The sequence below is a fragment of the Diabrotica virgifera genome, chromosome 10 (assembly GCF_917563875.1).
Source record: "Diabrotica virgifera virgifera chromosome 10, PGI_DIABVI_V3a".
In the NCBI taxonomy this organism is placed as follows: Eukaryota; Metazoa; Arthropoda; class Insecta; order Coleoptera; family Chrysomelidae; genus Diabrotica; species Diabrotica virgifera.
This window is the reverse complement of record NC_065452.1, coordinates 68344163-68416251: the sequence shown is the minus strand read 5'-3', so window position 1 is coordinate 68416251 and position 72089 is coordinate 68344163. Positions and strand designations below refer to the sequence as shown.

Sequence of the window (72089 nt, the reverse complement as noted above, 5' to 3'; positions counted from 1 at the left end):
CGGTAAAGTTCCAACGAGACTGGTTCCCTTCATACTCAACACAGAGTAAATGTAAATCAAAAATGAATAACCATTTTCAATTTCGTTGCAAAACGAAAATACAGCCGAACCATATTCCAGTCCAATCAGAGAGTGCTGCAAGCACCTCTACCGGTTTCGAAACTTATTAGTCTCTCATCAGGAGGCACATATGCTGCTCTCCCTGATCCAACCAAAACAAACCCCAGCGTGCAGTCCCGAATTGCAACGAACGAAATGGCATAGATGCCCTAGCGGCAACTGCTAGCAAAAGACTAAGTTTTCACTCTAATGGCATATAACATATCCCACCAGAATGAAAACAATGGGAACCTTCTCTGGTTACACCTCCGAGGCTTCTACAATTTGCAAGCCATACGGATGCTGAGACTAAGGAAGATGAGGGAATTCTACAATTTACAATTCACGTCACATCTGCTCAGCGCGGTAAAGTTCCAACGAGAACGTTTCGTTTTGCAACGAAATTGAAAATGGTTATTCATTTTTGATTTACATTTACTCTGTGTTGAGTATGAAGGGAACCAGTCTCGTTGGAACTTTACCGCGCTGAGCAGATGTGACGTGAATTGTAAATTGTAGAATTCCCTCATCTTCCTTAGTCTCAGCATCCGTATGGCTTGCAAATTGTAGAAGCCTCGGAGGTGTAACCAGAGAAGGTTCCCATTGTTTTCATTCTGGTGGGATATGTTATATGCCATTAGAGTGAAAACTTAGTCTTTTGCTAGCAGTTGCCGCTAGGGCATCTATGCCATTTCGTTCGTTGCAATTCGGGACTGCACGCTGGGGTTTGTTTTGGTTGGATCAGGGAGAGCAGCATATGTGCCTCCTGATGAGAGACTAATAAGTTTCGAAACCGGTAGAGGTGCTTGCAGCACTCTCTGATTGGACTGGAATATGGTTCGGCTGTATTTTCGTTTTGCAACGAAATTGAAAATGGTTATTCATTTTTGATTTACATTTACTCTGTGTTGAGTATGAAGGGAACCAGTCTCGTTGGAACTTTACCGCGCTGAGCAGATGTGACGTGAATTGTAAATTGTAGAATTCCCTCATCTTCCTTAGTCTCAGCATCCGTATGGCTTGCAAATTGTAGAAGCCTCGGAGGTGTAACCAGAGAAGGTTCCCATTGTTTTCATTCTGGTGGGATATGTTATATGCCATTAGAGTGAAAACTTAGTCTTTTGCTAGCAGTTGCCGCTAGGGCATCTATGCCATTTCGTTCGTTGCAATTCGGGACTGCACGCTGGGGTTTGTTTTGGTTGGATCAGGGAGAGCAGCATATGTGCCTCCTGATGAGAGACTAATAAGTTTCGAAACCGGTAGAGGTGCTTGCAGCACTCTCTGATTGGACTGGAATATGGTTCGGCTGTATTTTCGTTTTGCAACGAAATTGAAAATGGTTATTCATTTTTGATTTACATTTACTCTGTGTTGAGTATGAAGGGAACCAGTCTCGTTGGAACTTTACCGCGCTGAGCAGATGTGACGTGAATTGTAAATTGTAGAATTCCCTCATCTTCCTTAGTCTCAGCATCCGTATGGCTTGCAAATTGTAGAAGCCTCGGAGGTGTAACCAGAGAAGGTTCCCATTGTTTTCATTCTGGTGGGATATGTTATATGCCATTAGAGTGAAAACTTAGTCTTTTGCTAGCAGTTGCCGCTAGGGCATCTATGCCATTTCGTTCGTTGCAATTCGGGACTGCACGCTGGGGTTTGTTTTGGTTGGATCAGGGAGAGCAGCATATGTGCCTCCTGATGAGAGACTAATAAGTTTCGAAACCGGTAGAGGTGCTTGCAGCACTCTCTGATTGGACTGGAATATGGTTCGGCTGTATTTTCGTTTTGCAACGAAATTGAAAATGGTTATTCATTTTTGATTTACATTTACTCTGTGTTGAGTATGAAGGGAACCAGTCTCGTTGGAACTTTACCGCGCTGAGCAGATGTGACGTGAATTGTAAATTGTAGAATTCCCTCATCTTCCTTAGTCTCAGCATCCGTATGGCTTGCAAATTGTAGAAGCCTCGGAGGTGTAACCAGAGAAGGTTCCCATTGTTTTCATTCTGGTGGGATATGTTATATGCCATTAGAGTGAAAACTTAGTCTTTTGCTAGCAGTTGCCGCTAGGGCATCTATGCCATTTCGTTCGTTGCAATTCGGGACTGCACGCTGGGGTTTGTTTTGGTTGGATCAGGGAGAGCAGCATATGTGCCTCCTGATGAGAGACTAATAAGTTTCGAAACCGGTAGAGGTGCTTGCAGCACTCTCTGATTGGACTGGAATATGGTTCGGCTGTATTTTCGTTTTGCAACGAAATTGAAAATGGTTATTCATTTTTGATTTACATTTACTCTGTGTTGAGTATGAAGGGAACCAGTCTCGTTGGAACTTTACCGCGCTGAGCAGATGTGACGTGAATTGTAAATTGTAGAATTCCCTCATCTTCCTTAGTCTCAGCATCCGTATGGCTTGCAAATTGTAGAAGCCTCGGAGGTGTAACCAGAGAAGGTTCCCATTGTTTTCATTCTGGTGGGATATGTTATATGCCATTAGAGTGAAAACTTAGTCTTTTGCTAGCAGTTGCCGCTAGGGCATCTATGCCATTTCGTTCGTTGCAATTCGGGACTGCACGCTGGGGTTTGTTTTGGTTGGATCAGGGAGAGCAGCATATGTGCCTCCTGATGAGAGACTAATAAGTTTCGAAACCGGTAGAGGTGCTTGCAGCACTCTCTGATTGGACTGGAATATGGTTCGGCTGTATTTTCGTTTTGCAACGAAATTGAAAATGGTTATTCATTTTTGATTTACATTTACTCTGTGTTGAGTATGAAGGGAACCAGTCTCGTTGGAACTTTACCGCGCTGAGCAGATGTGACGTGAATTGTAAATTGTAGAATTCCCTCATCTTCCTTAGTCTCAGCATCCGTATGGCTTGCAAATTGTAGAAGCCTCGGAGGTGTAACCAGAGAAGGTTCCCATTGTTTTCATTCTGGTGGGATATGTTATATGCCATTAGAGTGAAAACTTAGTCTTTTGCTAGCAGTTGCCGCTAGGGCATCTATGCCATTTCGTTCGTTGCAATTCGGGACTGCACGCTGGGGTTTGTTTTGGTTGGATCAGGGAGAGCAGCATATGTGCCTCCTGATGAGAGACTAATAAGTTTCGAAACCGGTAGAGGTGCTTGCAGCACTCTCTGATTGGACTGGAATATGGTTCGGCTGTATTTTCGTTTTGCAACGAAATTGAAAATGGTTATTCATTTTTGATTTACATTTACTCTGTGTTGAGTATGAAGGGAACCAGTCTCGTTGGAACTTTACCGCGCTGAGCAGATGTGACGTGAATTGTAAATTGTAGAATTCCCTCATCTTCCTTAGTCTCAGCATCCGTATGGCTTGCAAATTGTAGAAGCCTCGGAGGTGTAACCAGAGAAGGTTCCCATTGTTTTCATTCTGGTGGGATATGTTATATGCCATTAGAGTGAAAACTTAGTCTTTTGCTAGCAGTTGCCGCTAGGGCATCTATGCCATTTCGTTCGTTGCAATTCGGGACTGCACGCTGGGGTTTGTTTTGGTTGGATCAGGGAGAGCAGCATATGTGCCTCCTGATGAGAGACTAATAAGTTTCGAAACCGGTAGAGGTGCTTGCAGCACTCTCTGATTGGACTGGAATATGGTTCGGCTGTATTTTCGTTTTGCAACGAAATTGAAAATGGTTATTCATTTTTGATTTACATTTACTCTGTGTTGAGTATGAAGGGAACCAGTCTCGTTGGAACTTTACCGCGCTGAGCAGATGTGACGTGAATTGTAAATTGTAGAATTCCCTCATCTTCCTTAGTCTCAGCATCCGTATGGCTTGCAAATTGTAGAAGCCTCGGAGGTGTAACCAGAGAAGGTTCCCATTGTTTTCATTCTGGTGGGATATGTTATATGCCATTAGAGTGAAAACTTAGTCTTTTGTTATATTTAATTTTAAGAAGTGATTAGAATAAGCGTACGAAACTCGGAAAAATGTGCTTAGATAAACAAAGTGAATAACGCGTACCATTATCGTTCTTCTCGGAAGGTCGATCATTAGCCTATGCTAAATAAAACTCAGTGAAATAGATGATAGTTCATTATCGTTTTTCGCGGAAGGTTTCGATCATTAGCCTATGCTAAATAAGACTCATTTGAAAGAGAGAATAGGTCATTAAAATTTGTAAATAGTTAGAAAGTATTTTAGAATGGGAATTAAATATTTTCTTTTGAAATCCATTAAGCATATTTAAAAAGATTAAAAATTGGTTTTGAGGAATATTACGAATGAGAGTTGGTGGTGGAAGATTGATTTGTGAATCTGGAAGGGATATTTAGAAAGTAGGGGAATGGATGAGAAAGTGAGATCAGAATGTTTTGAGCTGTCGATAAGTGAAGTCGAGTAGTAGACGGTAGTGTACGGAGAGTGAGAAAGCCGGTATAGTTCCGTGAGTGTGGAGTATCTATCGTGGAACGAGAAGTAGGCCAGGTCGAGAGTAAAAGAACCTCCTTGAGCCAAGAGTGTCCCGGTAGCTGATAGCAGTTTCGAAAAAGGTAGAACACAGCATCACGACAAAAGCAGGAACGAGAGCTATTCGAGCTAGTTTTTCAAAGGAGAACACTACTGGAAGCCAGGACGAGGTTTGATCGCAGCCAAGGATAGCAGGAAACGGGTCTTGTGTGAGGACATTTTCAGTTCACCAGGAAAAGGTCAGTCTCATTTGTTTGGACATGAATGTATGGGTTTTTCGCATTAAATTCCACATAAAAAATTGAATAACACAATCAATAATATCAGAAAAGCTTCATCAAACTTAAATAGAGTTGTTCCTAATAACTCCTAATAGTTAAATGTTAATAAAAACTTTCAATTGAAAACCAAAAGGAAATAAGATTCCCATTTGTAAATGTTATGTTTTAAGAATAATAAGAAATAGCAAATATTAAGCATTGATTGCCTTTTAAATAAAATAAAAAATATTTTGATTATAATTGTAACCCATATGTGTATTTTTTTTACTCTTTTCTTTTCTATCCCGATTAGGAACCATTAAGAAATATTTAGAATCCACGAAAGTAAGTAATTAATTTATAATTCGCCCTGAGATTGAAAACATATTGATATGTGATCTGGTTAATTAATTGGATTAGTATTAATACATTGATTAAATTAAGTGACATATAAGAATATTATCTCATATCAATAATCAAGATCACATCAACTGTCGTCCAACGTGGAAAGCATTGTAAAGTATTTCTAGTGGCAAATTTGAAGGATAGAAAGAGTAAAGCCGGTACAGTGGAACCCCGATAAGTCGGCCTTCGATAACCCGGAAGTCCGGCTAACCCGGATCGATTTTCATCAGATAAAATAAAAATGTTTTCACTTTGACTGAGTTTTTTTACCAAGACATAAACAATAATGTATACAACTGTACGTAATTTAGATGTACTGGACATAAGTATTTCATTTTTTTGGCAATTATAATTAAGTTTATCTGTAAGAGTACCGTATTTTATTAATTTTTACCATATTCTCCGGCTAACCCGGATTTTCGATAACCCGGATCGGCCGCGGTCCCGATTAATCCGACTTATCGAGGTTCCACTGTATTTGAAAATTTATATGCCTGTGGTAAAAAGTGAGATACTTACATTTGATAACATAAAATTTTAGATCTCTTTAGGTACAAATTTCACATAACTGATTTAATATTTTATTTTTACGATATTTACATTTGATATATTTATTGACAATTTATAATATTTGGGTAAAAAAAAAAAAATCGTTTTGGTAACATACTAGTAAAATTTCATATTTGGCGGGGATAATACTTCTTGAAAACAAATGTCTGTGACAAGAAGCCAAAGCAAGGACAACAAAAAAACAAAAAGAACATTCAGACCAAGAAGATATTTTAGACACGACAATCATGGCATCAGAACAGCAAGAATTATCAGGAATAGATAAACTATTACAACTGATGCAACTCCAGTCACAAAAACTGGATGACAATCAAAGAGAAACAAAACAAGCAATGGATGAAGCAAAAAGGACAATGGATAAAAATCAGGAAGAAACACAACGAAAAATGGATGAAACACAACAAAAATTGGATCAAAAAATGGATGAAACAAAAAGAATAATGCAAGAAAATCAGAAGGAAACAAAACAAGCCATAGAAGAGAACAACAAGAAAATGGAGGAACGCATAGAAAAGTATGAAATGAAAATTCAAGATAAAATAAAGGAGTTAACGAATGGCCAGAAAAAGGAACTAGAAAATTTGGAAAATAAGTTGGAAAATGCTATTCAAGTAGACAGAGAAGAAGTGGAAAAAAGAATCACAGAAATAGAAAAACAAGTCACCGAAAACCGGACGCAACAAAATGTCGGAGAAAGAAGAGAAATGGTTATACATAGCACAGATGACGTGAAGATAAGGTTTGGCGGGGATGTAAGAAGATTACACCCAGTGCCGTTCATAAATAGCCTGAAAAAGAAAATACAGCACATCGGAAATTTCGAAACAGCAAAAGAAACTATCAGAAACCATCTCAAAAATGAAGCAAGCCTATGGTTCGATTGCAAAGAAGAAGAATTTGACAGTTGGCAGTATATATATTATGACAGTATATATATATATATATATATATATATATATATATATATATATATATATATATCCTTTAAATAACAGCTGACTTTTTAGATGAAAATGGGGTTGAAGTTTATTGGGTATCCAGCTGAATAAAACCAAGTGGTACTCTGTTTAACAAAACGTTATATTTCGCTGATTTTCATCAGCATCATCAGACGAAAGCTACAATATTTAAAAATGGTACAATTTTATAGTATGGTTTTTTACAATTTTTATCTTACCTAATTGAGGTTGATGGTATTTAGATGATATTTAGATGACATAGAGATACTGCAATTTTGATAAAATGTGGGTTAAATTTAGTTAATTATGTAATAGGATTAAATGAAATTTGTTTTATATTGACAAGAATGAAAATTTTATTTGAAGTTGATTAATGTCAATCAGATGAAGTACTAGACATATTAAATATTGAATGTTATTAAGTGTTTTATGTAGGAAAGTAGTTTAGTTATATATCGCTAATATCATAAAGGTTTATTTAATTGAAATTTAACATATCGGTTGTCTTTTAGTTTAAAATAAATTTTAAATATATATATATATATATATATATATATATATATATATATATATATATATATATATATATATATATATATATATATATATATATATATATTAAAGGTATTCAGCTAGTGAATTCAGAGGTTGAATCGGTCAATTTAGTTGGCAATTAAATAAAGAAGTCAACTACTTCATTGATATATTGAAAACGTTTCGCTTTACAATTTCGAAAGCTTCATCAGTTCACTACAAATAAAGGATGAAGTCTATAAGTATAAATAACCTTAACAAAAGTGATTTGACCGATTGACCAAGACTAAATTGACCGATTCAACCTCTGAATTCACTAGCTGAATACCTTTAAATTTAAATTAACGGTCGCATACTTGCAATATAATATATATATATATATATATATATATATATATATATATATATATATATATATATATATGAAAAACAAGAAAACAAAAGATGTAAATCTTTGAAACACACTCAGTGATCAAAAGATCTAAGTTATTGGTTTACCGACCAAACGTAACTAAATCAAACAAATGAAATAGAGAATGTGGAAAAATCCCCTTACGAACAATTCACACATCCACCATTTCATGTTGGGAAAAATTTCTTGAATAGAATCAAAGATCCAAACACCTGTTCTTAGAAATGTGTTTCGCCCTCTTCAACCTCTCTGGGCTTATCAATAAAGATGAGAGGTTGAATATCTTTAGACACATTCCATCAAAAAACAACATTCGAGACCCAGACATAGCAGGAGCGTATATCTACGCCGCATAATCTGACCATGACAGCCTCACGTTTTAATTCCCTAATTACTATAAGTAAAATATATGTTTGAAAAACAAAAAAACAAAAGATGTAAATCTTTGAAACACAGTCATTGATCAAAAGATCTAAGTTATTGGTTTACCGACCAAACGTAACTAAATCAAACAAATGAAATAGAGAATGTGGAAGATGTGTGAATTGTTCGTAAGGGGATTTTTCCACATTCTCTATTTCATTTGTTTGATTTAGTTACGTTTGGTCGGTAAACCAATAACTTAGATCTTTTAATCACTGAGTGTGTTTCAAAGATTTACATCTTTTGTTTTTTTTTGTTTTTCAAACATATATTTTACTTATAGTAATTAGGGAATTAAAACGTGAGGCTGTCATGGTCAGATTATGCGGCGTAGATATACGCTCCTGCTATGTCTGGGTCTCGAATGTTGTTTTTTGATGGAATGTGTCTAAAGATATTCAACCTCTCATCTTTATTGATAAGCCCAGAGAGGTTGAAGAGGGCGAAACACATTTCTAAGAACAGGTGTTTGGATCTTTGATTCTATTCAAGAAATTTTTCCCAACATGAAATGGTGGATGTGTGAATTGTTCGTAAGGGGATTTTTCCACATTCTCTATTTCATTTGTTTGATATATATATATATATATATATATATATATATATATATATATATATATATATATATATATATATACAGGGTGAGTCACCACTAACGGGACGGAAGATTACAGTGAAATGGTAAAAGATTTGAAAACAATTTTAAATTAATAGTTTGTAAGTTGATAAAAGCTACATTTTAAAATTATTTTGAAATATACAGGGTGTCCCAATAAATGGCGGCGTATCAAAGTTATATTTTTTCTTATGGAATACCCTGTATTTTATTGCATTTTTTAATTGTCCCCAAAAAATAAGGTATAGTTTCATAAGGCTTCCCTATACCTATGTACAGAGTGTTCTGAGTTATGTTGACTTTTCTTAAAATGTAAAGTTTTAAAAGAAGGCTTATTCTCAAGTTATTTAAGAAATTATAAAAATATTACTTTTACATATAAATTGTTGGATATTGGTTGAATGTAATCCGTGATTAATTATTACACATTTATCTACAGGGTGTTCAAAATTTACAGTTTCATTATTGAAGTATTCAATGTGTCATATGATGCTTATTTTAAATGGAACACCATGTATATTAATAAATAATTATACTTAACAAATTTACCTCTTTCGAATGGTATATGATATCCTATACCTAGGTCTCATAGTTCTTGCGTAATTTACAATTATTTAAATTATTAATCTGTAAATCGATATTAAAACAAAAGATGAAGTTAATTAATGTCATTGTATGACATTGTCATTTTATAACAATACGGTCTGGTAATTATCTTATACTTAAGTAATGCATTCCGTGATTGATTATTACACATTTATTTACAGGGTGTTCAAAATTTACAGTTTCATTATTGGATTATTCAATGTAGCATAATATGATTGTTATTTTATTAGAACCCCATGTATATTATTCAATGATTATACTAAACACAGGTTTCTCTTTCTAATGGTATATAGATGTTCTATAACTAGGAGGCATAGTTTTTGCGTAATTTACAATTTTCTTAAACGGTACATCGATTTTAAAAATATTTATAGTCACTCTCGATTTTTAAACCCATCATCTTGGCATATTTGTTATAGATTATAGAGTGTAGTTGTAAATAAATATGTAGGTATATTTTTATTTGCTGATTTGTAAAATAAATTTTTTCGTTATTGAAAATAACTAAATACATAACGAAATATATAGAATCTTAATAAAACAAATACATAAATAATACAAAATGAACCACAACTTAGTATAAGTAAAAAATTATCAGTTATGTAATACATGTTCAAAATGTTTAAACAATTTTAAATGCTTTGTTTACATTATTTAACATAGCTGGTGTTATAGACGCAAACGCATTCGAAATTCTTAATTTCATAAAAATATCATCTGAAGTAGTAGAGTAGGAAGTGTAGCATTTACAATATTTTTAATATAACCCCATTTAAAAAAATTCATCTTTATTTCTAAATTTTATGTTGAGGTTGTTCTTATCATCACGTCAAAAATAAACTGGAACTCTGTCGTCCAATTGGAGCCACATGTTTGTTCGCACGCTAAGTGGAAGGTTTTAAGATGGATACAAAAAACTTGTTTTAAGAAATTTGAAAAAGTTGCTCCATTCAGATTTTCGTCAAAAAAATATGGGTAGATAACGTACTCGCTCAGAATACTGCCCCAAACATTAACACTTCATCGATGTTGGCGATCAACAGTAAAATGTTTGTTTACTGTATCATAATAAAATGAAAGCTATGTCTATTAAATATACGATTATTATGAAAAGTAGGTAGATTCGTCTGTATACAATACATTAAAAAAAAAAATCAGGATCTTCTCCAAATTCTAAAGTCTATAAACGAAAAGTTAAACGTTCCTGTTCTGTCTAATGCTGGTGTAGTTGAGTTTTATACGGATGATAGTGGTTTTCTTATGTATTCTACATACACTCATTTGACTGATTTCCAATTGACTCGAAATTTTTCAGGTACATACTAGTATTTGGGGTTTCCGTAACAGAAAGCAGGATATCAAGTTCGTTGACGTCATCAAAAATAAATGGTTTATTTTTATTTAACTTTTCGTACCTATGCAACATTACCGGTAGCACGGAATCTATCGAGAAATATCTCAAAAACGTCCTTTTTTGGGTGTCTTCTATCAGGATACTACTAAGAGACAATTTTAAAAATATTCCCCAATGCAAAGTAGCATGTCTACTCCTTCATAGATAGCGTGATTATTCATTTTTAGGAACAATTAAATTTGAATGTAAAAGTCATTTTTAAGTAAAAAAAAAAATTGAATATCATACACGGACGTTTATAGTTTTGATAATTACCAGACCGTACTGTTATAAACTGACAATGTCATACAATGACATTAATTAACTATATCTTTTGTTTTAAAATCGATTTACAGATTAAGAATTTAAATAACTGTAAATTACGCAAAAACTATGAGACCTAGTTATAGGACATCCATATACCATTCGAAAGAGGTAAATTTGTTTAGTATAATTATTTATTAATATACATGGTGTTCTATTTAAAATAAGCATCATATGACACATTGAATACTCCAATAATGAAACTGTAAATTTTGAACACCCTGTAGACAAATGTGTAATAATTAATCATGGAATACATTCAACCAATATCCAACTATTTAGATGTAAAAGTAATGTTTTTATAATTTCTTAAATAACTTGAGAATAAGCCTTCTTTTAAAACTTTACATTTTAAGAAAAGTCAACATAACTCAGAACACTCTGTACATAGGTATAGGGAAGCCTTATGAAACTATACCTTATTTTTTGCGGACAATTAAAAATGCAATAAAATACAGGGTGTTCCATATGAAAAAATATAACTTTGATACGCCGCCATTTATTGGGACACCCTGTATATTTCAAAATAATTTTAAAATATAGCTTTAATCAACTTACAAACTATTCAATTTAAATTTTTTTGAAATATTTTACCATTTCGCTGTAATCTTCCGTCCCGTTAGTGGTGACTCACCCTGTATATACAAATAGTATCTTAATTGACTTATTAGGAAATACGAATTTCACTATTTTTGGGTATAGAAGTCAAACTGTGAAACGTTTATTTCCTTTCTCAAGAATTTCTACAATGCAATAAGGTAAAATTTATAACATATGTATGAAAGAACAAAAAATATTAATGAGTAACTTGCAGAATTTGACTTCTATACCCAAAAATAGTGAAATTCGTATATATATATATATATATATATATATATATATATATATATATATATTGATAAGGGGTACCTTGTCGCCTCAGAAACGGTGAATCGGTAGACGTTGTCGCCTCATATATGAAGTTGTCGCCTCACTTTGGTGAGGCGACAACGTTTTGGGCTGAAAATTTCAGGACAGTTTCCCAACCACCTTATGAATCGATGTGCAAAAAATAGTTTTGAGGTGACAACGTACCCCTTTTCACTGTTTTTTGGTTCGTTAGTTCGGCAGTATATCACTGGCGCTAGTATCGGCATTGCAGCAGTGACTGGCTGTATGTTGTCGCCTCAGCATATAAATTCTACTTTTTGGTTAACAACCGGTACCTTGTTGCCTCAGATTTTGGCAACGTCGCTTTTAGTTTGCATTGGGTATTAGGTCGTTAAATATAAAAATATGCGCTGTCGGCACCGTAACAAGGCAGCTAAAAAGTTTATGATATAATTTGCAGCTTACGATTTAAAATTGTTGCCCTTATACAGGGTGTCCAGAAACTCTACCGACAAACGAAAAAAGGAGATTCCTCAGATAATTTTAAGATAATTTAACCCAATTCACTTAGTCCGAAAATGCTTCCTAAGGAAGCTAGAGCTCTTTGAAGATGGCGTCTTGTAATTAGTTTTTCTTAAATACTGCCAGAACGCTTCTATTTAGAAAAATGAAAATCGGTACGCATATTTATCATCCAGTCATAAGCGCCCGTTTTGGGTACCGCAACGGATATTTTATCCCATAACTTTTTTGTATTTAATTTTTAAGCATTTCTGACTATGGATTATTAAATTGTGAGTTATTCTAGTACTAAAAGGTGCTCTTGCTTTAAGTCCATAGAATACACCATTTTCTAGAAAAATCGATTTGAAAATTTTTCGTTTCTTGAATTAAAAAAAATTAAAAAAAACTATTTAGAAAACGAAAACTGGTACGTTTGTTTATATTCCAGAGATGAATCGATTTCATTAATTGCAAATTTTTAGTACCGGCCATATGCGTCCGTTTTGGGTAGGTTAACGGTTATTTTATCGCATAGCTTTTTGTGTTTAATTTTTAAGCATTTTTGACACTAGATTATTAAATTATGGGGTATTCTGGTACTAAAAGTTACTCTTGCTTCAAGTTGGTAAAATACACCTTTTTTTTTATTTTTTTCAAATTCAAAAATCGAAAAATATTCAAATCGATTTTTCTAGAAATTGGTGTGTCCTGCCGACTTAAGCAAGAGTACCTTTTAATTCTAGAATACCTCACAATTTACTAATCTAGAGTCAAAAATACTTAAACGTTAAAGACATAAAAGTTATGCGATAAAATAACCGATGTCCTACCCAAAACGGAAGCCTATGACCGGTACTAGAAATTCACAATAGATGAATTTAAAAAAAAACTATTTATCCCTGGAAGATTAATAGGCTTACCAAATTTCGTTTTTCTAAATAGAAGCGTTCTGGACGTATTTAAGAAAAACTAATTACTAGATGCCATCTTCCAAGAGCTCTAGCTCCCTTAGGAAGCATTTTCGGACTAGGTGAATTGGGTTACATTGCCTTAGGAAAATATCTGAGGAATCGCCTGTCTTCGTTTGTAGGTAGATTTTCTGGACACTGGACATCCTGTATAAACAAATTCTATAAGAGAGAGAGAGAGCATGCCGTAATAAAAATATGTTAGCTGGTCGCATAGGAATTAATAAAAATTACAAACAGAATATTAGTAATCATTGAGCGTAATACTTAAGTATTTATTTTTTTTTCTTTTTTGGCTTGGACTATGGTCATTCAGCCAGTCTCAATCAAAAGTAAATGTATTAAAGATATTGCCAATTAGTGAAACTTGGTTATTATAATATTATTACAATTTTTTTACTTCTTATTTACCTACTCATTACAGCTAATGTACATACTATGTTAATAAATATAAATATATTATACTACTTAATGTTTATCAAGAACACATAGTGTATACATTTTACAAATAAAAATATTAATCTTAATATTAAAATAAATACATTCTTTTTTGTATTTTATTTTAGATTTTTTTTTGTCACTACGATAGGATGTATTTATTATAATATGTAACTGAATAATAATAAGTATTTATTATAATATGTAACTGAACATGTCTATGCCCTAATCCTAAAAAATAAAAAATTCATTATATTATGTGAATTCATTACAAAAGTAAGAACATAAATGATTTTTTCTGTAATAGCAGTAGGAAAAAAAAGTAACAGTTATGACAGAGGATAAACACTGATATACTATCGAAATTACAGAAAGTTGAAAAACACTAAAATGAACCTGGATGGCTTAACTCAAATAAAAAAAAAAACTAAAACAAATAAGTATCTTTATGTGGGTGACATGCAAACGGGAGTCAATCCAAGCAAATTTCGTATAGGAATTTATCATTGAGCAGTAATAGCAACAGTTTCAAAAATCTCAAAAATGAAACAACAAAACACTATCAAACATCAGAAGTTTACTACTTCTGCTCTGAAACAAAAACCCGTATTCTGACATTAAAATGTTTGAATAGAAACATGACAACAGTAATATTTCAAGCACAAAAAATATAGTACGATAAAATGAGAAACTAACAAAAATAAATTGACAAGACATGAAACGAACAAAATGACTGAAAATAAAATCTTGATAGATGGCGGTGTAAAGAAAACACGGGAAATACATATCATCGAAGTTAAAATTTAATTTTAAAATTAAAATACATTATTTTATTATTTATTTTATTTATCATTGATATTGCTCCCCAGATTAATATTCTTATAGGTAATTTGCATGTTTATACTTATTTTTTTTACGTTTTTTCTAGCCCTTCAACTTTTATGAGTTTTCTTTCCTGATCCTCATATATTTAGGTTTTTTAATATTAGGTTCCATAATAATTCAGTCCACAACGCTGACTCACTTCTGTAACTTTATTGATTTTGTCTTGTAAGCCTTCTAGCTAGACTATCAGCCAAAGACGGTATCATCTTAAACGACATAACAAAATTTGCAAGCAAAAAACCGTGGTGGTTCCAGTAATAATTATGTTTCTGAATCGCAAAATGTGCAAAAAATCGCATTACAGCCTGTGAAATGGATCCAAAACAAGTTGTCCCCAATTAAGGAACAAGAGTCTTCGATGTATAGCATTTACTTTTACGTTAATTTTGGTAATTATTACTTATAGAAAGGGTCTCTCATAAGAGAGAGGGTATAAACTATGCATGTAGCGAAAGAATGCGAACCCTCTCTTTATTTCTTATTTAGTATAGAACGCTGGTAAATAATAATAAGATTGCTTTAAAGCATATTTTAAGACCCAAAAATTTTGACGATCTCAAGTGCTCCAAGAGTTTTATATGTCAAAAATAAATAACCATTTTCAATTTCGTTGCAACGCGAAACTACAGCCGCATCATATTCTAGTCCAATCAGAGAGCGCTGCAAGCGTCTCCACTGGTTTCGAAACTTATTAGTCTCTCATCGGGAGGCACATATGCTGCTCTCTCTGACCCAACTAGGACAAACCCCGACCTGCAGCTACGAATTTCAACGACCGAAATGGCAGGGATGCCCTAGCGGCAACTGCTAGCAAAAGACTAAGTTGTCAACCTAATAGCATATAAAACAATACCAAAAATGTTGCTCCACATCCTACCAGATTAAAAACAAGGGGAACCTTCTCTGGTTACACCTCCGAGGCTTCTAAAATTTGCAAGCCATAAGGGATGCTGAGACTAAGAAAGGTGAGGGAATTTGACAATTTATAAATCACGTCCCCTCTGCTCAGCGCGGTAAAGTTCCAACGAGAATGGTTCCCTTTTCCCTTCGTACTCTAATTAGAGTAAGCATGTAAATCAAAAATGAATAACCATTTTCAATTTCGTTGCAACACGAAACTACTTAGTCTTTAGTTTTATATGTATATAATAGTTTTAAAAAGATCTTCAGTTTTCCTACTCGTATTATCGCTTTGCACTTGAGTACGTACCTAAAACTATGTTGCGATGAACAGCTCCATTTAATACTAAAACAATCAGCTGATTTTACGTGTACAACAAAAGACAAATACAGGAATTAATTGGCCAAGAGCTATAAATACATAATTTGAAGACGTTCCTGACAAATCGTTGGAGTTTGGAAATTGCTTCTCTCGCTAACAAAGATATTCAAGAACAAAAATGGCCAAAGCTCGTACCACTTGTAAGTGATATTAAAATATATTGAGAACAAAGTATTAAAATTGGTGTGAAGTGTCAGTAGAAATTTTAGAGAAATATTGATAATGTTGAAACATAAAAATTAATTAACTAAGCTCTAGCATTAATCATTATTTTTAACAGAAGCCGAATAGGTGATGTTCAGTATTTAAAAATTCAGCAATCTTGTAACAAAAGATAAACGGACTTCAGCGATTTTTAAAATGTTTTAACTGAAGGAGAAAAGGCACTTACGAGAGGACACAAAATTCCAGTGGGTTCTGGTAAAGGTTCTTGAGCTGTTGTTATTTTACTTCCAAAAATGTTGCAAGGTTTCATAGAAACTTTAATAAAACATAGACATAAATACATATCTGACGTCGTCCGACGTTAATAACAATAACTATATGTTTGCAGTTCCAGGCAGTAAGCTAAAATGAGACAAAGGGGATGTTGTGATCCGTAAATTGACAAGCAAAATGAATTTAACATACCCTGAAGCTATATCAAGCAACAAATTACGCGAAAATATTGCAACAGTAGTACAAATTTTAAGTATGTCCAAAAATTAAACTCAACAATTTGCCAAGTTTATATGGCATGATGAAAAATTGCATGATGAATGATATGAATTACCTGCTGACATTTATCAAACTGTAAAATTGTCAAAATTTTTAATAGTAATGGAAAGGGATTCTCTTCTCTTAGAATATAAAGGAAAATCGCTTGAAGAACTAGATTTTCACCACGATTTACAAATGTGGAAGAAAATAAAAAAATCAATCTTTAAAATACAAATATTAATTTTTCAAGTATTTCAGGTATGCAAGAAGTTAAAAATAGTAAAGCGTTGGTTGCAAAAGATAACGTTCTGGCTCAAACAAGTAAAGAATTTAAAACGGACAGTGACGATAAGTACTATCCAAATAAAAAACTACACAAAGCATAAAAAAACCAAGCGAGGGAAAATTCCGAATGCAATTCATATGTGCCTCCACTAAGAAGATATATTAAAAAACAAACTTTTTAAGAGAACACTTTTCAAATTATATTCAAGATGACGTATATCCATCTAGATAAAGAGGTGAATTTCAATATTATAAAATCAAAAATTCAACATCTTATAAAAGTGAAATAAAATATGTATGGCATATGTAAGTTTTTTATATGTTGCTTAAGTAAAAATATAGAAATATTTTTATTGTTTAATTTTTGTTGCTATTTTTATAATTTCTTTTTTATTCTTAGATATAATAAACATCTAACCAAAGCCTCATTTAAAGGGTTTGACGACTTAGATATTAGTTCCCCATTTCGCAAACATTAGCTTATCTTTTAAACAAAACATAATGAAATTATTTTTGCAGAAGAAAAAAATTAAATAGGTACCTAAAAACCTAGTTTTGAGTTTTTCTTAAAATTTTTTTGAGATTAGGATCAAAAGACCACTACACAAATTGTAGATTTTTTTATCGCCCACAGCTTTTGCGTTGAATTTTTTTAAACGATACAATGTTTAGTCAGAAATTTCAGAAAACTATTTTCGCCCTTAAAACCACCCCACCTTCACCATCTTATGGATTATTTTCGTACACTTTGCTGTAAGAATACATTTTGTTGTAACATTTTTACAACTGGTTTTTAATTAAAATTTTTAAATAAACCGTTGACACTTTTTTCTGTGAGAGGTAATAAGGTTTACTGCAAATAATAAATTATATCGTTAAGAGCCTTTATAATTTTACTGTATAAGAGCAATAATTCACACAAAATAATTTGGCTTAGCTTAATTTACTGCAAAATACTAGCTTAGAAATATCTACTAATAAAAAAATTTTACACGCATAATCCAAACAAACCATGTTCATATCTTAAGCTTATTTAAATTATCAAAAATAACCATCTTTTATTTTTAATGTAAACAGCAATTGAACATGTAAACCAATTCCCACTATTTCTTTACCTATATCCGTAATAAATACCTACCTCTCGCTGAGCACCAAAGTTCGACCCATTCAATCCTTTATTCATTTTCCAATATTTGGCAACGCCGTCTGAGGCAACAACTTACCGGCTTTCATTCTTAGTCATATATAGTTATGAGGCGACAGCGCATTGGATTTCACCCTAAATTTATATATAAAAAAAACATTTAAAATCGTTTCCCCTCTTTAGAGATTCTTAATTAGAAAGTTCCCCTCATTGTATATATGCATATATTTTTTGAAAAAAAGAACTACAACAGGGTGAGGCGAGGTCGTCATAGTTTTCACCGCGAGGCGACAGCGTACCTTTTATCAATATATATATATATATATATATATATATATATATATATATATATATATACAGGGTCGTTCATCTTATTCGCCTCGGTGTCTGTACGGAAAACCACTTGATATTTTAAAAAAATTTCTTCACAAAAATATACAGGGATATTAATACTACAATTTAAAAATAATGTGAATTATACAGGGTGCTCCAAAAAAGACTGGCATATCAAAGTTATATTTTTTCTTATGGAATGTCCTATATCTGATGACAGTATTGAATTGACCTTGAAAAATAAGCTATACTTTCATAAGGGTTCCCTATACCTAAATACAGGGTATTTTGATTTATTTCGATTTTTATAAAAATGTAAGGTTTTAGAAAAAAATAAATATCTACGAATCTAAGAATCAGTAACAAATTATTTCTTGGATCTTAATAATTGACTATTTACAATACTTAAGCAGATGCTTATTGCAACAAAGTTTCTTACAGGGTGGTCAAAATATGAGATTTTTAGATTGACAAATTCAAGCTGTAATAACTTACTTATTTTAAATGGAACACCCTGTATCTTACTAGTCTATCTTACTTAGCTTTCAATTTGTATTAGGGTTTCCTATACCTATCTTTTTAAAGGGTGGTCAAAACATTAGATTGTTCTGTTAACACATTCAAGCTGTAATAACTTACTTATTTTAAATGGAACATCCTGTATCTTACTAGTCTGTCGCGTAGAAAATTTATTTAGCTTTCAATTCTTATTAGGGTTTCCTATACCTATCTTCCTTCATTTGTTAAATATTTAAAGATTTCTTAATTTGTACACCACTTTTTGTTTGAATCTTTGAATCGCAATTACAAACAATTAAATGCAATGATGACGATACGATAACGAGCCTATTGTACAAAAATATGTAAAAATGGGTATTTACAGAATAACATGGGAAATATATATTTACAAGATAACATCTATATTGAGAATGTTTACATGGAATTGAAGAGATTTTAAATATCTTTCATTATAAAGAATAGAATATCGAGTATGTCATTTAAAATAAGAACACTCTGTGTGATTAAATGATAAAAATGTGAATTTTATTAACGAAAGTATCTTGACTAAGATATTTAAGTATATTTCCGGTGTTGGTGATGTGTTGTACATAACCACGACATAGGTACTTAATTCTAATTTTTAAAGCTTACAAATTAGGAAATCTTTAAATATTTAAGAAAAGAAGGGAGATAGGTATAGGCAAACCTAATAATAATTGAAAGCTAAGTAAATTTTCTACGCAATAGATTAGTAAGATACAGGGTGTTCTATTTAAAATAAGTAAGTTATTACATCTTGAATTTGTTAATAGAACAATCTCATATTTTGACCACCCTGTAAGAAATTTTGTTGCAGTAAGCATCTGTTTAAGTATGCTAAATAGTCTATTATTAAGATCCAAGAAGGAATTTGTTACTGATTCTTAGGTTACATAATATGTAACCACGACCTATTTACTTAATTCTAATTTTTAAAGCTTGCAAATTAGGAAATCTTTAAATATTTAACAAATGAAGGGAGATAGGTATAGGAAACCCTAATAAGAATTGAAAGCTAAATAAATTGTCTACGCGATAGGCTAGTAAGATACAGGGTGTTCTATTTAAACTAAGTAAGTTATTACAGCTTGAATTTGTTAATAGAACAATCTCATATTTTGACCACCCTGTAAGAAATTTTGTTAAAGTAAGCATCTGTTTAAGTATGCTAAATAGTTTATTATTAAGATCCAAGAAAGAATTTGTTACTGATTCTTAGATTCGTACATATTTATTTTTTTCTAAAACCTTACATTTTCATAAAAATCGAAATAAATCAAAACACCCTGTATTTAGGTATAGGGAACCCTTATCAAAGTATAGCTTATTTTTTAAGGTCAATTCAGTAATGTCATCAGATATAGGGCATTCCATAAGAAAAAATATAACTTTGATATACCACTCTTTTTTGGAGCACCCTGTATAATTCACATTATTTTTACATTGTAGTATTAAAGGCCGTGTATGTTTCTGTGAAGAAATTTTTTTAAAATATCAAGTGGTTTTCCGTACAGAGACCGAGGCGAATAAGATGAACCACCCTGTATATATATACAGGGTGAGGCAAATAAAGGGCCTATTAGAAATATCTCGAGAACTAAAGGCAACAGAATCATGAAAATTGGATAAAGGGGTTTTGAAGGATGATCTATTAAATGAAAATATTTTCACCTCTTTGCCACTTCCGGTTATACCGGAAGTTGCTTATAACTTCGTTTTTTTTAATAGGACACCCTGTATATTTTTACATTTTTGGATTCTCTTCGATGTCTCCTTTCTTAAAATATGAGGTTTTGTAATATTATACAGGGTATTTTAAAAGATAATTACATTTTTTTTATTAATTTCGTAGCAAAATTAACACCCTGTAGAATTGTAGTAGTTTGACATCGAAAACTCTACTTACGTTCAAATGATTTTTAATATACTCTACTATTGTTAAGAATCATTAGTATAGCTAAATTTTTAATTTTAGTATACAGGGTTGGTCGAAACTCGGAATGAGTATTTTCTGAGTTTTCTTAAATGGAACACCCTGTATTTTAGTATTGTAATGAAATGATATTTTATGGTACCTTTTTATTTCTTAAGCATTCCCTATACCTAACTGCTTTAATTTGTGCTTAATTGTTAATCGCACCAACAATCTTAACTACGTATGTATTTTGATAGCTAAACCATTATTGGTAATTTTAAGGACCACTCTGGATTAATATGTATTTATTTCTGAAAAATTATTTGGGATTAAGTATTTTCACGGCCAACCTAATAAAATTTTACGTATTTTTTGGTGCAATTAATGTTTAGCTTGAATCACCAATAACCCACAAATTATAGCAGTTAGGTATAGGGAATGCTTAAGAAATAAAAAAGTTCTATAAAATATCATTTCATTACAATACAAAAATACAGGGTGTTCTATATAAGAAATCTCAGAAAATACTCATTCCGAGTTTCGACCAACCCTGTATACTAAAATTAAAAATTTAGCTATACTGATGATTCTTAACAATAGTAGAGTATATTAAAAATCATTTGAACGTAAGTAGAGTTCTAGATGTCAAACTACTACAATTCTACAGGGTGTGAATATTGCTACGAAATTAATAAAAAAACGTAATTATCTTTTAAAATACCCTGTAAAATATTACAAAACCTAATATTTTAAGAAAGAAGACATCGAAGAGAATCCAAAAATATAAAAATATACAGGGTGTCCCATTAAAAAAAAACGAAGTTATAAGCAACTTCCGGTATAACCGGAAGTGGCAAAGAGATGAAAATATTTTCATTTAATAGACCATCCTTCAAAACCCATTTATTCCAATTTTCATGATTCTGTTGCCTTTAGTTCTCGAGATATTTCTAATAGGCCAGTTATTTGCCTCACCCTATATATATATATATATATATATATATATATATATATATATATATATATATATATATATATATATATATATATATACAGTGAGCACGTAAAGGTTGGAATAAATTCATTTTCTCGAGAATGGACGATTTGGGAAAAAAATCCCGAAACAGGTCAATTTTTATTTTTAAATTACGACTTTTTGGCATATATGTCATACTAGTGACGTCACCCATCTGGGCGTGATGACGTCATCGATGATTTTTTTAAATAGGAATAGGGGTCGTGTGATAGTTCATTTGAAAGGTAATTTAATTCTCTATTCAATAATATAAACATTTACATAACTGTTTACACAGGGTGTCTAAAAATTTTTTTTTAAATTAATTTTATTGACATAAAAAGAAGAATGCATGTAATTTTTATTTAGTCGAAAATACATTTTAAGGTTCTTAGAACACAGAAAAAAATGTTTATTTGAAAAATAATCATTGCTTTTCCCTTAAATCAAATGTTCAAATGTAAAAAAATTAAATGTTCAAAAAGAGGAAGGCGAGTGGGCGGCTAAAATGCTAAAACGATATTTATTTGTTAAATAAACTTTATTTCCTGTTTTCTGATAGCAGTAAAATGTATTTTGAGTTAAATAAATTACACACATTCTTCTTTTAATGTCAATAAATTTAATTTAAATAATTTTTTTTGGACACGCTGTATAAATAATTATATTAATGTTTATATTACTGAATAGAGAATTAAATTACCTTTCAAATAAGCTATCACACGACCCCTATTCTCATTTAAAAAATTATAGATGACGTCATCACGCCAGATGGGTGACGTCACTAGTATGACACATATGTCAAAAAGTCGCAATTTAAAAATAAAAATTGACCTGTTTCGGGATTTTTTCCAAAATCGTCCATTCTCGAGAAAATGAATTTATTCCAACCTTTACGTGCTCACTGTATATATATATATATATATATATATATATATATATATATATATATATATATATATATATATAAACAAATGAAATAGAGAATGCGGAAAAATCCCCTTACGAACAATTCACACATCCACTACTTCGGGCTGGGAAAAATTTTTTGAATAGAATCGAAGATCCAAACACCAGCTCTTAGAAATGTGTTTCGCCCTCTTCAACCTCTATGGGCTCATCGGTGAAGATGAGAGGTTGAATATCTTCAGACACATTCCAATCAAAAAACAACATTCGAGACCTAGACATAGCAGGAACGTAAATCTACGCCCAACCTGACAATGCCATTCTCAAGTTTTAATTCCCTAATTACTTTAGAGTAAGTAAGATAATGTTTATGAAAAAACAAAAGATGTAGATCTTTGAAACACACTCAGTGATCAAAAGATCCACAGGTACTGATTTGGACGACCACTCGTACGAAAACAAACAAATGAAATAGAGAATGCGGAAAAATCCCCTTACGAACAATTCACACATCCACTAATTCGGGCTGGGAAAAATTTTTTGAATAGAATCGAAGATCCAAACACCAGCTCTTAGAAATGTGTTTCGCCCTCTTCAACCTCTATGGGCTCATCGGTGAAGATGAGAGGTTGAATATCTTCAGACACATTCCAATCAAAAAACAACATTCGAGACCTAGACATAGCAGGAACGTTAATCTACGCCCAACCTGACAATGCCATTCTCAAGTTTTAATTCCCTAATTACTTTAGAGTAAGTAAGATAATGTTTATGAAAAAACAAAAGATGTAGATCTTTGAAACACACTCAGTGATCAAAAGATCCACAGGTACTGGTTTGGACGACCACTCGTACGAAAACAAACAAATGAAATAGAGAATGCGGAAAAATCCCCTTACGAACAATTCACACATCCACTAATTCGGGCTGGGAAAAATTTTTTGAATAGAATCGAAGATCCAAACACCAGCTCTTAGAAATGTGTTTCGCCCTCTTCAACCTCTATGGGCTCATCGGTGAAGATGAGAGGTTGAATATCTTCAGACACATTCCAATCAAAAAACAACATTCGAGACCTAGACATAGCAGGAACGTTAATCTACGCCCAACCTGACAATGCCATTCTCAAGTTTTAATTCCCTAATTACTTTAGAGTAAGTAAGATAATGTTTATGAAAAAACAAAAGATGTAGATCTTTGAAACACACTCAGTGATCAAAAGATCCACAGGTACTGGTTTGGACGACCACTCGTACGAAAACAAGCAAATGAAATAGAGAATGCGGAAAAATCCCCTTACGAACAATTCACACATCCACTAATTCGGGCTGGGAAAAATTTTTTGAATAGAATCGAAGATCCAAACACCAGCTCTTAGAAATGTGTTTCGCCCTCTTCAACCTCTATGGGCTCATCGGTGAAGATGAGAGGTTGAATATCTTCAGACACATTCCAATCAAAAAACAACATTCGAGACCTAGACATAGCAGGAACGTTAATCTACGCCCAACCTGACAATGCCATTCTCAAGTTTTAATTCCCTAATTACTTTAGAGTAAGTAAGATAATGTTTATGAAAAAACAAAAGATGTAGATCTTTGAAACACACTCAGTGATCAAAAGATCCACAGGTACTGGTTTGGACGACCACTCGTACGAAAACAAACAAATGAAATAGAGAATGTGGAAAAATCCCCTTACGAACAATTCACACATCCACTAATTCGGGCTGGGAAAAATTTTTTGAATAGAATCGAAGATCCAAACACCAGCTCTTAGAATATATGTATATATATATGTATATATATATATATATATATATATATATATATATATATATATATATTGATGTGATCTTGATTATTGATATGAGATAATATTTTTATATGTCATTTAATTTAATCAATGCATTAATAATAATCTAATTAATTTACCAGATCACATATCAATATGTTTTCAATCTCAGGGCTTTTTATAAAATTAATTACTTACATACGTGGCTTCTAAGTATTTCTCAATGGTTCCTAATCGGGATAGGAAAGAAAAGAGTAAAATAATAACACATATGGGTTACAATTGTAATCAAAATATTGTTTATTTTATTTAAATGGCAATCACTGCTTAATATTTGCTATATCTTATTATTCTTAAACATAACATTTACACATGGGAATCTTATTTCCTTTTGGTTTCCAATTGAAAGTTTTTATTAACATTTAACTATTATGATTTATTAGCAACAATTCTATTTAAGTTTGATGAAGCTTTTCTGATATTATTGATTATGTTTCTTCAATTTTAAATGTGGTATTTAATACGAAAAACCCATACATTCATGTCCAAACAAATGAGACTGACCTTTTTCTGGTGAACTGAGAATGTCTTCACACAAGACCCGTTTCCTGCTATCCTTGGCTGCAATCAAAACCTCGTCCTGGCTTCCAGTAATGTTCTCCTCTGAAACTAGCTCGTATAGCTCTCGTTTCCTGCTTCTGTCGTGATGCTGTGTTCTACCTTTTTCGAAACTGCAATCAGCTACCGGGAACTCTTGGCTCAAGGAGGTTCTTTTACTCTCAACCTGGCCTACCTCTCGTTCCACGATAGATACTCCACACTCACGGAACTACACCGGCTTTCTCACTCTCCGTACACTACCGTCTACTACTGGACTTCACTTCTCGACAGCTCAAAACATTCTGATCTCTATTTGTCATTCATTCCCCTACTTTCTAAATATCCCTTCCAGATTCACAAATCAAACTTCCACCACCAACTCTCATTCGCAGTATTCCTCAAAACCCAATTTTTAATCTTTCTAAATATGCTTAATGGATTTCAAAAGAAAATAGTTAATTCCCATTCTAAAATTACTTTCTATTATTTACAAAATTTAATGATCTATTATCTACTTCAACTGAGTCTTATTTAGCATAAGCTAATGATCGAACCTTCCGCGAACAACGATAATGACCTATTATCGATTTCACTTGAGTTTTATTTAGCATAGGCTAATGATCGAACCTTCCGCGAACAACGATAATGGTACGCGCCATTCACTTTGTTTGTTCTAAGCGCATTGTCCCGAGTTTCGTTTAATCACTTCTTAAAATTAAATATAACAATTTGTTGTATACAGGTTGTTCTAAATTTATATGCCCGTGGTTGAGAAAATTGAAAATATTTTATATTAAATTGAATTTTGTCTATAATTATCAAAATTTAATTTTCATATCAAATAGAAATATAACAATATATATATATATATATATATATATATATATATATATATATATATATATATATATATATATATATATATATATATATATAATTAAGAAGACAACATTACAGTGATGAGCGCGCTAATAACCGGCAAAGTAGCGCAAAAGATGGAAAACATATTAAATTGTGAGATAAAAAGAAATAAGACTAGTGGGGTTGTTAAATTTAGCGATAGTAACATATAAATTGATATAATAGAATTCTATTTTGTGTGCTCCCACTACTGTCCAGATTTGGCCTTAATAAATTATGGCAACCCTACCTATTTATCTTTCTTTTTGCAGTAGTTTTTGTTTAATGTTGTTACTTGTGTTTAAAGTTAAATCATTAAAAAGTATAAGTCTGTTAACCAGATAATAATAATATTATATTATGTACTACAAGAGCCATTTTTGATGAATAAAATATTTCGTAAATTGTTCGTTATTTTATCTGTATAGTGTCACAATTGAAATAAATTTTTTTTAATATTTTTAGCAGAATTAATACACTATTTTGTAGAACTTCAAAAACATTTGTAACTGACCAAATAAATTATTATCCTAATTTTAACAGTTTTTGAATTAAACCCGAAAAAGTTTTAGCACAAATTTTAAACATTTTTTCTCAATAGTTTGCTTTTTTGACTTAGGACACTGTTCAAGCGGAGGTGTGATATGCTATTAATACAAAACTGACACTATTCATAGTAACCTTAGTAAATATTGCAGTATTTTAAAAACTTCATAATAACGTCAAAAATAATTACATAAGGTTATATATCGGTGAAATTTAGTCTATAGCAGGTAAGAAAAAGTTATTATTTCTCTGAATTAATCCTGTAATGTGTTGACATCTAGTTTAACGATTCCACTGTGTAAGTTTCGATTTGCTTGTAAGTATTTTTTAATTATTAATAATTGGTTTTAATAAAAATTTGTGTTATCCTGAAAAAGCCAATAACCTTGGTGAAATATAGAGTTTAACAAGAAAATAGAATCGTTTGATTTTTTGACCAAAAAACCTGATATTTCACTACAATTTTCTATATATATATGTATATATACCTTTCATTTTTTTACCAGCCCTAGGGGCAGCCTCATCACAGCTAGCCTCATCCCAGCTTGTATTGGCTGAACTGTTGGACAGCCTACGTTTTGTGGTAAATTTCTCTTGAACAACAACTCGTGGTAACAACTCTCGAGGTTGTTGTGGTTGTGGTAACTGAGGTTGTTGTGGTTGTGGTAATAACTCTGGACACATCTCTTCTTTTCCTGGTAGCTGAAAATAATTTTTGTTTTAATTATCATTATATAATTTTTGTATCAATTAATAGGCTATTGATTATGTATTTTAGAAAGGAACTACAACGTTAACGGGGTTTTATTGTTTCATATAGTCAATGCAATGGACCTCTAAATATGAAAAAACCGAGGAGTGCTACTATAATAGTCCAGGGTTACTAGGACCCTCTTCTCCCGGTAAGGGTGGTTAACCCTTATCCGAGGGGTGGAATGATTAATAGTCGTATCACTGCTTAAGTTGTTTTATTATACTTGCATGAGTATAAGCTGGTAGCAAGCTACGCGACGTCGTCTCGCGGAGTGGAGATGATACTATTTGAATATGAATAATCTTACGTCTAAGAAAGTATAATGACGAATGTGGAATGTGGAATGTGGATTCCCTTACTATGTTTTGATTGTATAAGTATATTTGAAAGTGCCGAGTCAGCGGCGACCCTGAAAGGTGTTTATAGTAAACACCGACCGTGACTGTATGTATAACTACTCCTCACAATCTAGGTCAATAATATTTATGTAACGAAAGATATTTGTTTATGGTAACATTTAAATAATTGAAAGAAATTAACGTAGATAATTAAAGGGTGTTTTAAAAGATATCTAATAAGTACAGATGAATTCTTGTACACCTTTCCCTCCTAAGAATTTCCTGACTACGGGGAAGAAAATTTTGCAAGTAGTGCTACCAACCAATACTGTGTTGTAATCAATACAAAAAAATTTTATTTTATATAAAAACTTTCCTAAAACTACGTAAATACATAAATAAAAATAAAAATGTTCGTTTAACAACATTGTTTCATTACACTTGTCACTCACTGTGTTTTCGGATTGTAAGCATATAATCTATTCTTATGTATTTCCTTGATTTTATTGTTTTCTATTCTGATTTTACAATTAACGTTATTTACTTCTGTTATTGTGAAGGGGCCTACATAAAGACTATCAAACTTACCATTCTCTTCCCTTTTTACCAGGACCAGGTCTCCTATTTTAAAGTGTTGAGGTGTTGCTTTGAGCTTATTCTTTTCTTGCCGCTCTTTTTTGTTTTTTAATAAGAAGGTTCTAGCTCTCTCGTGTGCGCTTTGTAGTTTGTATCGTAACTCATTGTAGTAGGCATCTATATTGTAACATGGTTGAATCTCCTGTGTAAGGTCTTCCGGTAGGTTAACCTTCCTGCCATATAACAGTTCGAACGGTGTGTATCCATGATACGCGAATTATGAATGTTCTTTGGAAAAACACTTTTTTAAAAAACTAAACTTCACAATTAAAACTTTTATTTCGACAAACAAAGATTTTAGATACAACTCAATAATTTAAAATCAGACTTTACTTTAACATTTAAATTAGACTTTTATTTAGAGATTTTAATCAGACTGAAAAATATTGATTTTTACATGGTGTTTTATAATTTTATAATTGCTGATCTTGCTGTCCAATACGTCGCAATTAGGTCCAGAATGTTCAACGCTGCGACGCGGCGTAGCCTCGTGTTGATTCCACGTGGTAGAATATACTGGATGGTAGCGGTCGTTGTACTATAACTACTCCATCCCCTGAAGAAGTTTTGTAAGGGATGAACAAAACTTTTGGATTGGCATCTCTTGGAATTACGTTGCTAGAATTTGTTTTTTGTATCTGTAACATATACAAGGCAAATAATTTTAATAAATATCTATACAGGAGTTAACCAAAATGGCTATGGCTATGGTTCCATAATTTTGGGTTATTTTTCTGGATGTTCTTCTTCCTTCGGAGATTTTATGGAATTTTTCTAAAGGGATGTGGTCTATCCTGAATGGTTTGAATTTCTGTAGTCCTAATTTTTGGGAAGTATTCGCGATTTATCTGGAACGTTTGCTCTTGAATTTAATAACTCTGGATATTTTGAAAAGTTAAATTTATTTTTTTCTTTATCATTTTTTTTTGTTGTCTGTTAGTAATCTAAATCCTTGCTTGTCCCAGGTTGAGGGGAATTATTTCTGGTTTGTTTTTCAGTTTCTTTCATCTTTAATTTCTTTCCTATCGTCTGGCTGATCTTGTGGGGAAGGTTCCGAATTAGTTTTTGATTTAGGTTGATGTTTTATGTTCTTCTTATGTACTGTAGCTTTTGATGTTTTTACAGTAACTTCGTTATTTTTCTTTATAAGTTTTGCAGAATATCGTGGAAGTAATTTATTCCTAGTGACTGTTTTTCGGGTATAAATTTTTGTACTTGGTTTATACGTAATAGGGTCTTGTCTCGATTTGTTTCTATTTTCGATGACTTTATTTTATTTTCTTGTATATGCTGATTTACTTCCTTGTATAATTCCTTTGTTATCTCTCTATGATTTTGAATATAATTATTCAGTATTACTTTCTGTATGTCAACGTCAAAGGGATCTTTTGCGTCGATATGGCCGTTTAATATGTCAATGGGTCGTAACTTCGTTGCGGAATGTATGGAATTATTGTACCCAATTATAGCGTATAGCATTTGTTCTTTTATCGGGAGCTTTGCCTTGGTGTTCCTTAGGATTCGAAGATGTTCGATTAATGTAGAATGAAATCTCTCAATCATCCCGTTGGATTGCGGATTCTCTGGTGTCGTATAGTGGATTGAGATTTTATGGGAGTCTACAAATTCTTGTATTACTCCATTTTTGAATTCCGTACCATTATCGGCTACTATCATTGTTGGGAGTCCATGATGGGTTATAAAAATTAGTAGGGCGTTGAGTACATTGATTGCGTTTCCTCCATTTATTGGATAGGCTTGTCCATACTTCGAAAATGCGTCTATTATGGTTAGAAACTTCTGTCCATCAGCCTGGAATAAATCGTTGTGAACTATTTCCAGTGGTTTAGTGGGAGTTGGTGTAACCATAAATTTTGGTTTAGGAGGAAGTCTGTCATATTTATTTTCTTGACATATATTGCAGAAGTTTATGATATCTTCTATGTCTTTCTTCATATTAGGCCAGTAATATTTTCTTCTTATTTGGCTTTCTGTTTCAGCTATTCCTCTATGGTTCGTTTTACCTTCATGATAGTTTTTTATAATTTCCTTTTGTTGTTCTTCTAGGTTAACATCTTCCAATAAAAGATTACATTTTACTAAGTCATATGCGTTGTTCTTAAAAGTTTTTCTGATAATTTCGCAAATTTCTGCAAAAACTTCTGCTTCTGCTTCAAATAAAATTGCATACTTCTTTTTCGGGTTGAGGTGTTCCTTAAAAATTTTTATGGTATCAGCTTTAAGCTGATTTTTCGATAGCTGGATATGATAACGTCTTTTATTCGGAAAGGTTTGTATAATTGCTGGAGGTCGTGGATTGTAGTTGACGATTTTGACTATAATTTGGTTATTGTAGAAGTTAAGTGGTTTTTCCGAAATAGGTATACCAAGAATTGGGTTTTCTACTGCTGTATGTATTGTTTCATTTCCGTCTTCATCCATGTTTTGATCTTCGTTTTCAACAGTGTCTTCTTGGATGTTTTGATCTTCGTTTTCAACAGTGTCTTCTGGGATGTTTTTTTGGATTAATTCTGTTGCTTTTTCTTCTACAATCTCGTCGATTATTCGATCTGCATCTGGATTATTAGTCGTTGACCATCCATCGTCTTCCATGTCTACTAAGTCGTCAAAGACTTCCTTAATTTGTGAATCGATGTCCTTAGTTTCCTTTGTGTGAATTTCGATTCGAGACAGTGCGTCGGCATTGGTATTAGCTTTTCCTTTTTTGTAAATTACCTCGTAGTCAAATTCTTCTAATTTTAATCTCCAACGTACTAGTTTGGAGTTGGGTTCCTTTAGGGAAAATAGATATTGCAAGGGACGGTGGTCTGAAAGTATTTTAAATTTCCTTCCAAATAGGTAGGGTCGGAAATACTTAGTTGCCCACACCATTGCTAGCATTTCCTTTTCTATTGTTGAGTATTTGGTCTCAGTTTCATTTAGTGTCCTGGAAGCGAAGGCAATTGGTTTATCACTGCCAACTGGTCCTTGGGAAAGTACTGCTCCGATAGCAAAATTGCTGGCATCTGTTGTGAGGTTAAACGGTTTGGAAAAATCTGGATATTGAAATTATTCATTAATAATTTCCTGCATGTTTCAAAGCATTCTACAAATTCGGGTGTATATTCGATCTTTGCGTTCTTTTTCAAGCATCTTGTTAGAGGTTTTGTGATTTTTGCGAAGTCTCGAATAAATTTTCTGTAATATCCCAAGAGTCCAAGGAATCCTCTAATTTCTTTTGCTGTTTTCGGTATTGGATATTTTTCTATTGCTTCAATTTTCGCTGGATTCGGTTTTATTCCTTCTTGTGTGACTACGTGTCCCAGAAAATTAACTTGCTTTTTTAAGAATTCGCATTTGTCAACTTGGATTTTTAGTCGGGCTTCTCTCAATCGTTGGAATACTTTTGTGAGATTTACTATGTGTTCCTGTAGTGATGTTGAGTATACTATTACGTCATCCATATAGACGAGACATATTTCTCCTTGAAGTCCCTTCAATACGTTGTCCATCATACGTTGGAACGTGGACGGAGCGTTCTTAAGTCCAAATGGCATTCTTAAATATTCATAGTGTCCACTTTCCACATTAAATGCTGTTTTGGGAATGTCTTCTTCAGCCATCTCGATTTGATGAAATCCGCTCGCTAAGTCGAGGGTCGTAAAATATTGACATCTTCCCAATTTGTCCAAAATATCGCTAATGTGAGGAATTCTGTATCGGTCGTCAATTGTCTTCTCGTTGATCTTTCTATAATCTACCACTATCCTCCACTTTATTTTACCGGATGAATCTGGTTTCTTTCCCACAATCCAAATGGGCGAGGACCATGGCGATTGGCTTGGTCGAATGATCCCTTGCTCTAACATTGAAGAGATTTGTTTCTTTACTTCTTCTTTGTGCACATACGGATACCGGTATGATTTCGTATATACAGGCTCTTCATCCTTGGTTCTTATGTGGTGTTTAACTTCGTTAGTAAAGCTGACAGGAGTGTCTGGTTGGTGGAATATATCGGAGAATTTTCGGCATAGCTGGCGAACTTGATCCTCTTCTTCTTCGTTAAGATGTTCGGTTTTAATTAAGTCGTCGATATCTTGTCTGTAGTCTGGTCCGGAGGTTGTTTCCATGGAATATATATGGAAATCTTGAATGTCTATTTTCTGGCTTTCGAGTGGTTCCATAAGAGAAAGGTGAATGGGTTCTGACGTGAAGTTGGCAATTTCGGTCCAGGCGAGGTGGTTCTCGGCGTTAGTAAGGGCTTCTCGTACTACGACGCCTTGTACTTTTTGAGTTGGAATAATGATGGTTCCTTTTTCTTCTTTGACTGGAATTTTGACTTGGCTAATTGAATTTGGTTCCAAATGGATGGAATAAAATTGTGTTTTGTTTGTTTCATAATATTTGATAGGGATTGTATAATCTTTTGTAACTAGAAGTGATTTAGGAAAGTTTAATTGGGCTTCGAAGAGTTTTAGATTATCGAGGCCAATAAGACCATCGAAAGTTTTGTGAAACTTGAAGAGATAAAATTTCATTTTGCTGTCAGAATTAAATTCTGAAAATGAAGGAATTTCAGCACAATATTTTTGGGCATAATTTTGAAAAATTGATGTGACGACGAAGGGTTCGTGTTTTATATAATTTGGAAAATATGAAGAAGCTATTTGTGGATTAAGAAATGACTTTGTGGATCCTGTATCGATTAAAAGTCGTAAAGAAGGCTCAGAAATTTCAATGTAAGGTAGCTCCTTCTTGTCGGGAAATGAATGAAGTTCAATTACGTTTCGGCTGCTTCTGGTGGTTCCTCTCGAAAATTTACGTTTTCTTCGTATTCGGTTGGTTGATTTTCGTATGTATCTTGTAGAAAATTGTCGTATTCGGGTTCATAGTAATCATTGTAGTAGGCATTCTCTTCTTGCTCATCTCCGTGGCATTGTATATTGTAAAGTTCTTCTACGGTGAATTTTGGTTGTGCTCGGTAATTTGGTGTAAATTTTTGACGGCCTCCGGTTGTGGTTTCTGATATTCCACTCATAGGTGTTGGTCTAGGCTGCTTTGGCTGTCCGGGTTTGGGTGCCCATACATTTGACTGGTTCTGGGTCCTGAATGCTGGAGGGTTTGAATTTTGTCTAAATTGGTTGAAGTTTTGTTGTCGATGTGGTTGTTGAAACTGATTCTGTGGGTAGAATTGCCTGATTGGTTGCTGCCATTGCGGAGGTGCAAAATTTTGCTGTTGATAAAATGGTTTTTGGACAGGTAAAGGCATTTGCTGTCTCTGAGGTCGGCGTTCTTGATAATTTTCGCTTCTTCCTGATGTTGAAGGTTGACTTATTTGATTTTTTTGAAGATATCTAACATTATTTTCTTCCTGTACGTATTGTATCGCCGTAGCTAAACTTCCTGGTCTCATTGCTCTGATAACAGAGCCCATTGGTTCTCGTAGGCCTGCTAAAAATGTTGTAAGAGCTTGTTGACGGAAAAATTCCTGTTTGCTTCTTTTAATGTCGGCATTTACAGTATGTAATTCTAAGTAATTGTTGATACAGCTTAAAAGTCCCATTATTTTTTCGTAAAAATGCATGATAGATTCTGTTGCTCCTTGTCTTAAATTTACTAAGTCTCTTGTAAGCGAATTTTCGTCTCTTTGGTCTCCAAAATTTTGAATTAATGCATTTTTTATTTCGTCAAAAGTTTCGCATCCATATACAGATATAACTTCTTTGGCTCTACCTGTTAATTTACTTATAATACCATGAAGCAAAAATTTATTTTGGATATTAGCTGCATTTAGTCTATCATAATAATGGTTTAGAAGTATTGTAGAAACTTTAATAAATTCATGTAATTCATTTGGGTTTCCGTCGAAATTTGGAAGAATGCATAAATTTTTCACGTCAAATTGTGGAACTGCCATATTTAAAAAAAATTTCAATATATATAGTCAATAGTCAAATACGTATAGTAATTTCAAATATATCAATCTTAAACTGCTTATTATTTATCTATTAATCTCTAGTGTTTATTAATATATAGTATTTATTAAGCTATTCAAATTTTTCTTTAAATAAATTTCTAAATCTGGCTCTAAAGTCAATCTAAGGACTTAGAGGAGATATTTCTAAATTATTTTAATCTTTCTATTAATTTATTCAAATCTTTGTTTTTATCTTCTTAATCTAGCTCTGATTCAATCTAAGGACTCAGGGGAGTCTGATTTATTAATATCTCTTTCAAAAATTAATCTTCTTAATTCTAAGTAATAATAAAAATCGCTTACAGGATAAAGACGATGCCGATGTGCATTCCTTTGCTCCTGAAGGCTCCTAACTTCTATTTCTAACTGCTAATTCCCTCGGGTGAACTCTGCAACGGTTTCCCTGGGGCTGGTTCTTGGAACAGTGGACAAACACTTAAAAGTGACGAGGATCTGTAAAGACTCTTCCACTTCCGTACTGACTCTGCGCCAATTATGAATGTTCTTTGGAAAAACACTTTTTTAAAAAACTGAACTTCACAATTAAAACTTTTATTTCGACAAACAAAGATTTTAGTTACAACTCAATAATTTAAAATCAGACTTTACTTTAACATTTAAATTAGACTTTTATTTAGAGATTTTAATCAGACTGAAAAATATTGATTTTTACATGGTGTTTTATAATTTTATAATTGCTGATCTTGCTGTCCAATACGTCGCAATTAGGTCCAGAATGTTCAACGCTGCGACGCTGCGTAGCCTCGTGTTGATTCCACGTGGTAGAATATACTGGATGGTAGCGGTCGTTGTACTATAACTCGCGTTAGGGGTTGTATTGTAGCAGTATGTGAACATTCTGCAACACACATCCCAATTTTCTCTGTCTTCGTCTATGAATGCTCTTACATACTCGTTCAACGTTCTGTGTAGTTTTTCGCAACTTCCAATGGACTGTGGGTGGTATGCCGTTGAAAAGTTGTGCTCTATTTTTAATAGCTTTGTTAATTCCTGCATTACTTCGTTCTTATACTCTGTGCCTTGGTCTGTTCTTATTTGCTTCATGAGTCCGTATGTTGGTATGAAATGATCAAAGATTCCTTGTGCTATTGTCTCTGCTTCTTTATTGCACACTGGTATGCTGACCGCGTATTTTGTCAGTTCACACAACATTGTGATACAGTATCTATTACCTTCATTACTTCTAGTGAATGGACCTATTGTATCTATGTATACTATGTCCCATGGTTTGGAAGATGTGTCCGATATCACGAACTCTTCGACATGTGTTCTTTTCGGTTTGTTAATTTGACATTTGTGGCATTGTTTAACGTATTTTCTTACGTCTTTTTCCAAATTTTTCCATCGGAATCTTGCCTTTAGCTTCTTTATTAGTCTATTATTCCCTACGTGTCCTCCGAACATCGGGTGATTATGGTATTCTTCTATTAATCTGTGTTTTTCTTTGTCATCTTTTATTGTTTCTGGTACTTCACATATGTATATTTCTATATTCTTCAATTTTTTATTTCCTTCTTTAATAAATTCATCAATTGTGCACAATTTAAAAATAATATCATTTACGTATATCTTTACTTTACGTACTGCATTCTCTACCGCCAGCTTATCAAGCTGTGCCAACGCTTGGTTTAAATCGAAATGATCCAATCCTGTGGCTATGCTTTTGCTGCATTTTATTTTGTTTTTGGCCCTAATGCTCAGTCTTGGTGAGATTAGTTCTGCTCCAAAGGACAAAATTGGTAGTCTATGCGCCTCTAAATTATTTAGTACCTTCCTTACTGTCTGTTTGGTGGCTTCTGGCTGTAGTGCGAGTTCACTTTCAGCCTTTGTTTGTCTTGCTTCTTTCTCCTTTTCTCTTGCTTGAGCTCTTGTTATAGCTAGTATATGGGTGTTGTCTATGTATAGGTTCTTTAGTTGATGCAATGTTATTCTTGAAAGGCTGTCTGCGTAGTTACTTTTCCCTGTTATATATTCTATCTCGAAGTCATATTCTTCTAGGTCTAATCTGATCCTCGTGAGTTTTGAGGTTGGTTCTTTCATTGCAAATAGGTGTGTCAAAGGTTTATGGTCTGTTTTTACTTTGAATATTGGTGCTCCATATAGATAACATTTAAAATAATTAATTCCCCAATGGATCGCTAATAATTCCTTAACGATTATAGGTTTATTGCCTTCTCCTTTACTAAAACTTCTTGATGCATATGCTATAGGTAGGTCTATTCCGTTGTAATCTTGACTTAGGATTGCTGAACAACTCTCATTGGATGCGTCTGTTGTTAGGATAAACTGTTTGTTGAAATCAGGATATTTTAAGATTGGTGGTTCCGTCAGAGATGATTTAAGCTTTTTGAATGCTTTTTCACACTCCTCAGACCAAAAAAATTCTACTCCTTTCCTCGATAATCTGTTGAGTGGTCTGCATATTTCCGCAAAATTTTTAATAAAACGTCTGTAATAGTTGCAAAATGCTACAAATCTCTTTGTTTCTTCCGCTGTCTTAGGTGTCGGGTATTGTTCAATTGCTGCATACTTCGCTTTGTCGGGTGATACTCCCTCTTGAGAAAGATCATGTCCTAAATATGTTACTTCCCTTCTAAAAAATTGACATTTTCCTGGGTTAAGTTTCAAATTGAATTTTCGACATGTCTCAAATGTCTTTTTCAGGTTGTCTAGGTGATGTTTTTCAGATATTCCTATCACTACTATGTCATCCATGTAAAGAAATGCTTTGTCTGGTGTTAATCCTGAAAATGCTATTGACATCATTCTTGAAAAGCTATTCGGGCTTACATTTAATCCAAAAGGTAATCTGGTAAATTGAAATGCTCCGTTTTCCGTGCTAAACGATGTGTATTTTCTCGATGACTTTTCTAATTGTATTTGATGAAAACCTGACATTAAGTCTATAACTGAAAACCATTTTGCTCTTCCTAGTTGATCTAATATCGAATCTATTCTTGGTAATGGGAATTTGTCTGTAACTATCTTCTTGTTCAATTGTCTAAAATCTATGCATAATCTCCATGCTTTTCCTCCATCTATAGCTTTTTTCGGTACCAGTACTACTGGGCTGTTGTACTCGGATGTAGATGGTTCTATGATTCCTTGGTCTCTTAGTTTTTGTACTTGTCGATTTAATTCCTCTGTTTGCGCATGAGGTGTCCTATAATTCTTGATATATACCGGAGTTTGGTCTTTAACTCTTAGTTTCTGTTCGTAGAAATTGTTACAGGTTAACATATCATGCCTTAGGGCGAATATGTCTGAATATTCTTCGCATAACGATACTAAGTTATCTCGTATGTATTCTGGTATGTCTAATTTGAGTGATTCTCGTAATTCTTTTTTTCTATCCTTGCTGTCGTTGACTAGTCTATATATGTTGAATAGTTTAATGTGCAACGTCCTGATTGTGATTGCCTCTACATTTACTGTTTCGTATGTTGTGTTCAAAATTTTGATGTATGGATTATTACTTGAAATAATTGCTCTTGCTATGAATATTCCTGGTTGTATTTCTTGTTGCTCCACTATCCTGTCGTTCTTTAGCGTTTGAAAAATTTTGACTATTCTGTAAATTTCACATCGGGGTGGTATTATTATGGTGTCATTATCTATATTATCCAGAATTTTCGTACTAATGTAACAATCGTTGTCCTCTTTAATGTGCATTTTAAGGTTTGCGTAGTCCAGTATACATTGAAAGTTAGAAATAAAGTCTCTCCCAATGATTCCGTCTGTTGGAATTGGAAAGTTAGGTTCTACCAATTGAAAGATGTGTTCGAATCAAGTTCCTTTTACTTCTAGTGTTGTCTCAACTTCTCCCATTGTTTGCAACTCTCCTTTAGTGACTCCTTTTATTTTCGCCTTTGTGTTTGGTTTCACCTGTTCCTTCATAAAATCTTGTGAACATTTTAGTATTGAAATATCAGCTCCTGTGTCTATGATAAAGGTGCTTGTGTTTTCAAGGATTCCTGTTTTCATTCGTACAAAGTTCGTTAGGTTTAGGTCGAAGTTGTAAATGTTATATTTTATTTCTGACTGTGTACTTCCAACTTCTTGTTTATTCAAAACCCCAACTGCTGGTTTTCTTGTTCTTCTTGACTGTCCTCTATCTCTAGTAACCTTACGTTCCTGTTACATCCTCCTCTCCAGTTTCCTCTGTATGTTTGATTGTTAAATTGTCTGTATCCTCTGTTCTTGCTTCTCCGTTGCTTCTCCTTCGTTCCGTTGTCCGAAGTTATTTCTTCTTCCTCTGTCATATTTGTTATGGTATCCTCTTCTGTATTGCTGCTGTCCTCTCCTATTCTTGTAGTTTGTCCTATAATTTAAGACTCTTCCTTGTGCATTTTCTTCAGTCGTATCGATCGATAAAAATTTAGATACTACTTCCTGCGGTGATGTAAAGTTACCTGCTTCCAGTATTAGCTTAGCTTTCTCTGCATTAACGTTTCGTTTCATTGTTGTTACTACTGTTTCCGTCGTATATTTCTTCGCTAACTCCAGTGGCATTCATTCCGCTATGTATGCTACTTTTAATTGTTCTGCTAACTCTTCCACTTCAGATGCGTACACTGCTGCATCTCTATGCCCTTTTTTTTTTTTTTTTTTTTTTTCTCCTGGAAGCCGTCTGTTGTGAACCGGTTGTACTGCAGCCACTTGGCTTATTGTACATCTTCCATTCGTTTATGAAACCCATTCCAGAATTCTGGAACCCTGTACCAGCTTGTACAGGTCTAGTGGGTGGGTTCCATATAAATTTGGAGTCATTTCGATGTCTCCGAAAAGTGTTTGCCGCCTCCGATCCAATGCCTCACAGTCATGCAAAATATGGTTGACTGTTTCAGGTTCTCTGTTACAAAGTCTGCAGCTCAAGTCTCCATGAAACAGCCCCATTGTATGCAGGTGACCCTTAACTGGCGCATGTCCAGTGAGGAAACCTGTTATGACTCTGAGCTGATTCCTGCTTGTTTTCAGCAGTAACTCAGCTCTACTAGCACATGTCCGTCCGATATACATCTTGCCATGTGTGTGACCGGGTACACTCTCCCAGTGTGAGTTGTGTTGGCTTCGAATCCAGGCTTTTTTTCGTTCACGGACGGTGCTTTTTGGCACTCCCACGGCCGGCTCTGGACCCAGGTATTTTGTAGCTGATGCTCTCTTGGCAAGTGCATCAGCTCTTTCATTGCCGTATATGCCCCGATGACCTGGAACCCATACCAGTATAACACTGTTATGTTGTGCCAGTCTATCAAGTTCTTGTCGACATTCCCACACCAGCCTAGAGTTCACCTTAGGGCTTATAAGAGCCCCAATGGCTGCTTGGCTATCTGTGCATATGTTAACCCGCTGCAGTTCGAATGCCCTCAGGTTGTTTTCTCTTGCACACTGCAAGATTGCAAAAATCTCTGCCTGAAATACGGAGGTACATTCTCCCAGTGGAATAGAAATGTTGAAATTTCCACCACTACAGAATATTCCTGCGCCCGAACCGTCTGCAGCTTTAGACCCGTCCGTATACCAGGTGCAACCCCGCAGTCTGGGTCGAGAGTTTCCTCTGTCCCATTCGTCTCGTGGGCAAATGTCCACTTGAAAAGGTACTTCAGGCATATATCTTGATGTCATATGGTCAGAAATCATCATCCATTCGGCATCATTAGTTTCATTCGTTATTTTACTATGTCCTGATTTAACTGGTACGTTGCTCAGGTTTTCTCGCAGTCTATAATAGCCCATTCTCGCCTCACCTCTTATTGTTATATGTAAAGGAGGGAGATCCAGTAGTGCCTCCATAGCTGCCGTAGGTGTGCCCCTCATAGCCCCCGTGATCCCGAGACAAGCAAGTCTTTGCACCTTGCTTAATTTGATGATGGCACTTTTTTGCTGCACTTTTGGCCACCATACCACTGATGCATATGTAATTGTGGGTTTTACCACCGTGTTATAAGTCCAATATACCATGTCTGGTCTCAAACCCCACATTTTTCCATGAGTACGTCTGGCTACCATTAACGTAGATACCGCCCTCTTCGTTATTCTTTCTATCTGCTGATTCCAAGTAAGTCTTGAGTCTAATATTATCCCGAGATACTTTACTTCACTCACCAGATTTAAATGTACACCATTTAGACTTACAGGACCCAATTCCTCTGAATTCCTTCTTTTAGTAAATTTCATGATTTTGGACTTTAGAGGACTGATGTTAAGCCCTACATTTGAAGTCCATTCTGTAACTACGGTCAGAGCCTGTTGCATTCGATCTCTGACTGTACCATTAAATTTTCCGTGGGCTAAGATGACTAGGTCATCCGCATAGCCCAGGACGTGATGCCTATCGTTGTCGAGTCTAGCGATCAGGCCATCCATGACCAGATTCCACAATAGAGGAGATAAGACTCCCCCCTGTGGGCAGCCTCTGGCTACCTGAGCTGACACTGTATCCCCTAGCAACGTAGCATATATCACACGGCTTCTCAGCATGCAGTCTATCCATCTACAGCTTGTTTCGTCTATTCCTTTTAGACGGATCGCCCTTGTGATCGCTTCGTAGGAGGTGTTGTCAAATGCTCCCTCAATATCGAGAAATGCACCCAACATCACCTCTTGGTTTTCTAGAACGTACTCCACTCTCTGTACAAGATGGTGCAGTGCCGTTTCTGTGGAGACTCCCGCTCGATATGCATATTGTCCCTGATGTATCGGACTTTCAACCAATACACCGTCCCTGATATGCCTATCGAGCAGTTTTTCTAAGGTCTTTAGTACGAATGACATCAGACTTAATGGCCGCAGAGATTTGGCCCTTTCCTGTCCGATTTTGCCAGGTTTGGGTATAAAAGCCACCCTTATCAGCCTCCATGATTTTGGTATGTACCCCAGCCCTAAACTAGCCTGCAGTATCTTACACAATTTTTTGAAAAGAAGGTCGTTTCCCTTCTGTAGAAGTATTGGATAAATTCCGTCCGGACCCGGTGATTTATATGGCTCGAATGAGTTTATTGCCCATTTGATTTTGTCCTGGTTTATAACTTCTTTTGCCACATGCCAGTTTTCCCTAGAACCATAATTCATGATATCCAGTCCGGTTTGCCATGTGTCTAGTGGTATCAGTTTTGTCTCAGACTCAGGAAAGTGCACCCTGAAAAGCTCTTTCAGGGTGTCTTCACCATTCTGAGTGTATTCACCTGACTCTTTTTGGAGAGAGGGAATACTTATCTGAGGGTCCTTTGAGAGAACTTTATGGAGCCTTGCCATTTCTGAAGTCCCTTCTATCTCTTCACAATGCCTTCTCCACGATTCTCTTTTTGCCCTTCTCAGTTCCTTATTGTAGTCAGTCAGAGCTTTGCGATAATCGCCCCACTCGCCTGACCTTTTGGCGAAATTAAATTTTCGTCTAACCTCTGTCCTTTGATTTGCAAGATTATGATTCCACCAGGGAACTTTCCTGTTGGAATTCCTCACTATCTCCGGACAGTTGTCTTCGAACGCTGACGTGACAATCTCTTGAAATTGTTCGGCAGCCATGTCTAGGTCCAATGTATGCCTTATCTTCCCGTTAATCCTGCCTAAGCTATATTCTATGTCTGCTTGATATGCTTCCCAGTTTGTTTTACGAGGATTACGATAAGTTTCCTTGATAAGCTCATTGCCTGTCATTTCAAAACAAATGTGTCGATGGTCTGAAAAGGACACCTCATCTGAGACATGCCAGTTTTTCACAGTTCTAGCCACGTTAGTCGTGGCAACTGTTATGTCAATCACCTCCTTCCGTCGTGAAGTCACGAAGGTTGGTTTGTTTCCTACGTTTAATATGTCTAAATTATGTTGCATTATAAACTGTAGTACTGACTCACCTCTTGCATTGGTGTTTGTACTGCCCCAAGTCAGATGGTGCGCATTCGCATCACAGCCAATGATCAATTGCAATCCATTTTTCCTGCAATCTCTCACTAGCTGCTCCAATTCCCTTGATGGTGGTTGTTCGGGATCATCATATGGGAGGTATGCTGATCCGAAAACTATCTGCTTCACCCCTCCTCCATCCATGATCTTCATCTTTACCGTGGTTAAATCCCTGGAACAGTGATTTAACAACGGCAGTGTTTTGATGTTTCGTTTGACTATTATGCAAGTTCTCGGGACATCGGCAGATCGGCTATATATAAGCTCTCCACCAATACCCGATAGACCTCTTATTTTTCCCTTGTAAACCCAGGGTTCTTGTATCAAGGCTACATCAAACCTTCTCATGGCGACAGTAAGTTCTGCCGAAGCTGACTTACTGTGCTGGAGATTCGCTTGCAGGATTCTGATTGGAGCCATCAATGCCTCTGATGGTTTTGAAGGATATCTTTTCAAGTCTGTAATACGCCTTGAAATTAGCAGCCTTCAATGTTTTATAGGAGAGCTCGTCGATCGTGTATACGAGGATTTGCATGTCCTCTCCGACCTTCCGATTTTTCAACAACCAGTCTTCCGTCTTAAGGTCTTCATTTTGCCTCTCTAAACGGGTTCTGACTGTTGATTCTTCAGCCTCTTTCTCGGGGATGCGGGCGAGGACCATAGGGCGTTTGGGCATGTGGCTGGGATCGACCACATTTAAGTTGACTCCTTCCCACAGGCCCTCCATAGTCCTTACCACCTCAGTAGTCCATTTTTTGGTATGTTCGTTAGCACAGTTTACCCACAGAGTACCTGCGCTAAACGATGTTTTATGGAACTGTAGCAGTTGATTTTGACTTCCAACAGGAGCTTCATCCACTGCTAGCTTTAGTTTGTTGATGATCAGGTCTGCGTGAGCCTGATCTAGTTGAGTATCCGGATGGTGTCTGTGTGCCACCGCTATCCTGAATACTTTTGTGACATTGCTGTATGACCTAGTCTGCTCATGAGAGCTCCTTGGTCTCTTAGCAACCCTTTGTTGCGGGGGGGTAGGGCGATGTTGGGGGGAGGCGATCCATCGCTACACCCCCTCCCCGTTTAATTCCCCGTTAAATCCCCGTTAAATTATCTGTATCCTCTGTTCGAATAATTTCGTTGATTGTCCGTTGCTTCTCCTTCGTTCCGTTGTCCGAAGTTATTTCTTCTTCCTCTGTCATATTTGTTATGGTATCCTCTTCTGTATTGCTGCTGTCCTCTCCTATTCTCGTAGTTTGTCCTATAATTTAAGACTCTTCCTTGTGCATTTTCTTCAGTCGTATCGATCGATAAAAATTTAGATACTACTTCCTGCGGTGATGTAAAGTTACCTGCTTCCAGTATTAGCTTAGCTTTCTCTGCATTAACGTTTCGTTTCATTGTTGTTACTACTGTTTCCGTCGTATATTTCTTCGCTAACTCCAGTGGCATTCATTCCGCTATGTATGCTACTTTTAATTGTTCTGCTAACTCTTCCACTTCAGATGCGTACACTGCTGCATCTCTATGCCCTTGCCTTTTCTTGGCTAATTTGGCTATTAAATTCTTCGGATTATCACCTCTTAGTTCTTTCTTCAGTGCTTCAGCTATCCGTGGAATCGTATCTTCCGTGGTTATTAGGTTCCTAGCCTTATTGGTAAGTCGTGTTTTTATTAGCGTTACAGCTGTGTCTTCATGACCTTCTGCCAATTTTCCAAGTAGTTCTAATGCGTCCAAAAATGGTTGTAATTTCCCTGCGCTTCCATCGAACTCGTTGGGCAATATCTTGCTTGCGATATTCAAAAATTCATTGATTGTCAGAGCCATGTTTAATATTGTTATATCTTGTTTTATGTCACCTTTTTCCTCTTCTATTTCGTCGTTAATTATTTCTTCTTCTACTTCCTCGTCGCTTTGTTCCTCTTCAACTTCCTTGTCGATTGGTTGATGTATTGAATTTGGAACCACTGTTCTTACATTTACTGCTTGAAATGAGCGTATAACTTTGTCTCTGATTTTTCCAAAATATTTGTTGCACGCTTCCCTCTGTTTGTCCGAAAGTGCTTCCCAGTTTTTCTTAGTTAAGTGCGTGAACTTGTTATAAGATTTAATTAGCTGTGTCGTTACTTCTTCCTGTATGTCCTTAGATTTCGGTACTTTTTTCTTTAAGACCCTTCTGCTTTGTCTTCCTACTTCTTGCGCAATTTCCTCAACTATTTTGACAAAATATTCCCAAGTAACTTTGTTGCTACTCATTTATACATAATTTTTCTATCCTCAGTTCCTGCACTTCTTAGCGAAAATATAAATTCGATAGTCTTACGGTGTATATAGATATGTAGTATATAGATATATAGTAAAAAAAAATAACGAGATAAAATAATACGTCAATATATGGTAAAAATATGTAAAAAAAATTGCAATAATAATAAATAAAAGTTCAATAATAAATAACGTTATATTAACCCTTGTAAATAAGTAGTTAGAATAATAATGTAAATGTATTATGCATATAGCGTATATTTGTTATATAATTATATCGTATATTTATATTTATAGTGTATATTTACGATAGCAAATATTAAAATCATAAAAAAAATTGCAAAAATGTACCCTCGTAATGAATAATATAAATAATATATACCTCAAATAATAATGGTAATATGCCATGTGAATAACTTTAATATTTGTGATAAAAAAATTCCAATAATACCCATAAAGATAATTAAAAATAAATAGATAAAAATACTAGAAATATACCTTACATTACTGCTATACTATTCATTTGTTATGAAATATCGTGGAAATACCATAAGAACAAAATATCGACTCACCACTTTTAAACGTTTGTGTTCGTATCACCAAAAGTTCTCGATGCACGTTCCATGGTATTGTCCATTGTCCCACGATGTTCCATCTCCATACCAAGTTTCATTTTCCATACCATTGTCCATTTAGCTCCATGTCAGGCCTGCTGTCTCCATCCTTTCTACATACCACACTGTATTCTAGGGTGGTCGAGGTACCAGAACATTGACGTTTTTCTCCATTTCTCGTTTACCAGCCCTGTGACGTCTTTCCAGACTTTCTTCCCTGGTCTTGGATCGCCATATAATGGTCCAGGGTTACTAGGACCCTCTTCTCCCGGTAAGGGTGGTTAACCCTTATCCGAGGGGTGGAATGATTAATAGTCGTATCACTGCTTAAGTTGTTTTATTATACTTGCATGAGTATAAGCTGGTAGCGAGCTACGCGACGTCGTCTCGCGGAGTGGAGATGATACTATTTGAATATGAATAATCTTACGTCTAAGAAAGTATAATGACGAATGTGGAATGTGGAATGTGGATTCCCTTACTATGTTTTGATTGTATAAGTATATTTGAAAGTGCCGAGTCAGCGACGACCCTGAAAGGTGTTTATAGTAAACACCGACCGTGACTGTATGTATAACTACTCCTCACAATCTAGGTCAATAATATTTATGTAACGAAAGATATTTGTTTATGGTAACATTTAAATAATTGAAAGAAATTAACGTAGATAATTAAAGGGTGTTTTAAAAGATATCTAATAAGTACAGATGAATTCTTGTACACTACCATTTAAAGGGGTGCGTTTTTGAGAAAGGAGTGAATTAGTCCCTAGGCACAGGGCGAATTAGGGTGAGTTCTATGAACTTTTAGCACTCTAATTTTGAACATAATCAATAGTCTATAATAACATATCATACCATAAAAAACCTTACCTTTGTGTAACAATGTTCTTCGAATCCTACATCCTCCAATTCACTTAAGTGAGCAGTGGTGGTGCTGGTTGATGCTCGCTGTACCAGCAATTCCTCTGGAGGTTCGTTGACATCCTCACTGTCTAGAGGATCAGTACGCGAACTTTCCATGCCATACACCGCAGCATCTCCAATAATAGAAATAATTTTTATTTCGAGATCCCCTTTTAATGGCGGGCCTCCTCCAGTTTGCATGATACTGCTTTTTATGGCATTTTCCTTTTTTTGACTTTGTTTTTTAAGTCAGTCCATACCTATCAACAAAAAATAAATATATGAAATAGGTATATTGTCTTGTGATGTTTAACCCCTTCGCTACCAAGCTTAAAGACGAGTTGCACAGTATTATCAACGAATATACATCCCATAGAAGAAGCTTTTATATGAAACAGATGGTTACGTTTATAAACAGGTTTGTTGACAAGGGATGATGCGGCCGGAGTGTGGGAGGTGGTAGTCCGTAGTCGCTGTCAGGTATGCACCGTTATAGCACCTACTCAGTTGGGACGCAAAATCCTATGCTAAAACGTTACAGGGATGTACCCTTCTACTCACTATTAATTCTTTGGTATTATACCAGATTTAGCGAAAAATACAACTTTTTTAAAAAACTGTTTTGCATGGTCCGTTTTAATTATTGTTGATGCCTTGGAGAGCATTTTTTATTATTTAAAAAAGTATTAATTTACCATAGGCTCCGCACTAAGGGCAACCAAAACAAAAATTATAAATAAATAAAAATATGCCAGATTCTCGAGATAATCAATTTTGTATCCACATATGGATACACTGGTATGTGGGAGAGCTACTCTTATATATCCACCTGTGAATACATGGTAGCGAAGGGGTTAAAATTAAAAAAATGAACAGAAGAAGGTCTATGCATTATAAAGCCTCTACAGCATTTATGCTCAAATCAAAGTATGTACTTACTCTTTGCCATTTTTGGCTAGTTTTCTTTGGCCCACTTATAGCATTAAGTTGGGTTGTTAGGACCTCCCACATCCCTTTACGAGTGTCTTTGCCCTGATGGCCTAGAAGTTTGCCCTTGGCAAAATCTGGGTGGTCTTCCATAAAGTCGATCATTATTTCTTTCTGCTCTGCTGACATCTTTGTGCCAGCATCGTGATCAATTAAAATAAAATCCATATTTGAATTTGATAGATAGGATTCTACTAAAAATTCGCAAACCACGTGTAAAAACACCGAACACGTGTGTAGAAACGCCGAAATGACCGAAAACGTAAACAAAACGAACAAAACTGACAAAATTCAACAAAAGTTACGTTTGCGCAGTCAATAAACAAAAGGGCCAACCCAAATTCTGAGCAGTGTCAGCATGATAAGGTTAATATCCCCAGTTGTAACTAATATCGAAATGAATAAGAATCGCTATACTCTGCGGCTGTCATGGCGGTGTCGAAATGAAATTGCGACTGTCGAAATGAATTAGAATCACGGCCCTGGTTGATATCAGGAAAGATGTTCCCTGAAACGGATGGTTCATTACTGGCCATTCAGGATCAGGTTATACCAAGAAGAAATTACCTGAAATATATCGTCAAAGATCCTCATGTTCAAAACGACAGATGCCGATATGGATGTCAAGCCCAAGAAACCTTCCAACATCTTACAGGAAGCTGCCAGGCATTTGCTGTAACTGAATACAAGGAACGGCATGACGCAGTGGTAGAAATCCTTCATCAAGAGATAGCTATCAAGCTGGGACTTCTCCAAACAGACCATCTCCCGTATTATCAATACGTGCCTGAGAGTATGCTTGAGGATGGCAACTACAAGCTATACTGGGACCGCACTGTTCTCACAGACCAAGCAGTGGCACATAATATACCAGATCTCGTACTAGTTAATAAATTAACAAGACAAACAACACTAATTGATGTGGCGATACCTAACAACAATAATCTATGAAGTAAATTTACTGAAAAGATCGCCAAGTACATAGACCTGGAAATTCAAATACGAAGACAATGGAGAATGCAAAGTACCCAGATGATATCTATTATTATGTCTACTACTGGAGTCATTCCGAAGACCCTCCTCGAAAGCATAAAAAAGCTAGGTCTCAATGAAAATCTTTATAAGACCATGCAGAAAGCTGTACTACTCGCGACGGCCAGAAGTGTACGAAATTTTTTGGGAGATACACCTGCATACCAAGTCACCTAGGGCTCGATAACTCGGAGAGAGTCCCACCAGAGCTCAATCCTTTTGATACCATGGTATCTGGGATGAGTCAATTTTCCCCTTAGAGGGAGTGTGAGCCATATGGCTAAATCTGGATACTTTATTTCCTTTTTGACATTTATTTATTTTACTTAGCGTATGACACCTGACACATTTACATTTACATATATTTTGTATAAGACAATACATAGGTTCACAAACGTACATCTAACTTATTTAGATAGTCTATCGACTCTGGAGTCGCCATCAGGAAATCCTCTGACCTGCCATGATATGATCTTGTGGGACACTGTTCTGTGATGTGATAGATGGTTTGTGGTTGTCCACAGTCACAGAGTGGGGATGGTTGTTTACCCCATTTGTGCATCATTTAACCACATCTGTCGTGTTGGGCTCTGATTCGGTTCAGCATAGACCATGTGTTGCGTGGTAAGTCAAAGCCTGGTGGTTTTTATGGGATGCAGGGTAAGTTGCTATTTTGTTGTTCCATCCATTCTCGAGTCCATGTTGTCGTTAAATTGAACTCATTGTCCACAGCAACCTTTGCTGTTTTTATTGGTGGTGGTCGTCTAGAGTGTAGACGGTTACCGTTGGCGGCATCTATATCTTGATGGATTGGCAGGTTCTCGTTATCTACTATCTTTCTGTACTCACTAGTGAGTGCGTGTATGCGTCGTAGTTTGGGTGGTGGAATGTGGCTCAGTACTGGGAGCCATTGCGTATGGGTGGATTTGATAACACCAGCAATCATTCTCATTGTATTATGTATTCAATTGAGCATCTACTTTGTGTATATTGAAGCCATATTGAAAAGCAGTATTCCGCAGTTGAGAAGACAAGGCCCAGGGCAGATGATCGCAAGGTGGAAGCCGATGCTCCCCATGTTGTGCCGCACAGCTTCTGGATGATGTTTCTGGATTTAAGTTTTTCCGCTGTTTTTGTCAGATGTTCCTTAAATGATAGGGTTCTGTCAAGAGTCACCCCAAGGTACTTTGGTGTTTTATTGTAGGCGAGTTCCTTTTTGACAAATACAATCTGTATAGGATTAGTCACAGTTTAGAAAACAAAATTAGTAAATATAAATGTAAAACTAAAATTACGCTAAACCTAAGATTACAAGACAAACACAAATATAAAATGTAAAATTACTAGAATGTACTTAAAATAATGTCAACTACTAAAATATTCATCAACAGAATAAAACGTATTCTGCAATAAAAATATTTTAAAGTTAATTTAAATATTTTCATATTTAAACTAAAAGGGAAGTTCCCTAGGTTGGCTGTATACCATATAGTTAAAAAACTCTAACAAGAAGTAAAACCACTTCTATGTAAATTGGTATATTTATTAAAACTTAAAAATCCCAATGGATTGAATAAAATATGTCCAATTCAGAACGTTTTCAGACCTATCGGTCCATCATCAGTGAATGTGCATACTTGCTAAATAGCCCCAGAACCAAACAATGGTTGAATTTAAAATTCGATTTACATTATTTAAAAATAATATTCAACAGGCTAAACGCCGATGTTACAGGATATTGCCTATGGGAACATGGTGAAACCCTACCAAAACCTCAATCAACCATCTTAGGCCAACTTTGACTATAAATATCACTTTATAGTCAAAGTTGGCCTAAGATGGTTGATTGAGGTTTTGGTAGGGTTTCACCATGTTCCCATAGGCAATATCCTGTAACATCGGCGTTTAGCCTGTTGAATATTATTTTTAAATAATGTAAATCGAATTTTAAATTCAACCATTGTTTGGTTCTGGGGCTATTTAGCAAGTATGCACATTCACTGATGATGGACCGATAGGTCTGAAAACGTTCTGAATTGGACATATTTTATTCAATCCATTGGGATTTTTAAGTTTTAATAAATATACCAATTTACATAGAAGTGGTTTTACTTCTTGTTAGAGTTTTTTTATTTTCATATTCTTACATTTTTCTATTGACTCGGGTAACTTATTATACAGGGTGTAACAAAAATAGAGGTCATAAATTATACCACATATTCTGGGACCACAAATAGTTCGAATGAACCTAACTTTCCTTAGTACAAATATGCACACAAAAGAAGTTACAGCCCTTTGAAGTTACAAAATGAAAATCGATTTTTTTCAATACATCGAAAACCATTAGAGATTTTTTTGTTGAAAATGGACATGTGGCATTCTTATGGAAAGAACATGTTAAAGAAAAATTATAATGAAATTTGTGCACCCCATAAAAATTTTATGGGGGTTTTGTTCCCTTAAACCTCCCCAAACTTTTGTGTCCGTTCCAAATAAATTATTATTGTGGTGCCATTAGATAAATTCAATATTTTTTAAACTTTTTTGCCTCTTAGTATTTTTTCGATAAGGCAGTTTCTATCGAGTTGCGGCTTCTTTTTTAATATGTTTACATAAAATTTTTATGAGGGTTTTGTTCCTTTAAACCCCCCAAATGTTTGTGTACGTTCCAATTAAACTATTACTGCGGTACCATTAGTTAAACACAGTGTTTTTAAAACTTTTTGCCTCTTTGTATTTTTTTGATAAAGCATCTTTTATCGAGATGTGGCTTCTTTTTTAATATGGTTCAAAATATACTTAAAAATGTAAATCATAAATAAATTTTCATATTATTACCAAGTCTCCATAATCGTACTTTACCATATACAAAATATGTGGTGGATTTGACAAATATTCAAAAATCTCGATAAAAACTGACTTTTGGAAAAAGTACTAAGAGACAAAAAAGTTTTTAAAAACTTGTGTTTAACTAATGGCGCTACAATATTAATTAAATTGGAACGTACACAAAAGTTTGGGGGGGTTTAAAGGAACCAAACCCCCATCAAATTTTTATGGGGTGTCCTTTTCATCATTTTTTCTTAAAATACTACTGCCATAAGAATACCACATGTCCATTTTCAATAAAAAATCTCTAATAGTTTTCGATATATTGGAAAAAATCGATTTTCATTTTGTAACTTCAAAGGGCTGTAACTTTTTTTCCGTGTTCATTTGTACTAAGGTAAGTTAGGTTCAATCGAACTATTTTTGGTCCCAAAATATGCGATTAAATTTATGACCTGTATTTTTGTTACACCCTGTATATTCTTTGACCTATTTATTGCAGGTGAGTAAAAATGCATAATATTACCTTTAGAAAAAGGCACATGTAATTTTTGATTCTGCCTTGTATTTATATTGTGAATTTAACTATTAGTTTTAAATTTCTCAATATTTGAATGAATAAAAACACAAAGTTCAAAAATATATAAGCACGGCACAGTTAAAAGTTTATATCTAGTAAAATAACTCTTACAGCTAGTTATTCGAGAAATACCAGCAATCAAAAGGATTGAGCTCTGGTGGGACTCTTTCCGATTATGCTTTCGAGGAGGGCCTTCGGAATGACTCCAGTAGTAGACATAATAACAGGTATCTTCTGGGTACTTTGCATTCTCCATTGTCTTCGTATTTGAATTTCCAGGTCTCTGTACTTGGCGATCTTTTCAGTAAATTTACTTCGTAGATTATTGTTGTTAGGTCTCGCCACATCAATTAGTGTTGTTTGTCTTGTTAATTTATTAACTAGTACGAGATCTGGTCTATTATGTACCACTGTTTGGTCTGTGAGCACAGTGCGGTCCCAGTATAGCTTGTAGTTGCCATCCTCAAGCATACTCTCAGGGACGTATTGCTGGTATTTCTCGAATAACTAGCTGTAAGAGTTATTTTACTAGATATAAACCTTTAACTGTGCCGGGCTTATATATTTTTGAACTTTGTCTATCTTTATTCATTCAAATATTGAGAAATTTAAAACTAATAGTCAAATTCACAATATACTCGTAAATACAAGGCAGAATCAAAAATTACATGTGCCTTTTTCTAAAGGTAATATGCATTTTAACTCACCTGCAATAATACGTCAAAGAATATAATATAATAAGTTACCCAAGCCAATAAAAAAATGTAAGAATATGAAAATATTTAAATTAACTTTAAAAGATTTTTTATTGCAGAATACGTTTTATTCTGTTGATGAATATTTTAGTAGTTGACATTATTTTAAGTACATGCTAGTAATTTTACATTTTATATTTGTGTTTGTCTTGTAACCTTAGGTTTAGCGTAATTTTAGTTTTATATTTATATTTACTAATTTTGTTTTCTAAACTGTGACTGATCATATACAAATTGTATTTGTCAAAAAGGAAATAAAATATCCAGATTTAGCCATACGGCTCACACTCCCTCTAAGGGGAAAATTGACTCATCCCAGATACCTACGGTATCAAAAGGATTGAGCTCTGGTGGGACTCTTTCCGAGTTATCGAGCCCTAGGTGACTTGGTATGCAGGTGTATCTCCCAAAAATGTGGTAAGTGGGTTACTAGGTAACAATTAATTGGGTCATTATGTTAAAACAAGACGACTGAGTCGTCTTTCACCAGTTTTAACATAATGACATAATTAATTGTTACCTAGTAACCCACTTACCACGTGTGGGAGTCATATGATGCCCTAAGGCCATATCCATAGGATTTATATCCATCCTTTGGATTTTACCATATTTTTACACATATAAGACTTTTAGTCTATTTTTAAAAGGTTTTTATTATTAAACGCTTTTATTTAGTTCAATCGTTTGCGCCAAATCTTTAGACGTTAATTTGACTGCCTTTTCTTCAATGAAAATTAATGAAATTTTGCAGACATATGCATTCGCGAGAACAATACACGAATAGTCGATCAATTTTTTTTTGTGTTTATGAATTGTTTAAATAAAAAAAACAATTTTAATGGAAAATGCTTAAATTCTTTTGTTTTTTACAATGTAGAAACTTAAAACTTTTACAGATTGTAGCTAATTATAAGAACTATACATATTTTCACTTTTTACGTTAATTTTTTACGTTATACTTCATAAATAAACAATAAAGTTTCAAATTTATCCAGTTTCTGTCCGATTTCTATCTAGTTTTCCGTGAAAAAAAGTTATGGCATCGCAGAGAGACGAATGCTGCGCTTAGTATGGCTGTGGGCTTCGACTGTCCATAAAACGCAAGGTTCGACTGTTGACTACGCTGTCGTGAACTTGGGCCCGAAAGTTTTTGCGTAAGGACAGGCTTAAAAGCCTGCATTGACCCTGCAAAGCTTACGTTGCATTGAGCTGAGTGCGATCATTAAGGTACGTATCCATATAAGGGTGAACCCCGCTCGGTGTAGCTGCCCAAATGGATATGGCATGCGCTCCCCTACATATAAACTGCAAACCGGGTGAATCGAAGAAGGTAAGCGCCAAGCGGCGATCACCGACGTATCCACTATGTGGAGCTACTACACCGAGCGAGGTTTACCCTTGTATGGATACGTACCTTTAGACGGCTTGCGCATCGAAGAACTGCAGTGCGAGAAATTAACAGGGTCTACACCGTGCAATAGTAAAGTATTAGAAGAGATGGAAATACTGCGAAAACTGTAATAGGTGCAAATAATGATTTTGATTTAAGAAATGTATGAAGAAATTATATACTTACATCCTTTTTTAAACATGACGATATATTTTAATGTTTGAAAAGTGTCAGATTAAAAATTAAAAAATAAAAAAATATGAAAAAAAGTTTTTAAGAAACGCTTTTCTTTAGTTATGGATGACTAAAATTTAAAATATTATAAAAAAATCAACTAAAAAGCAAAAAATAAAAAAAACAAACTCGAAGGATTATTCGAAAAAAACGTTCGTTAAAAAAATGGAAAAATCTAACACATTCGTTAAAGAAAACCGTGTGGCGCGTCTTCATCGAATAAAAGGTTTGAGGATAGCGCCCCACGCTTTTCTTTAACGAATGTGTTAGATTTTTGCATTTTTTAACGAACGTTTTTTTCGAATAATCCTTCGAGTTTGATTTTTTAATTTTTTGCTTTTTAGTTGATTTTTTTATAATATTTTAAATTTTAGTCACTCATAACTAAAGAAAAGCGTTTCTTAAAAACTTTTTTTCATATTTTTTTATTACCTTTGTATTTTTGGGTGGCTCACCATGTCCTTGTAACATTGATGATGCTCTTGTTATAGAGCGAAAACGTTTTGTTTGTATGTTTGTAGCCCTATAGGGGTTTTTTAAAACTAATATACCTTTTACCAGGACAAAATTTTTTATTAAATTTTACTTGTAATATTAATGGTATACAGCCAGCTACAGGAAATTCTTCCTTGTGGATACAGATATTAACTGTTTTCCCTATGAAAAATTACCTCCAGAATATGTGGGTAAAATTGTGGCATGTGATGAAATTGGTGCAGCGGACGATCATAAATTGGACACAGTGGGTAAGCTACATATAAAATTTTCTTATGACGGTTTTACAAATTATGAAACAATATATTGTATTAGGAAGTTGAGACAACCTACATACATATATTGAGCAGACAGTCAATCTTTAGGTTTAATGTTTTTTTTTTAAATTTTTATAAATGTAAGCTTAAACAGTTGCTAAGACATTTCCTGGTATTCTTAGTGATATAGTTGAATTTAAAATGGAAATGTCAAATATAATTAAGCCAGATGCTAAACCTTCTGTACAGAGCGTTTCCAGAACCGTGCCTTTACCTTTACTACCAACATTAAGAATTGAAATTGATAGATTGCTAAAATTAGGGATAATTGAACCCATTGAAGAGCCTACTTCTTGGGTCAGTCCAATTGTTTGTATGGACAAGGGAGATTGTGTACGGCTTTGTGGTGACTATACAAAACTTTAAGATATTTTCTCGCGTTATGGTATCCCAGAGGAAGTTAGATCCGACTTTGGTACTCAATTTTTATCAAAATTTATAAAATTTTCAAAAGAATACAATTTTGTTCATAATACGAGCAGTCCGCACTGGCCACAGATCAACGGTGGGATGGAACGCACTGTACCGGGTGTGCCAATAAGAATGGCTCTCGGCCATATCTCAGGAACCGTTTATAGTACAGCTTTGAGAAAAAAATTTTTATAACAAAAGTTGCCTCGGGAAAAGCCTGGAAATTATTTTTATAATTGTGAGTCTACCGCTAGAGGGCGTAATTGAATTTAAAAAATTAAAAAATCTAAATTTTACAAAATTTTCCTAATTAAGGGAAACTGGAATCAGATCATCGTATTCTGCATAAAATTCTGCGCATATTTGATTTCACAAGTTTAAGTCTACCTTTGCAAATAAGAGGTGGGGGTGAGTGGGAACCTTGTTCTGAAAAAATGGCTGTAAGTCTGGATCTGCTAAATCGAATTTTGCAAACTTGGTCTTGTTGAAAACAGATCTTCTTCGTCAATGTAAGAGTTATAATTTCGAACCAGCCTAATAAGTAATATGCCACCTAGGAGGCATTATTTAATTATTTTTCAGAAATCTAGTTTTCTTTGGAAAATATTAAATACAAGTATGCATTTTTGATCCTGTATTATAAAATTAGATTAAATTACCAATAGAATAGCGAAAACCGCATGTCGATACCTTTTTTCTATCTTGAGATATCTTAAGAAACGTGTAGGTAAATTTTAAACATAACTGTTACTGTCACCGGTAAACTAAGTTAAGGAAAAGTAGTGTGCCATGGAAAAAACAAAGAAACATTTTCCAGATGTCAACGTATATAAATATAATTCATTAAAACAACAATAAGACACACAACACTATAAAATGTAATAAAGAAATAAAAACAACTGCTTAGTGACGACCTAAATGTTCAAATTGTTGCCCATTATTTTCGATGCAAGCATTTACTACACTACTACTACAATACTCGAGAAAACATGATCCACAGAATACGAAACGCTATTCAAAGCATTTCGAGAGCAGACATTGAGACTGCTGTTCAATCTACTCTTGAAAGAGTAAATTCTTGCATCGAAAAGATCGGCAACAATTTGAACATTTAAGTCGTTACTAAATAGTTGTTTTTATTTCTTTGTTATATTTTATAGTGTTGTTTGTCTTATTGTTGTTTTAATTAATAGGGCTTTTCAACGCTTCTCATTTGTTTTGAGCCTCTGTCATATGTCGTATAATTCGTGTATAATAGGTTTGTTCTAGCAAACAGTCACACTAGTCAGAAACCGTCAGCAAACAGTTGGTCAGTGAGAGAACATAATGCAGTTACCAGTGCTATCCCCTCTACTCGCGCTGGTCCACCATTCGCTGATGGTTTCAAACCGTTTGAAACTGATGCTAGAACAAACCTATTATTAATATACGATATATGACAGAGGCTCGAAACAAATGAAGGGTACAGGGAAAAAAGGAGGTATGTTTTGTTGAATTTTTCAGGAGAGCATTTTTAAAGTTATAAGACTATTATTATTGATGTTTTGATGGTATTTTTTTTTCAAAATCATATGTTTGGAAAATTTACTCTGTGGGAACACACGAAAAACAATGTGTGTTTACTTATTTCTGCGTGATTCACAACTGACATTCCCCCTAATTAACCGGTAACACCGTGACATTCCCCCTTCTTCTTTTGTATAGGTATTTTATTATTAGTGTTATCTCATGACACAACCCATTTTTAACTAGTGTTATTTACGTATAGTAAAGTACAGAATATAACCTATCTAATGAATTAAAAAAACAAAAAATGAAAATTTCTGGCGTACCCCCTTTTTTCCATGTACCCTTCAAATGAGAAGCGTTGAAAAGCCCTATTATATACGTTGGCATTTGGAAAATGTTTCTTTTTGTTTTCCATAGCACGCTACTTTTCCTTAACTTCGTTTACCGGTGACAGTAACAGTTATGTTTTTAAATTTACCTACACGTTTCGTAAGATATCTCGAGATATAAAAAAGGTATCGACATGCGGTTTTCGCTATTATGTTGCTAATTTGGTCTAATTTTGTAATATAGGATTAAAAATGCATACTTGTATTTAATAATTTCCAAAGAAAACTAGATTTCTGAAAAAAATTAAATAACGCCTCCTAGCTGGCATATTACTTAGCAAGCTGGTTCGAAATTATATCTCTTATATTGACAAAAATAGCTGTTTTCAACAAGACAAGTTTGCAAAATTCGATTTAGCAGAACCGGACTTACAGCCATTTTTTTCATTACAAGGTTCCCACTCACCCCCACCTCTTATTTGCAAAGGTAGACTTAAACTGTGAAAAGAAATATGGGCAGAATTTCATGAGGAATACGATGATTGGATTTCCAGTGCCCTTTCATTAGGTAAATTTTGTAACATTTTGATTTTTAAATTTTTGGTATTCAATTACGCCCTCTAGCGGTGGACTTACAATTATGAAAATAATTTCCAGGCTTTTTCCGAGGCATTTGTTATAAATTTTTTTCCCAAAGCTGTACTATAAACGGTTCCTGAGATATGGCCCAGAGCCATTCTTATTGGGACACCCGGTACAAATTGCAAAAATATTAATTCAGAAAAATAAAAAAGAAGACCTAAGTTTGGCATTGTTAGCATACAGATGTACGCCCCTAGAATGTGGTTTTTCACCTTCTAAATTATTAATGAATAGATAATTAAGATTTTGTTCCAGCTTCAAAGCTTATTAAACTTTTCAAAAGAACCAAGCATTGAAAATAAAAATATCGAAATAAAGGAAAAATAAGCAAAAAAACTACAATAAGCGACACAATGCCAAGGATATAGATCCTCTTAAAGTTGGTGATTTTGTGTGGGTGGTTGATATCAGGAAATATGGTCAAGTTGTTGCGATCTGTCAGGAGCCCAGGTCCTATATAATTGAAATTGAAACTGGGAAACTGAAAGTGAAACTTAAAAAAAATAGATGGCATTTGATTTGTGGCACCCTACTCTTTCCCTGTCTGATTCTTTGTTGAGTATTTTTTATTTGTTCCACATAGCTCCTTAGCTGCATCCAATCAGGCCCGGATGATCTCATGAACTAGTTTTCGTCTGCCGCGCGCATGACGTCACTCACAGAGTAATCGCTGGCGGAATATATAGAAAGGTACACGTAGAATATCATGGCTGCTCAATCAGGGAGAGAATGGAACGTATACACATCAAAATGATCTTTTCAGAGCAGCCGTCTCTAAAATTCCGAATAGCTCTGATGATTTCCGACCTATGGCCCAGAGATCCCACTTAAAGAACAAGAAAAAATTGAAATCTATTAAATTTTACCTGCAATTCGTTCAAATCCTCTTGAATTTCTTGTAGTTGCTCATTTAACCCATTATTTTCCTTAACCAACTTCTCGCATGTGTACTCCAAATCAGACTGTGTGGTTTTTGCGTTATTTCGAGTGACCTAAAACGGATAATAATATTGTATAACCAGCAGCTTTTTGTATATAAGTGTAACTATTGAATAACAGAGAATAACAAGGTTGTGTCTGCCATTTTTGTCTAAACTGAGATTTTTATGTAACGTGGTTCTATTTCATGTTCTTCACCTTAATATGATACTAGCACCGACATCTATTAACAGGTGGCTGAAATACGTATTTTGCAAGGTTCTATCTGCGAGAATTATAAATCTTGATAAGTTAACAAGGTTCTAACTGAAATAAAAACAGTCAACTAAGTACACAGGGTCCTATCTGCAAGAACTAAAAGTTTTTATAAGTAGTTAACAATAAGACTTTATTAAATAACTTGTTTTAAAGAATGGTATATGTGGTAGATACAACTTTATTAAATAAGTTTAAATCATTTTTCAAATCAGAACTACTTTGTATGAACTATTGAAGTAACCTTTTACGGTTAATAAAAATATATTAAAAAAAAACTATACAGAAGTAATAACTTCAAATTGTATTTTGGTATAAAAACGTTTATCTAAAAGTCATCCACATGGATTGCAAAACGTTTTCGTTCTGAACAGAACATCTTCAGTGCCTGGAATGAAGTATTTCCACGTTAGATTAAGGCAAAAAGGTTAAAATTGTGACTGCTAATGAGAAAAATATGTGGAGAATACTTACATTCCGCAAAGTAGTTGTAACTAGCACACCGATGAAGGTGGTAACTTCATAATATATGGCTTACATTATAAATTTTGATAAAATATTGTGACTACAAGTCGATATTACAAGATTAAATTATGTATGTGCCTAAAGAGCAACATGCTTCCCTGCTCGAAAAAACTAGGTACTTGCCATTTCAATTAGCACAGACCAACTGATGTAAAAGGAAAAGGAATGACAAAGAGTGACATGACAAGACAAGGTAAAGTCAATTTTTGGATACGAACTTCAAAAAGTGTAGTTTTAATTTTTGTATTTTAATTAAAATGTAAAGGTAGGTAATAGCTGATTGAAAATATAATTAAAACTGTTTAAAAAATATGTTGAGAATCTATTGTAAAGTCTGAAATAGCAACTCTCTAATCCAGAAAAAACTTTTGGTTTGTTGGAAATATGATTGGTATATTTCACGGTTAGAAGCGTAACGTCATCGATTGTAAAATTTAAAGGTGAAAGTTTAATTTAGTATAATAGAATGAGATATATACTATATGTAAACAATGAATGACCTGAAGTGGAGAGATTGGATGGTAAATAAAGCAGATTTTAATTTTAAATGTTATAGATATATGTACTGTTGGTTGCCTAACATGGTGAGGAATGTTTAAATTTGGCTGTACACTGTTGTAATGATGATTCTGTCTGTTAAAATTGTAAAGGAAATTGTGGAAAAATTAAAGTTAAAATAACTAGAAGAATACAGATCAAGAGTAGATGACAATATTAAAGAAATAAGTGTAAACAATGGAATTTTTAAAATAGTAATGAATTAGTAACGAAAAGGAAAATAAAATATGTGACAGCAAAATCTAATTACACTTTATGTTGTTTAGGATGGAATAGAATCATTCAAGGAAAAATACCATGAAGGCTTCCAGCAGCAGTGGTTAATGTGTGGGTGAATAATGGAATGATATCTAAGTAATATAGGATAAATTATGTGTTAGTGTCAATATGTAATGGAGAATCTAGAATGACTGAGTATCTGAGATAGCGAACTATGAGTTTGATGTGGTATATGGTAGGAGAGTGAACAAACTGAACCAAGTTTGATGTAATTTTAGTGCAAGTTTATAATCTTAAATGACAGAGATGTTAACCAGAATTAAGAACGATGTAAAAGAACTAATATGAAATTAAATTAAAATAGCTGAGTATTGTGGGTTGCCTGATATGTAGGTGGAAAAATAAAAAAAGGTAACAGACTGAATTTAATCTAATGGATTTATGTTTGCAGCACGATATTGTTTAGTATAGTCTAATAAAATTATTTTGAAAGAGAAAAAGGTAACATGAAAATAATAAGAAAAGATAGTAAAATGTGTAGCAGACCAAAGGAATTGACTGTAGTAGTTATTAAATGAGATGAATGAAGCGAAGGTGACATAACAGGCAACAAAACAAAGTGATTGTGTGGTAAGAGAGAGAACATTCCAAAGAGAGACAAGTAAACCAGATCAAGATTTAAGGGCTATTATCAGTAAGAAAATGAGAGTCTAAATAAATTAAGATAAAAATTTGTGATATTAAGAGCTGTAGGACCTGAAATGGCAGAAACATGAGGTAAGACAAGAAAAACACACAACTAAAGGAATAGAAAATAAATGTGAAAGAAGATGGGAAATAAAAGAAAAAGCAAAGTAAGAAAATGTAAAGAAGAAGAAATGAAAAAGAGGAAAAGAAAAAGAAAAACAGAAAAGAAGAATCGAAACTATGGTAGGAATCAGATAAAGTAGGAGAAAAGAGTGAAGGTAAAGAGAAGGTGCAAGTCTAGATGTGTGTTAATGGGTGATTAGTAAGGAAATAGAAGAATGTTAGAAACTAGTGGGGTGTTGGGAAAGAGGGAACAAGGTAATGAATATAAATAACGGAAAAGGAATATGGGAAAGTATAAGAAGGATTAAAGTTGAGTTAGGGGAATAGTTGTCGATGGATAGGAGTAAAAGGACGATTAAGAGTGGTTTGACGATTAACACAATTAGGGCTAGTCCTCATGTCTCTAGAAATCTCAAGGTCCTCATACAGATCCAACCGTAGAGTGTTCCTGTCTTGGATGTTGTGGATTAATTTAACACCATCAGGGATGCTGAAATTGTGATTGTTAACTTTTAGGTGATGGGAAAAAGCTGAAGTAGTATCTCTCTTAGAATGTTCAGCAGATCTGGTTGATAGTAATCTGAAAGTCCTGCCGATGTAAGAGGCATCACAATCAGAACAAGTCAATCTGTAGACTCCACTACGGTTCATATAGTGTATTGTATCTTTTGTATTTGTCAAAAAGTGGCCAAGGGTGTTACCAACTTTGAAAGAAATATGTATGTTTTCAGAAGAATTAGATACAATACGTTTAATCTTTTCAGATAGAGTGGGGTTGTGATATGGTAATGACCTGTAAATGGGTGAGGAGGAAGAAGACTGACAGAAAGCCGAATTTTGTAACGTTCTAGATTCTCTTTTACGGATGAGTTTGACTATTATAGAGGGATCGTAACCATTGTTGACAGCTATTTGTTTTATGATGTTGAGTTCATTATTGAATGAGTCTGTTGGCATAGGTATAGAAAAAAGTCTGTGTATGAAACTTCTAAAGGCTGCTAATTTGTGTGATAGAGGATGATTAGAAGAGAAATGAATAACGTGGTCCGTTTGGGTGGGTTTACGAAAGATACCAAAGTTGAATTGGTCGTTAAGTCTGGAAATAGATAAATCAAGAAAGTTAATGGAATGAGAAGATTCTAGTTCCATGGTAAATTTGATATTAGGGTGGATTTGGTTAATTTTGAGAAGAAGTTGTTGAGCTGAGTCAGGGTTACCAGCAATGAAGACCAAACAGTCGTCTACATAACGAACCCTTTCGTTTCGTTAATAATGAATAATGAATGTAGAAAATGAAGGAAAATAAATAGAATCATTTGGATACTTAATGACAATAACAGCAAAATCTGTCAAAACGGAACTTGGTAAAAATTTGAGATCAGAAAACTAATCAAGAAAAACATAAAACAAAATCCGGCGAATATGACCAACTTGATACGCTAAACTATACGCAAGAACAGAATAAGGTGCATAAATATCCATAACGTGCAGAGTAGAATGAAATGTAGTTTACCTTTGTTCTAGCGTTATCGAGTAAATCAGTCAGTCTATTCATTTCAATTTGCTTTCCACTACGTTGATCCTTAGCTTGAGCCAGTTCTTGATCCAACAGTTTGTGTTCGGCATGCTTAACGTCCAAGGTGCACTCTAGAGCTCTCACTCTATCTCTTAGTTGGCCGACTTGTTCATCTTTATCTGCAATAAAAAAAATATGTTAACTAGACGGTTCATTAATTTTTCTGGTATAAACTACAACTTAGAATCAACAAAAATCATCAACAATTTACCTATAATGCCTGATCTAGCAATACCTCTAATTTTACTAGCAATGCCTCTCTCTCCTCTTAGGCTGACTTCAACAGATCCACCAACTTTTGCTCTCGTTATACTGCTGTTTCTTTTTCCTAAAAAGAAAGAGATTTACAGGGTGTCCCGAAAAGATTGGTCATAAATTATACCACACATTCTGGGGTCAAAAATAGTTCGATTGTACCTAACTTACCTTAGTACAAATGTGCTCATAAAAAAAGTTACAGCCCTTTGAAGTTACAAAATGAAAATCGATTTTTTTCAATATATCGAAAACTATTAGAGATTTTATATTTAAAATGGACATGGGGCATTCTTATGGCATGAACATCTTGAAACAAAATTATAGTGAAATTTGTCCACCCCATAAAAATTTTATGGGGGTTTTGTTTCCTTTAACCCCCCCAAATTTTTTGTACGTTCCAATTAATTCATTATTGTGGTACCATTAGTTAAATACAACGTTTCTAAAAATTGTTTGCCTCTTAGTATTTTTTAGATAAGCCAGTTTTTATCGGGATGCGGCTTCTTTTTTAATATATTTACATTAAAATTTTATGGGGGTCTTTTTCCTTTAAACCCCCCAAATGTTTGTGAACGTTCCAATTAAACTATTATTGTGGTACGATTAGATAAACACAGTGTTTTTAAAACTTTTTTGCCTCTTAGTCTTTTCTTGATAAGTCAGCTTTTATCCAGATGTGGCTTCTTCTTCAAAATATACCTAATAATGTAAATTATAAATAAATTTTCAGATTATTAACAGCTCTCTATAATCGTACTTAACCATATACAAATATGTGGTGGATTCGACCAATATTCAAAATATCTCGATAACCACTGGCTTATCGAAAAAGTACTAAGAGCCAGAAAAGTTTTAAAAATATTGTATTTATCTAATAGTGCAACAATAATAATTTAATTGGAACGTACACAAAAGTTTGGGGGGGTTTAAGGGAACAAAACCCCCATAAAATTTTTATGGGGTGCACAAATTTCACTTTAATTTTTTTTAAATGTTGCTACTATAAGAATGCCACATGTCCATTTTCAATAAAAAATCTCTAGGAGTCTTTGATATATGAAAAAAAATCGATTTTCAGTTTGTAACTTCAAAGGGCTATAACTTTTTTTGTGTGCACTATTGTATATAGGTAAGTGAGGTTCAATTAACCTATTTTTGACCCCAGAATCTGTGGTATCATTTATGACCAATATTTTCGGGACACCCTGTATAACAATGTCATTTGCAAACTTTCAACATATTGCCCATGTTTGATTATATTATTGTAAATATATAGTTACGTTGCTCTGAAAGTAGCAGGAAGTAACAGGAACAGTAACAGGAAGAAGCAGGATTTTTTATGGATAGGAATCAAGGTTGATTCTAATCGTAAATGAAGATCTCAAATCTTATGTACCAGAGAATTTGAGAATGATATGTTAGGTTAGGTTAGGAGTAGGTCGGGACTGAAGAGGTCCACTATCTCGCAACGATAACCCCAAATAAAAATTTAAAACAAATTTCAATGCATTCATTTTGTGCGGATCGTCTTTCTTTCACTCCTAGAAAAAATCAGACGGAAAGAAAAAAATGAATGTAGAAAATGAAGGAAAATAAATACAATAATTTGGATACTTAATGACAATAACAGCAAAATCTGCCAAAACGGAAATTGGTAAAAATTTGAGAGCAGAAAATTAATCAAGAAAAACATAAAACAAAATCCGGCGAACATGACCAACTTGATACGCTAAACTATACGCAAGAACAGAATAAGATGCATAAATTATCCATAACGTGCAGAGTAGAATGAAATGTAGTTTACCTTTGTTCTAGCGTTATCGAGTAAGTCAGTCAGTCTATTCATTTCAATTTGCTTTTCACTACATTGATCCTTAGCTTGAGCCAGTTCTTGATCCAACAGTTTGTGTTCGGCATGCTTAGCGTCCAAGGTGCACTCTAGAGTTCTCACTCTATCTCTTAGTTGGCCGACTTGTTCATCTTTATCTGCAATAAAAAAATATGTTAACTAGACGGTTCATTAATTTTTCTGGTATAAACTACAACTTGGAATCAACAAAAATCATCAACAACTTACCTATAATGCCTGATCTAGCATCTTGCAGTTCATTGTTTAGTTGCTCTAACTTTACTAGCTCTCCTCTTGGGCTGACTTCAACAGATCCACCAACTTTTGCTCTCGTTCTACTGCTGTTTCTTTTTCCTAAAAAGAAAGAGATATATAACAATGTCATTTCCAAACTTTAACATGTTGTCCATGTTTGATTATATTATTGTAAATATATAGTTACGTTGCTCTGGAAGTAGCCGGAAGTAACAGGAACAGTAACATGAAGAAGCAGGATTTTTTTATGGATAGGAATCAAGGTTGATTCTAATAGTAAATGAAGATCTCAAATCTTATGTACCAGAGAATTTGAGAATGATATGTTAGGTTAGGTTAGGAGTAGGTCGGGACTGAAGAGGTCCACTATCTCGCAACGATAACCCCAAATAAAAATTTAAAACAAATTTCAATGCATTCATTTTGTGCGGATCGTCTTTCTTTCACTCCTAGAAAAAATCAGACGGAAAGAAAAAAATGAATGTAGAAAATGAAGGAAAATAAATACAATAATTTGGATACTTAATGACAATAACAGCAAAATCTCTCAAAACGGAAATTGGTAAAAAATTGAGAGCTGAAAACTAATCAAGAAAAACATAAAACAAAATCCGGCGAATATGACCAACTTGATACGCTAAACTATACGCAAGAACAGAATAAGATGCATAATTATCCATATGACACACCATTGTTATAAGAGCATGAATAAAATAACGTACATAAGTAGACAGAAAAAAAGTGGTACTATAGGCGCGGTACTTTGGCATAGCCCGAAGCTTCATACTATGCTTTCTGTATTTTTCAAATTTAAATAATATTTTTAAAATGGAATAAAGTTTATACTCTTATTATTAATTTATTTTTTTTATTGATTTTAATAAAATTGAAAAAGTTTACATGTATAACGGACTCCCTTTGTTGCGTAAATGAACGCTTTCAATTGTGTACTGTGATTTCGAACCACGAACCGGTATTTTATGTTTCATGTCACTATTTCCGTCAAGTTCGCCTTATCATTTTACTATACCGGGTGGTGAATCGTCAAACGGGCCATAAGAAACTCAATTGAAGATTCTAAATGATTGAATTCCTTCTTTCCTATTGTTCTGAAGCTATTTCCTTGTGGAATTTTTGTAATCAACTATTCTAAATGTCCATGAACCTAGCAGAGCAAGGTTAGCAGAATGGAATCAGACCAAGTGCATAATTAGGTGCTAATTAGGTGCTAATTAAGTACCCCAATCGCGAATTTAGTGCACCTTTTTTATAAAAATTATGACGTGTTCTGGCAGGTACATATGAACTCAGCAGAGCACAACCATAAAAAACATCAAATCGAAAAGTGACCAAGCTTATAACTAAGTACTAATTAGGTGCTAATTTAGTACCCCAATCGCGAATTTAGTGCTCCTTTTTTTTTAAATTATGACGTGTTCTGCCAGGTATATATGAACTCAGCAGAGCACAACCATAAAAAACATCAAATCGAAAAGTGACCAAGCTTATAATTAAGTACTAATTAGGTGCTAATTTAGTACCCCAATCGCGAATTTAGTGCTCCTTTTTTTAAATTATGACGTGTTCTGCCAGGTACATATGAACTCAGCAGAGCACAACCATAAAAAACATCAAATCGAAAAGTGACCAAGCTTATAATTAAGTACTAATTAGGTGCTAATTTAGTACCCCAATCGCGAATTTAGTGCTCCTTTTTTTTTAATTATGACGTGTTCTGCCAGGTACATATGAACTCAGTAGAGCACAACCATAAAAAACATCAAATCGAAAAGTGACCAAGCTTATAATTAAGTACTAATTAGGTGCTAATTTAGTACCCCAATCGCGAATTTAGTGCTCCTTTATTTTTTAAGTTATGACATGTTCTGCCAGGTACACATGAACTCAGCAGAGCACAACCATAAAAAACATCAAATTGAAAAGTGACCAAGCTTATAATTAAGCACTAATTAGGTGATAATTTAGTACCCCAAACGTGAATTTAGTGCTCCTTTTTTTTTAAATTATGACGTGTTCTGCCAGGTACATATGAACTCAGCAGAGCACAACCATAAAAAACATCAAATCGAAAAGTGACCAAGCTTATAATTAAGTACTAATTAGGTGCTAATTTAGTACCCCAATCGCGAATTTAGTGCTCCTTTTTTTTAATTATGACGTGTTCTGCCAGGTACATATGAACTCAGCAGAGCACAACCATAAAAAACATCAAATCGAAAAGTGACCAAGCTTATAATTAAGTACTAATTAGGTGCTAATTTAGTACCCCAATCGCGAATTTAGTGCTCCTTTTTTTTTAAATTATGACGTGTTCTGCCAGGTACATATGAAGTCAGCAGAGCACAACCCTAAAAAACATCAAATCGAAAAGTGACCAAGCTTATAATTAAGTACTAATTAGGTGCTAATTTAGTACCCCAATCGCGAATTTAGTGCTCCTTTTTTTTAAATTATGACGTGTTCTGCCAGGTACATATGAACTCAGCTAAGCACAACCATAAAAAACATCAAATCGAAAAGTGACCAAGCTTATAATTAAGTACTAATTAGGTGCTAATTTAGTACCCCAATCGCGAATTTAGTGCTCCTTTATTTTTTAAGTTATGACATGTTCTGCTGTGCTTTGCTGAGTCATAATCTAAAAAAAAGGAGCACTAAAATCGCAAATGGGGTACTAATTAGCACCTAACTATTAGCTAGGCAATGTTTCATTCCGACGTTTTCTTATGGTATATTTATGGTACTGAGCTCACATGAAGCTTGGCAGAACATATGACGGTGTAAAAGTAAGAAAAAAAGAAGCACCTTTTGGGGTACTAAATTGGCACCTAATTAGTACATAATTATAAGCTTAGTCACTTTTCGATTTGATGTTTTTTATGGTTGTGCTCTGCTAAGTTCATATCTACCTGGCAGAACATGTCATTACTTAAAAATAAAGGAGCACTAAATTCGCGATTGGGGTACTACATAAGCACCTAATTAGCACTCAAATGTGAGATAGGCCAGCAACTGTATTGATGATTTTTTCAACGGCTTGACTTTGTACTGACCTCGCATATACTTGAATGCAGTACGCGCAAAAATTTGGAAAAAAAACTGAGCATGAAATTCGTTATTAGGGCACTTAATTAGCACCTAATTAGCACCTCAATTTAAGATAGGTATGTTTGGACTTTTTTGATTTTTTTTAGGTAGTACTCTAATGACTTCATATGTACCCGACAGAACATGGCTTAAAGGCAAGAAAAAATGGAGCATTTAATTCGCGATTGGGGTACTAAATTAGCACCTAATTAGTACTTAATTATAAGCTTGGTCATTTTTCGATTTGACGTTTATTAAAGTTGTACTCTGCTGAGTACATATGTACCTGGCAGAACGCGTCATAATTTAATAAAAAAGAAGCACTAAATTCGCGATTGGGGTACTAAATTAGCACCTAATTAGTGCTAAATTATAAGCTTGGTCACTTTTCGATTTGATGTTTTTTATGGTTGTGCTTTGCTGAGTTCATATGTAGCTGGCAGAACATGTCATAACTTAAAAAATAAAGGAGCACTAAATTCGCGATTGGGGTACTACATAAGCACCTAATTAGCACTCAAATGTGAGATAGGCCAGCAACTGTATTGATGATTTTTTCAACGGCTTGACTTTGTACTGACCTCGCATAAACTTGAATGCAGTACGCGCCAAAATTTGGAAAAAAAAACTGAGCATGAAATTCGTTATTAGGGCACTTAATTAGCACCTAATTAGCACCTAAATTTAAGATAGGTATGTTTGGACTTTTTTGATTTTTTGAGGTAGTACTCTAATGACTTCATATGTACCCGGCAGAACATGGCTTAAAGGAAAGAAAAAATGGAGCATTTAATTCGCGATTGGGGTACTAAATTAGCACCTAATTAGTACTTAATTATAAGCTTGGTCATTTTTCGATTTGACATTTATTAAAGTTGTACTCTGCTGAGTACATATGTACCTGACAGAACGCGTCATAATTAAAAAAAAAGAAGCACTAAATTCGCGTTAGGGGTACTAAATTAGCACCTAATTAGTGCTAAATTATAAGCTTGGTCACTTTTCGATTTGATGTTTTTTATGGTTGTGCTCTGCTGAGTTCATATGTACCTGGCAGAATACGTCATAATTTAAAAAAAAAGGAGCACTAAATTCGCGATTGGGGTACTAAATTAGCACCTAATTAGTACTTAATTATAAGCATGGTCACTTTTCGATTTGATGTTTTTTATGGTTGTGCTCTGCTGAGTTCATATGTACCTGGCAGAACACGTCATAATTTTTAAAAAAAAGGAGCACTAAATTCGCGATTGGGGTACTAAATTAGCACCTAATTAGTACTTAATTATAAGCTTGGTCACTTTTCGATTTGATGTTTTTTATGGTTGTGCTCTGCTGAGTTCATATGTACCTGGCAGAACACGTCATAATTTAAAAAAAAAGGAGCACTAAATTCGCGATTGGGGTACTTAATTAGTACCTAATTAGCACCTAATTATGCACTTGGTCTGATTCCATTCTGCTAACCTTGCTCTGCTAGGTTCATGGACATCTATTCTAAATGGGAAATAAGCCAGAATTTAACTAAAAAAATGATTTTATTAACGTTTATTATTTATTTATTTTTTCCTTCTCCCCTAGTTATGTTACATCAAAATGCATAAGAAACTATTTGTAGAGAATTTAAATCTCTATTAAAAATGAATGTTAGATCTGTTCTACAAATTACACATTCCAAAATTTTACAAAAATATAATACATTTGCCAGAGTATTATTAGTCCAATCGTGAGATTTGACCTCTAAAAATCATACAACAAGCTGAATTTTGATAAGAATATAAATTTTGGAACCCCAAAAAGATGCAAAACAAAATTTCCCGCTCCTACCCCGGGCTTCCCCCTAAATCCACTATAAGAATCATAAAAAATGGCAAAAATCGGGCAATGTTTATTTATTTAACAGCTGTAAAGAAACTCACTTCATTTGCGACAAAATACTAAAAATTGGATACGAAAGCTGCCTTTTTCACCTTTAAAACACATTTTGATTTTTGTCGATAGGACACGCTCACCAAAAGATATCGAATTTTTACCGTCGAGTTGATACACATTTTATTTAAAAAATTGAGTGCGTAAAAATTAGAGTGTCCTATGGACAAAAATCAAAATGCGTTTTAAAGATGAAAAGGGCAGCTTTCGTATCCAATTTTTACATTTTGTCGCAAATGAAGTCAGTTTCTATGCAGCTGTTAAATAAATAAAAATTGTGCGATTTTTGGATTTTTTTACGATTCTTATGGAGGGTTTTAGGGGAAGCCCGGGGGTAGTAGTGGCAAACTTTATTGCGTCTTTTTGGGGTCGCAAAATTGATATTCTCAGTAAAATTCAGTTTGTTCGTATGATTTTTAGAGGTCAAATCTCACGATGGGACTAATACTACTCTGGCAAATGTATTATATTTTTGCAAAATTTTGGAATGAGTCTAATTCGTAGAACAAATATGTAACATTCGTTTTTAATAGAGATTTCAATTCTCTACAAATAGTTTCTTAGGACTTTTAATGTAAAATAATTAGGGAAGGAGGAATTCAACAATTTAGAATTTCCCATTGATTTTCCTATGGCCCGTTTGACGATTCACCACCCGGTAGAGAAAAAGTAAAACCACGACAGTGTAGACGCTTTGCTTAAATAATGCATGAAAAACTACTTACTTGATATAAGAGTTGCTTCAGAGATTCAACCTCTGAAGCCTCTGAAGTCTTTTCTTCGTTGAGCCGTTCGTTTTCTTGTTGTAGATTTATTTAACTACTTTACAAAAATATTGTTTGTAGCAAGTCAAAATTACAAGGTATATCAAAAAATTATAAAAATTACAAGGTGTATAAAATTGAAATATAAAACATAACTTATTAATATCACAAACAAGAAACATAGATTAACAAAAAATATTTTGTGTCACGGTAAGCATTTCAGTGGATGTTCTGCAATGCGTCATATATTCTTCCGAGCAATAAAAGCAATGCTTCAACAGATACCTTTTTATGACCTTTTTGAAACTGTTACAGCTTAGCTGTTTAATATCTTTTGGTAAAATATTGTAATAGTTATAATTAAGACAATTTTTATCTGAAAGACGCAATCTACAGCGATTTGTTCGCAAATAGTGAGAGTTTCGCGTATTGTGAACGTGAACATTAGACATAACTGCTTTATTAAATGGGCCCGTTTTCTGTGAATTTCAGTCAGAACTTGATATATCAACAGAGTAGGTAGGTAGCGGTATAATTTTTAATTTAATGAAGAGAGGTCGGCAATGGTCCAGATAACTAACCCCTGCTAAAATTCGGATAGCTTTCCTTTGCATCCTGAAAATTTGAAGAGCATTTGTTGAATTGCCCCATAAGATTAATCCATAGCTTAGGTGCGACTGAAATAAAGAAAAATATGTCACCTTCAATGTCTCAAAGTTGACAACCCTTGCTAGTTGACGAATAAGAAACAATGAACTAGACAGCTTCCTCTTTACTTGTGAAATATGAGCCGACCAGTTCAATCGATTGTCTATGGTTATTCCTAATAGTTTAACAGTCTCTTTTTCATCTGGATCGCCATGTAAACCACTTGCAGATATAATCAAGTCCTGCGTTTTTTCCGTATTAAGTTTTAGTTTGTTCGCAGCAAACCATGTACTAGATTTATCAGAAACTTCCTCGTAAGCCATTTTTAAATCCTCATTATTATTACCTGATATTATGTATGTCGTATCATCCGCAAATTGTACTGATTTGTACGGAGATATGAAATGAGGCAAATCGTTGACATATATAATGAATAAAAGAGGTCCCAAGACCGAACCTTGTGGGACTCCATGTTTTACGGGTCGAAAATCGGAGAGATGACCTTTAGACACAACAGCCTGATGTCTGCCACATAGGTACGAAGAGATAAGCTTAAGAGGGATACCTCTGATTCCATAATAATTTAATTTGTGGAGCAAAATGTCATGTGAAACGCAGTCAAAAGCCTTCGACAAATCGCAGAGAGAAATTGCTACGCGATTGCCACGTTCAAGTCCCTCAATCACCTCGCTCACAATATTATATACCGCGTTTGTAGTAGAACGAGCACTTCTGAATCCATATTGAGAGTTGCTAAAATAACTTTTAGACTCAAAATAAGAATACAATTGCTGTTTGATCACCTTTTCAATCACTTTCCCGAA

General features: G+C 34.1%; 1 protein-coding gene across 1 annotated transcript; it reads right to left on the bottom strand.

Annotated features, from left to right (window-relative positions):
- Window positions 1–27115: 27115 nt before the first annotated feature.
- On the bottom strand, window positions 27116–46312 carry LOC126893050 (uncharacterized). The gene is made up of 2 exons (XM_050662990.1): window positions 46030–46312; window positions 27116–27361 (listed from the first exon to the last, which is right to left on the bottom strand). The coding sequence occupies exons 1-2, from the start codon at window positions 46261–46263 to the stop codon at window positions 27116–27118; spliced, it is 480 nt and encodes a 159-aa protein (XP_050518947.1). The 5' UTR covers window positions 46264–46312.
- Window positions 46313–72089: the final 25777 nt, after the last annotated feature.

Excerpts from the sequence above, each read along its gene's own strand:
- LOC126893050 (XM_050662990.1), bottom strand. The coding sequence starts at position 46,263 with ATGCAAACTGGAGGAGGCCCGCCATTAAAAGGGGATCTCGAAATAAAA. Across the intron at positions 27,362-46,029 it reads AAGAACATTGTTACACAAAG|CTACCAGGAAAAGAAGAGAT; the intron begins GTAAGGTTTTTT and ends AATTATTTTCAG.